Source organism: Papaver somniferum, chromosome 4 (genome assembly GCF_003573695.1).
Source record: "Papaver somniferum cultivar HN1 chromosome 4, ASM357369v1, whole genome shotgun sequence".
Classification (NCBI taxonomy): Eukaryota; Viridiplantae; Streptophyta; class Magnoliopsida; order Ranunculales; family Papaveraceae; genus Papaver; species Papaver somniferum.
In genome coordinates, this window is record NC_039361.1 from 18,159,866 (window position 1) to 18,231,954 (window position 72,089).

Here is a 72,089-nt window from a genome sequence, read left to right on the forward strand (position 1 = left end):
AATATTTTCTGAAGGAGTCTCAGTCGATCAAGATAAGATTGAAAGTATTCTTTCATGGCCTCTTCCTACTTCATTGAAAGAATTACGAGGTTTTCTGGGTCTATCCGGCTATTATCGCAAATTTGTAAAGGATTTTGGTGAGCTTAGTGCAACTTTAACTCAATTAATGAAGAAGGATACATTTATCTGGAATGATAATGCCACTACTGCATTCAAAGTGCTTCAACATGCTCTTACTACAACCCCAGTTTTAATACTTCCAGATTTTTCTAAGGAATTCTCTCTTGAGTGTGATGCATCTGGTAACGGATTAGGAGTTGTATTGATGCAGTCTGGTCGCCCAATTTCTTATTATAGCAAACCCTTGACAGGAAAGAATTTAAATCTTTCAATATATGATAAAGAAATGCTTGCAATTGTATATGCAGTTCAAAAATGGAGACCATATCTACTTGGTCGCCATTTCAAGATTCTGACAGATCATAAGAATCTGAAATACTTTCTTGATCAAAAATTCTCTTCTATGGAGCAACAGAAATGGTTATCCAATCTATTGGGTTATGATTGTGAGATTATTTTTCGAAAAGGCAAAGAAAATCTTGCAGCTGATGCTTTGTCACGCAACATTGGATCTTGCTTTAGCTTGACCGCACCAATTTTTTCTGGAGTCACTGAGATAATTCGTGAATGTCATCTGGATACTGAGCTAACTATATTTATTCAACAACTCATTAATTCTCCTTCTTGCAAACTCAATTTTTCATACATTAATGAAGTCTTGCACTACAAAGGAAGAATAGTTGTGGTACCTACATCTTTATGGTGTACCAAAATTCTTGAGGAGTTTCATTCAAACCCTATAGGGGGTCATTCAGGGTTTTTGAGAACTTTTAAACCTGTGCAGCATAACTTTTATTGGAAGGGTATGAAACAATCAATCAAAGATTTCATTGCCCAATGCGATGTTTGTCAAAGAAATAAAACTGAAGTTATATCACCACCAGGATTATTGAGTCCACTTCATATTCCTTATGATGTATGGATTGATATATCCATGGATTTTGTTGATGGTTTTCCTCTTTCTGATCACAAGAACGCAATTTTGGTGGTTGTTGATCGTTTAACCAACTATGCACATTTTATACCTCTAACACACCCTTATTTTGCTAGTTCTATTGCGGAAGTGTTTGTACGTGAGACTGTTCGACTTCATGGGATGCCAAGAAGTATAGTCAGCGATCGAGATCCCATTTTTTATGAGCAACTTTTGGGAAGTTTATTTTCAGCTTCAAAATACCCAGTTATGTCGTAGTTCTGCTTATCATCCTCAGAGTGATGGTCAAACAGAAGTCACAAATAGGACATTAGAATGTTATTTGAGGTGTTTTGCTGGTATGAAGCCGAATGATTGGTAAAGATGGATTCCATAGGCTGAATGGTGGTACAACACAAGTCATCATTCTGCCATTAATATGTCTCCTTATCAAGATCTGTATAGTCGTCCACCGCCAATAATTTCAGCTTATCTACCTGGTACAACTTCAGTGCATGATGTGGATGTAAAACTTAAGGCCAGAGACCATGCACTCAAGTTATTAAAATCACATATCCTTGATGCTCAGGCGAGAATGAAAGAATACACTGATGCTCATCGCACTAAACGAGATTTCTCTATAGGTAATTTGGTTTTTCTTCGTCTACAACCTTATAGACAGCGCACTGTTACTAACCAAACATTTTCTAAACTTTCACCACGATTTTATGAACCTTTTCGTGTTCTTGAAAAGATAGGTTCAGTGGCATATAGATTAGGGATTCCACCAGAAAGTCGCATACATCCCGTATTTCATGTTTCTCAACTAAAACTGAAATTGGGAGCAGCTAACTTTGTTCAACAGATTCTACCATATGTTATTGATTATGATAAGTGGGAACCAGAAATTGTTTTGGAACGAAAGATGTTCAGAAAAGGTTCTTATGCTGGCACTAAGTGGTTAGTCAAATGGATGGATCACCCCAACGATGAAGCTACATGGGAGGATGCAGATGAGTTGCTTCTTCGTTTTCCAGAGTTTGAGGCTTGAGGACAAGACGTTTTTCATCCAGGGAGGGATGTTGCGATGCCAACTCCAAGATTAGCTTAGTTACCTTAAATAGCTTTTCTATTTTTAGTTTGCTTTAAATTCCTAGTTTAGTTTAAACTCTATTTTTAGTGTTACTTGTTTCACAAGTACGAGAAGATATAAATACTTCTCTCGAGATGTGTAAAAGCTTAAGAATTAATACAAAGACTATTTCTTCAATCACTTCTGATCTTCTTTCTTCCCTTAAATCTTCTTAATCTTCTTATTCTCTAAATTATTCTTCTTCTTCCGTCAGAATACAATCTTGTGAAGACTTTTTTCACGACTTTTTTCCTGTGAAGACTATCTTCACAGCTTATCTCCAGTGTAAAGGTCGAGAACCCTAACACTTTAGAAGACCTTTTGACAATCTATAACGAGTAACATAAACATTGAAAGAGATTTTAAAAGTATACAACCAATAACACAATACTTTGTAAATCCATTAAACTCTTTGGAAATCAATAAGAGTATTTATTGAGTAAACCCCTGCAAGTGTTAGTTGTCGTGTAGTTTTACTTGGAATGCCCGGCCATGTCTTACAAATGCCCCGGTGTTATCTTGTAATGCCACAACAATAAAAGCTATCTATGAAATAACATTTTCAGGTTAACTGGCAATGTCAAATAAAGAAATTTGGGGTATTTTTTAGTATTAGAAAGTGAACTGATTAACTTGGAACTTGGAAGGTAAAAGAGGTATGGAACAGTGGAACTGTGGTGCCGAGTAAATTTGAAAAGCAACGACCACCAGAATATGTTCCCTTCTACTTAAATTTTTTGTCATTGTGATGTGGGATGGCATAAATGCTCAGTCACATTGCAGAAAAAAACGAAAAAGAAAAATGGTACAAGATACTACTTCATCCGTCCCATTATTAATCGATCTACTTTATAACTAATAGTGGTTAACTAATAGTGGGACAGAGGTAGTATTTAAATGTATTGCGCCTGAAATTTAAGTTAATCTGTGATCGAATTGGCTAGCCATTATATATGCCAATACAGTCTTTGTAGGATTCACTTGCTCACTCGACGACTTTTATATCATTGTCCGTTTAACACCAACTTGCGATTCAAAGCTATTGGGACTGCTTAGAGATGACAAACTTCTTGATTTCTGCTTTGAGCTCAAAATTTGGGATGAGCATTTCATGTGTAAGAGGAAGACCACTAAAAGGATCAGTATGATAATCCCGAAGGTGCCTTTCTATGACAGCTCGGTCTACCGACTTCATCGAAGGAAGAATTACAGGATCCTCCATCAATATGAATACAATTGGGTCAAGGGAATCATTTGGTATTTCCCAAGGGAAGCCTAAGCTTCAATTTCCTTCATATCTTCATCAGTAACTCTGGTGCCAAGCTCTATAAACTCTGGCACCAAGTTGTCTTCTTCCAGAACTTTTGCTACGTCTATGAACAACTGCTCGCTGTATGATAGACTATCCTTACAAATAGCAGCTAAAACAATATTTTGGCTGTCACCCCTTGCAAGATGTACATAAATACTGACAACCTTCTTAAGCAATATCTCCAGACAACAACCACTCTTCATAAAGCGCCTTGTCCCGAAAGAGGATGTCATGTGAAGGCTCAAAAGATGTACCAAAAAGCGATTGAGCATTGTAACCACTGTATCTACCATATGTGGAAGGAAGAATGGAACAATAATCTGCTCTGATGTAAATGCTAGCATTTCAAGACTTTCAATTTTGTGCAACATACGATCTCCAATATTATCCTTACCGAACTGAAAGATATAGTGTCTCTCATTCATCCACACAGATGGTTCATTGTCAAGAAGATAGATGTTCTCATTGGTCAATATATTCAAAAATACCAGGTAAAACTCGGTATCTTCTTCAGCAATTTGTCTCCATGCATCACGGCGAGAAGGAATCTCCCATAAGCAAGCAAGAATTTCCAAAATACTTCTGCGGAATCGAAGCTTGTTTGAAGAACCTGTGAACTCCTCCACGGCGTAGAGTTTTAGAAGATCACCAACAAGGAACTCCAAGTTTAATTGACTGCCTATAAATACGGTAATCACTGAGCTGTTAGAGTAGTATTACCATTTAATTTTAACTATTTTGTCAAGTGTAATAGGAGTGTTAGTCTATATTGTATCAGGGTCTTGTCTATATAAGGACAACCCTACATCTTATCTTTTCAACCTAATGCAATACAACTTTACCTTCTCCAAACATTCTTTCATGGTATCAAGAGCCAGGGAGAAACCCTAGCCGTTTCTCCGGTACTGCGACATATCCAAACCCTTAAATCAAATCTGAAATTCATGTAACAGAAATATTATCCAATCCTCTGAAAACCCTACTGTTTTCTGTTTAATCAAGTTATGAAGTTGAAAAACGAAATCACAGCTAACTGTTATCACTTTGCGGGCGATTAAATTTGCTCAACTTCGTCTTCCGCGTGATTTCAATATCAACAACAATTAGAACTACCATGTTACATACTTTATTCAACCATTCTAAACCTAAACTTTGCAATCTCTTCTAAACCTGATCGCCAACAAACCCCCAAGTTTTTTTCTCATCCTTAAATTTTTACGGCACTACTCAAAACTTCAAAAACCTAAAATTGTGAGTTTCTTTTCGTTGTTCTTCCGCTAATTTTCTGAATATCAAGGTAATTTCAGACCTATTACCACTGTTGCAGAAAGTTAGGTGATTTGGATTTACAAACCCCTTCATACAGATCTGAAATTTCTTATAAACATCATTAATTCAGTCTTCTGTTGCTACTCTAAGTATTTTATTCTCCATATTTTGTTTGTTCATGTACTTCTACTGATTGCTCAAGATTTTTGTGGATGTTAACAATTGAAATTTCTTATGAACATCACATTTTGAAAGTTTCTGTGAAAAATTCAGAAGTCTTGTCAACTTTTATCAACTTCAATTTCAACTTCAGATCCTGTGATTTTCAGCTTTGATATCAAAATTTCAAAATCTTACACCAAATTTTACCATATTTTCTTTGGAACTTTCACCAACAATTTCTACAAACATCAATTGCCTAGCTCTGATAATTTCTAAACTGCAAGTTCCTCAAGTGCTACATCAGGTGAATATATACTGATAACTCAACTCAAATGTTGGGTCAAATGTTGCTTCTACTGAGGTTGAAATTGTTGATGTTAGATGCTTGTTTCACGCTGCTACAAATGTTGTTGATTATTGATTGAAGGTTCTTTGTTTCTTGGTTAAATCTCTTGCATCAAATCCAATTTCGTACCAAGGTAATAAGTCTCTTCTTAGCTGATTTCAATGAAATAATTTGTGTTAAATGGTTTTGATCACTATCTCATAAAACCAATTTTCTTCAAAAACCTTATTACCATTCGAAAACAGTTTTCAACTTTTCAATACCCATGTCCAACATTGTCTAAATGATTGATACATTATTTTGTTCTCAATTTATTTGATTGTTGATGGAGATTACCACAGCTCCAACCATCATGAGCAAACCAAACTTAAGCAAATTCCAAAACAAATCAATACCACTACCATTTGTGTCTGTTAACCAACACAGAACACTACCATTACCATTACCAATTGTGTCTGTTAACCAACACAGAACACCAAAACTTTTGTCTGTTAACCAACACAGAACATCACAACTTGTGTCTGTTAACCAACACTTTGAAGAGGTATTTCGACAATCTCATACTAAAACTTTGAAGAGGTATTTTGACTATCTCACACTATGGAATTGAAGAGAAATAAGGAAATTTGAAGTTGAAGAATGAAGATTTAAACTTGAAAAGGTATTCCGACTATCTCACACCCACATTTGAAGAGGTATTCCGACTATCTCACACAACCATTTGAAGAGATATCTTGACTATATCCTACTCTTAATTGAAGAGAAACGTTCTCATAACCACAATTGAAGAAGTCTGAAGAATCTTTCATTTTCAAATTTTTTATTCACTACCTCTGTAATAACTTTAGGCTTATCTACTACTGTCTCTTTCTTAGTATTAAGCAAACTGATGTATGTGCACTCCCTACTGAGGAGGAGTGTTAGAGTAGTATTACCATTTATCTTTTAACTGTTTTGTCAAGTATAATAGGAGTATTAGTCTATCTTGTATCATGGTCTTGTCTATATAAGGACAACCCTACATCTTATCTTTTCAACCTAAACCTAATGCAATACAACTTTACACATTCTTTCATGAGCATCTTCTGTTGCGGATACACAGACTCAAGAGTTCCACCATCCTTTCTCTTATATAAAGGTTTCGAATATAATTTGGACTTGCCATGAACTTTATAAATTCACCCATTTCAGGAATGACCTCACCTAATAATCCGCTGCACCCAAATACAACAATAATAAGCATTTCAATTGCATATCCGACCAAGTGTTCAGGCATACAACAATAGGAGAGGCAAACTAAAAGGGACTGATTCTGTCGGGATTGGCTTTGCACAACTTCTTAGAATATGGCTGATTTGAATAATAATGAATTCATCATGTTGTCAACTAATGCCAAGTGCATATATTTATTTATATGGTATGTACTGGGAAATGTTACTGAATTTGATTAAAATGGGTGTATTCTCAAAGCTTATGGGGTCGTATTTCATTTTTTTGTGTACGACGTCATCGGTACCCTCAATTCCTACCCGGCATTCCACAGTATTATACGACCAAGCCTAGAATCCTGTGACATAGCCCGTGCTATGTATGGAAGAAGATAGAAGAGGAAGATATAAAATATTTTATGCTCTTTTTTAAAAGGAAAGAAATTATTTTTTTTGTTCAAAGGGAAGACGAAAATCTTACTGCAAGGAAATCGGATATTATGTATGGACATAGTTCGTATATAAGTAAATAAATAAATATATCTTTTCAAAGGAAGAAAAAAATCGTACACAAAAGCAAATTTATAACGCCAAAAGGGAAATCATAGACAAAAGGTTTATAAATATCTTATAATCAAAGGAAGAGAAAAAAAAAATTCTCCATCAACTTGCTCGCATTTGTATTCGTATGTTATTAGTTACTAAGATGTCGAAGTTTATTGACTTAATATGTTGGCTTCTCGTATTAACAGTTCTCATTGATGAAGAATTAGTTGAAGGAAGAACTGCTTCTATTACGGTGAACAAAGTAATAATCAAAACCATTAAGGTGAAGCATATTATGTTTAGTTATACCATAGTATAGTTAATTGATAGACTACATCCAAACTCCTCAAATAGGAGTTTAATTACATTATAATATTGTTAATCTCATGCTAGATATATTCATTAAATTATAAAAGTTTATTCATTAAATTATAAAAGTTTATTTATTTCATTGATTTTTATTTTGTAGGTTAAAACTGATGAGATCATCGATTGTTATGATATTTACAAACAACCTAGTCTTAATCATCCGTTGCTTCGAAATCATTCAATACAGGTTGAGTACTTCCTTTTTACGTACTTTTCTTTAAAAAAGGCGCCTGTCATATTCATATTTTCCTATTTCTTTCTGTTTTAAATTTGTGTCCCAAATAAAGAGCAGGTGACCTTTTCCTCTCTACCATTCGACAATTCCATGATTCACTATTATTTGTTGACACCCTTTTGTGTTCAACATATTTGGAAATTGGAACTATACATGAAAAGTATATATATGGATATTTGTTTGGAAAAATAATCTTAAGAAATACCGTTAATTTTATTGTTATGAAACAGATGGCACCAAGTTTGCAAGCAAAAAGAAATTAAATCGGATGATTCTGGGACACTCCAGCTTGCACAAATTTGGCACAAGTATGGATCATGTCCTGAAGGAACCATCCCTATTAGGAGGAAAACAAAAAATTACAATTCGACAATTTTACGTAAACATAATCCTCCAAAATCATAAGCTTCTAAGACTCTGTGTTACATCACATTCAAAATATGATCCAGGCGGCCATGAGGTATACACAATCACTTAACCTTAGTATTATTAATTTATATGTATAGTTTGCACTGACAAAAAAAAATGGCTTTTAGTACGTAACAATTATAGTGGACGGCAAGCGAAAATAAATCTTTGGGAACCAGTTACTGAAACATCTGAAATAAGTGTATCCCAAATCTGGTTAGCAGCCGGTGAAGAGGAAAATTTAGATACTATTGAAGCTGTATGGGAAGTAAGTTGTTATCAGGGTATATACGTAAACAAATTTATGTCCACTTGTCGGGCACTATTAATTTTGCATCTTTATTTTTAAATAGGAAAAATGGGGGTGGCAAATAGGTGAAACCAATCTAAATATCCCAGGGAAAAAAATACTGTTTAGTCTAAAAACGCACCAAAAAATATGGATTAGTCCACCTCGAGTTAACTAGGTACAGATTAGTCCAAAAGTTAGTTAAAATATGAAAAATACACAAATAACCTTCCTCATTTATAATTTAGTCCAAATATTATATTTTAGTTCAAATTGACTTATGATGATGTCAACAACTTTAAATAATATAAAATTAATTAAAAAACTATTTATCTTTTGAACCGCTCGTCCAAAATTCGCAAACTTTATATATTTGAAAAGTTCTTTCCGAGATCTACAAAAAGAGTACCCATATGACTATATAATTTTCAGTTTTAAATTTTTTTAATTTACATTGGTGTACATCTATGTACACATCTGCAAAAATCTAGAAAATCCAACACCCTTGGTAGCCAATAGCCGCTCTAGTCTGCACAGACTAACAAAACTATCAACCACGCCAAACTCTGGTTGATTAATAGCCGGATCTGCAGAGGTTGGATTAGCAGATAACCTTTTTTTTTTGAAGCAAGCAGTTAACCTGCATCAAGGACAAAATGACAAAACATAAGAATTCGCAGCTTGAAAAAGAAGTAATTAACCTTTGACCAACCACATAAGAGACAAATAAAGTAAAAAATTGGTCAGTTACTGACTTAAAGACACAATCCCTTTGGGCCTAACTGCGCAAACTTAATATCGCTGCAAAACTTCACAGTACAATGATTTATTAAACAATTGCAATTCTAATACTTATACTGAATAGGCAATATATCCATGAGACGGGACAATGGTGTACGACTATGAACACATCTACAAAAAACTATAAAATACAACATCCATACCCATAGAACATCCCACATATCAGTGAGATAGTACAATTGTGTAAAACTATGCACACATCTATGAAAACCTACAAATTACAACATCCATAACCATAGAACATCTCATATATCAATGCGACAGGACAATGTGCACAACTATGTACACATCACAAAAACCTAGAAAATACAATATCTTTACCCATAAAACATGTCGTATATCAATGATACAAGACAATGTGCACAACTATGTACACATCACAAAAACCTAGAAAATACAATATCCATACTCATAAAACAAGTCGTATATCAATGAGACATGATAATGGTATACAACTATGTACACATCTACAAAATCCTAGAAAATCCAAGAATATGCCAAATATCAAAGAGACATGACAATGGTGTATAACGGGTAGTCGATAGGTGTACAGCTATGTACACATTAAGAATCAATAAGTGTGTAACTATATACACATTAATAATCAATATGTGTACTCCTATGTGCACTTTAACAATTAACATGTGTACAGCTTTGTACACCCAATACATGTGTACAACTTTGATCACGCCTGCAAGGTTGAACATGTGTACCATTATGTGCACATTACCAATCAATATATGTACAATTATGTGTATATTAAGTATCATGTGTACCACTATATGCACGTTAACAATTCAAAATCAAATTCTGCACAAACTGGTATGGCAAGTTTTTAGAGGATTTTTCCAATATCATAAATTTTAAAAACAATTTTGAATATAAATTGGTTACCCAGGTCAAATTATTGTGGTAAAAACATTTAAAAGCCTCCAATAAAATTATGGACATTGTATAGGTGGATTATCAATCAATATTTAATATTAAACATAAAAGCCGAAAGTTGATACTAAAATTTGAATTCCCGAAGCATTTTATTATAATTACAGATGCAAATATATGAAATGACATACTTACCATGGGAGTCGTGGACTTAAGATGGGAAGAAAGTTCCTCCTTAACCAGCCTGCCAATGTGGAACTCATCACTTGGTGTGGCTTTCCAAAAGCGAACAGGTGGTTTAGTGCATATCGAACCACGAACTTTGTTATCTTTATTTTCAAGATGAGTACTGGTAGTACTTGTCGTCAACCTGCTCAATGCAAAATAATGCGATTAGTTAGTACTTAATAACACTTTTATTATCATTGTCAGGGAAATGAAGTACAGAAACTTGGACGTCCATAGTACAACTATTCTGTTATCAATAGATTAGCATAGAACCATGTGCACATTGGCACTCTAAAAATGTACAACTATGTGCACATTGAAAATCAACAAGTGTACAACTATGTACACCTAAATAATCAACATGTGTACAAACATGTACACATTAAAAATCAACATATTGTACCAAAAAAAAAAATAATCAACATATGTATAACTATGTGTTCAGTAGAATCTCATGTTTGTAATGAACAACTCAGAAGTAAGAAACAAATAAGCGAAGCTCAGACGTACAAGGAACTCTACACAAGTGGATCAACAATATGGTTGTTCATATATGAGATTTAAGACAACAAAATGTCAAATTTTTCTAAGATCACTTTACTAAATCTATTGTCTATTCTTATTCTTTGAGTTGTTTTTTTGTACTATATATGGTCATTAATGAAGTGCTTTAGTTAGTCAATCCGGAAAAAAGGAAGAAGGTGAGTTCACACAAAATCTGTTTAATGCATCACCATACCAATACCTCAATTATTAAAAAAAAATCCTCATGAGACAATGCAAACAGCACTGTTAAATTGCAGAACTCAACTAACCACAGTGCAACAGTATCCGATTGATGTTATTCTTTTTTTAGCAAATTCACAAGAATAATTACAAACTCGTAGCAGTTTTGCACATTTTTGAGGCTTATCTACCTAACTGTCTCGCCTGCATAATTCTGAAAAATATTCAAGGGACAAATTCTGTATTGCTCAAGTGAATTTAACCTACCCAGTAGCGTAACTCCGGTCACAACCTAAAACGCTCTAATCATGAGAGGTCATTGAAGCAGACATATGTTAACTGATTATCCACCAAACATTTTTATACTACTTGCAAACATTTCAAAAAAAAAAATCAGTCGCTGGCTGTCCGCAAACGACGTCAGCAGGCTTTGTTTCAAATTTCGATCGCCTCTTACAAGCCTTACTTACATTTAAGAAGAAAAAAAACAATTATTGTGCCACTTCCACCTGTTTGAATGGTTTTAGTAATGATTGATTTTCAAGAATATCCAACAATATGAACTCCATCTTGCCATTGTCAATTCATGTTATAATAATCGATCAGTAAATAATTTAAAGCATTAAAAAAGCTAAAAGCTTTACTGTCAGACCCACTCATACGCAAACCAAAAACCATTCATTTTCTCAAAATATTAAATTAAAGACTCAAATTATTTCCTTCATGCAAACGTTGGCATGTAACGTAAAAAGGAAAACAACCAATCTCAGTTTCAGACCCAATCATTATATTAGCATGATCTGATCGACCAAAACAGACATCTGGAACTGATGTGCGCACATTTTCTCTTTCAGCTTTCTTATCATGTTTGGAAACCTACATAGGGGTACATGAAACTTGGGGATTTACAGAGACAGGTTTTGGCAATGTTTCAAACAAGGATATTAATCCACTAGTATGAGCGTGATCCAGTTCAAAGCGGAAATGAATCTTAGTGTAATATTTATCCGCGATTATAGACCTATAATGGTTTTCAGATAGTGGCTTACATCTCCTTGGGGCACATGCGAACCTAAAAAAGTAAACTATGAAATTAGAAATGACTTTCTTTTCTAGACCTAGGAAATGCAAACCTCTGACATTTTCTTAGAAACTAGAACATACTAACTCACACCTTCATACAGGACATAGGAAAAATAGTACATGTGCAGAATATTGTGTTCTCTAATGACCATCTTAACTCCATCCATATGGGTTGATATTCACTTCTTGCCATCATAGATTCCAAGAAGTTGTTCGTCAGATTAGCACAATAACATGCACCTACTTCTGCTTATCCTATGTTGATGATTCAATATTACAATTTCAGTCTCCTACCAGATTCCACAATTTCAAAGTATAACATAATTAAAGTACTACTCAGAGAATGTAGATAACGTAAAGTGATTAGTGAGTACAAGAAATGATTCAGGCTGCCTGAATTATTAAAAAGGTAGCAGCAGATACATGAACCTATATGTGAACAATACACAAGTAGAACCTAAATAAAACTACGGTTTCTGGACAATAATCACCAAGATGCAGAACAACAACATTTGATGATAAATGAATCTTGAAATGAACATACACACAAAATCAGAAAAATTCGGAAATTAAAATACAAGCAGAAAGAGATTAGGTATGATATGTGATTACATGTGCAAATCCAAGACGAAAGATGCGTTTCAGATGGTTTCCATTGACGTAAAATAGGTTCAGGATAGAGAGAGTTCTAGATATAAGGAGATCAAGATGATATGACTATAGATCTAAACTCTAATCATTAATCGCATAAAAATTTCTGAAATTGATTTCAAAATCCATAAATTAATAGTGGAGATCAAACCTAATGATAAAAACAGATTCAACTTATCTTTCAAATCGGCTTCGATGATGAAATTCCCGAAACCAAATCTCATCAACTTATATTTCAAATCACCTTCAATGATGAAATCCCCTCAAACTAAATCTCATCAATTATTCCTCTCAATTTCGTGTTAATCTTCAAGAAGATGAATTGATGATAATGATTTAGGTTTTTCAAGTTGAATCGAGTATTATCATATTTAGGTTTGCAGGACTTCCATTGACGCGGCGAGAATATGTTTTGCGATTTTTTTCTTCACTGGTTCCATGAAATGAAAATGAAAAACGAAAACTGAATCACCGACAAGCAAACATTTAGATGATGGGTATTTTGGTCATCAAGAAAATCAATTCTGGACTGACTCGTCTAGGATTTGGTAAATTTAGAACGATTTTTTGGGGACCATGGTTTTTTTTGGGGACCATGGTTCTATTTTTAGTAAGACATTTAGAAGAGGTCACCCCTTATCTAGATATTTATATTAATACCTAAACTACCCTCTTGGTTAATTTTGGGTAATGATTAGTTAGTGTTAATATTAGTTCGTATAATGATTAGTGAAATGATTAAGTTAAAGATAATTATTTAGATTAAAAAATCAGATGGGTTTTCTTAAAAATAAGTAGAATTATTGAGAAAAGTTAGAGAAGATGAAGAAGAAAAACACGGGAAAAAAAATTGAGTTCACTAAGCTTGAGTATTCAAGTGATGATTCAATTGATGGCTCATCTGAATCATGTAACCGAACAAAACCGGAGGAAGAGTATTTGAGTGCCCAGGTATGCTTCAAACTTAGATAATGTTGGTTGAATTGCTCCAAATTTTCAAAAAAATGTAAATTTTTGAAGTAGATTTGGCCTTGTTCGGTTACCTTATGTGAAGAACATGTAACCGAACACATCTGAAAGTGTAGTTCGGTTACTTTTTCCAAACACGCAGGTTACCGAACAAGCTCGTTAATGGAGATTTTTAGTCGTTCGGTTAACATACATGTTACCGAACTTTGTTTATAGGATTTACAGAGTAATGTTCGGTTTGCCCGCAATGTTACCGAACTTTAGGGTCTAGAAGTTCGATTGGTTCGCAAACAATATCTAACCGAACTTTACGTGAACATAAGATTTTACCAAGTGTACATAGTTCGGTTGGTTCGCAAACTTCATACCAACCAACTATCTAACCGAACTTTACGTAAAAAAAAAATTTATACCAAGTGTAAGAAGTTCGGTTGGTTCGCAAACTTTTACCCAACATCATATCTAACCAAACTCAATATCAGAGTGAAGTTCGGTTAAAGTAAAAACTTAACATTTTTGCGACCGAACCGAACTTTTGGACTTCTCATTATTTTCGTAAATTAAAGTTCGGTGATATCCTTATTTTGCGAAAGAACCGAACTTATGGACTTGTGTTGTTCTAATACAAGGAGTTCGGTTAAAAGTATTTTTTGCGAATCAACCGAACACTGAGTTCGGTTAAGAAAAAATTAATTCGTGATAACCGAACTTTTTGCGATGAAACCGAACGTTTTGCGACGTAACCGAACTAAAAGTTCGGATGAGACTTGTTTTTTGCGACGTAACCGAACCTTTCTCTGAAAAAAACCTCCACTAAACCTCTCTGCAACTTCCATTTCCAACTTATTTTGATGAATACTTCTCATTTTTTCAACCAAAAACAAATGACAAGTAATGGGTTTGTGAGAATATCTTTGTTAATGATTTAAATTAAGCTATATATATAGAGGTGGTGGTGGTAATCGGAGGTGGTGGGCGGTGGTAGTGGGAGGAGGTGATGGTGGTGGTGGTAATCGGTGGTTGTTGGTGGTGATACTCGGAGGTGGTGGTGGTGGTAATCGGTGATGGTGGGCGGTGGTGGTGGGAGGAGGTGGTGGTTATATATATATAGGTGATTATTAGGTTGATTTTAAATTAAATTAGGTTAAGTATAGGTTAGTCATTTCAACGCTTTAAATCACCCCTTATAACTATAGGGAAGGTGACCTAATAAAACCATGGTCCCCTCATAAAAACCATGGTCCCTAAAAAATCGTTCTAAATTTGGACCTCCTGGTACCAGGCCTGAGGGGACGGGACTAGAGTGTCTAAAGCCCAACTAATATGAGATTAAACGTTAATTTCTACGTATTCCAGAGTAGTTAGGAAAATTTCTTTTTTTTTTTTTTTTTTGTGCTTGAAAACAACCAGTGGCACATCAAAGGAAAGATTAAACATATGCTCATGTTATCACTTGTCAGAATCGAGAAGTTACGAAAGATTAATCTATTTTTGTTACAAACAGACAAAAAGAAGTTAATCCATTGGTCGCATCATCAAATCAACAAAGATTCTGGGTTTGAATATCAATTCTTCTTTGGTCGCAGTATGCTAAGAGGATCCAGAAATTTTGCAAGTGCCAAACATACGATGATATCAGACAAGTGGTAGTAATAAAAAAAACTTCGGTTAACAGAAGAGCTAGACTTTCGTAGTTTTAAATCCTTTTGTTTTAACGAAGAAGCACTTGATTTAGATAGAAAAAGAATCAGGTTAACTGATGAACTGCTTACCTAGAGTCGCTGACGAGGTTCTGAATTTTTGGAGTCCTTAAACCTGACTGCGAAAACTCAAGCTTGAAGCAAGAAAGTATGCACGAATTATTTTTATTTATTTATTTTCCTAAACAATTCGTGCAGACTTTCTGGCTGCAAAGCTTCAATTGGTGTGTGGGTGCTTGCTCTTAGGCTAACCCCTATGGGCTAGATTGGCTAGGAAGTGTTGCAAATCAAGAAAAAAGTGTTGGAAAAAAGTTAACAGTGATAGTTGATAGTTCTCTCACCTAGCAAGTGTTCGCAATCCAACTATCAACGAGATTGAAACGCTGAACCGTTCGGCGCTCAAAAAGTGACATAAACGCCGAACCATTCAGCGTTGGGAGAAAATTTTCTGATCTAACGACTGAGATTTAAAGCGCCGAACCGTTCCACATTGAGCGCCGAACGGTTCGGCGTTATATGGTGGTCCCGCTGCTAATCTAGCTGCTAGATTAGCCATCCCATAAGACTTATGAGGTTACCCATGCTGACGTGAATGACCAATCTAGCAGCTAGATATCTAGTCCATATGACTAAGCCTTAGCTCCAGCGCATACCTCCATCTCAGCAGAAGCAAATATCAAAGCAGATATTTAAAGGGTACGTTTGGTTCTCCAAGTCTACTTGAATCCCGAATTCTACAACCCAAGTGTTTCAGGTTTCCCAAACTAAACCTAGTAACGGAACCGTGAACAGGCCAACCGTATCACAACTACAGAGCTAACCAATTGAAAAGAATATTGAAAAGAATAATACTGGAAATACCCAATTGCATTCAAGATTGATACTGCCATAAATAAAACACCTCGAGATTGGCTAAATAACCAAAAAAAAAAAAAAAAAAAACTAGATAAACAATGCTGTTGTACTTCATTTACCATTTTGGAGTCCTTAAACCTGACAACAATAATCAAAGATTTTGAAAATATTTCCTTGCAAGATTCAATAGGTGGGTGCTTGCTCTCGCCTCCAGTGCATACCATTTACCAGATGAAAATATCAAAGTAGTTAATGATGGTTCCCTTATCTGAGATCTCAAAGCTAAAACCTGCTTCGGATTACACAGTCTGAAGCCTTATTCTGCCATTGTTATGACAGTCAGTGAACCAAAAACTCCTATGATTACTAAGAATTCCCTTTTACTGCTGATATAATAATTAACGTTAAGTGTAATAACCAGGTTCTTCATTGAAGGATACAAAAGAAAAGGCCATATTTCGCGGCCAAATAAAAATGACAGATTAATGAAACTAATCATAAGCCAATGGCCAAAAACGAAAAAAGGGGTAATGGATAGAGCCTACTTTGAGACTATTGTTTCGACAACAAACTTTACAAAGTCAAAAAAAACATGGCTAATGTTGAGGTATCATCGGTCTCTTCTCTAACATGTCATAATGGAGCACAAAATTATCCTGAAATGGTAAAAAAAATTAATAGAAAAATTAGAATGACGGTTAATATAGAAAATGTGAAACTACACGACGGTTTTATGCATATGGTAAATGATGATATTTTTCGAACCTTGCGAACAGTTTCCCATGTATTGGGATCGAAGCATAGGTAGGGTCCTCTCTCATATGTGTTTGTCTTGACAAGAGGTTCCATGTTTGGACCCCTAATTAACCATATCCGGAGCTCTTTGTGGTAGATCCATCCTCTTGTGTGCCTACAAAGGACAGGGTAAGCATTGAACTACAGATGCACAATATGGAATTTAAAAGGAATAGAATGCAAGGGGAGGGAGACTTACAGCTCATTGGCAGCAAATAGTTGAGCTTCGTCTCTTGGCATGCTGCATAGAAAATAAAAAACATCGCAAGTCATTTTCGAATTATAGCAAGTCATATTGAACACTTAATTGAAATAACGAAGAAAAAAAATGACGAGAAAAAAGAAAATAGTGCACCTGTAAAATATATAAAATAACGTCTCAGGCCCGAACTTCGAAAAATACTTTTGCTGCATTCATCACATCAGAAGGATGAGATAAGGAAATAAACATAAGTGAAACAACTCACACTACATCCAGACTAAAGGGTCAGAGTGGCTCACCTGTAGTACCGGCGGTTGCTTAGCATAATAGCATTCAGGCACTCTGAATTCCGGTTCTCCTTTTGCTGGCTCGTCAGACCATGGAGATCCAAATTTTTTATGAAGGTCATCCATTGAGTTTAAATTTAGTCCAAGTGTTGTTAGATCAATTCCTAGCATAAGAGATGTGAGATCAGGATCTGTCATCCTAATGACATTTAATAGGCCAAGCAAACCAAAACGATCAGCAGCAGATTGTGTTGCCTGCAAGGACTTCATATTCTGTTCTCTGTATGATTGATTTGCCGCCGACATCTGTTGCATGCGAAACTGGGACTGATTTTGAAGTTGTTGATACTGTTGAATAAGCTGATCATATGAGCCCATACCAGAAGCAGAATTCGCCGAATTTACAGATCTCAATCCAATATTAGATTGTCCGCTATTCTGAACCTAACAGGAAAGAGAATAAGAAACGAAATTTACATACAAGTGAACCAGAAGGACATGCTTCCAATTTATACACTACTTCTGCAATAAATTATTGATGGGAACAAAGACATACCTGTGAATGGAAACTACCATGAGAAGTTGGGAATAAATCAGAGCCATGCAAATGAAGAAGATCTTGATTATTTGCATGCCCAAAAGATACACCAGCACTACTCACTGATGGAGAATGTTGTGGTTGCTGTTGGTGGTGAGATGAGTATGTACCTCCCAAGCTAAATCCTGCAGACCTTCCCATCTGTAACTGAGGAATAAAAATCAGAACAAACTTTTATAAGCAAAGGTAAGGTATCTATGGACCAGTCTGCATTTAAATAGCTTGACCTTGTCCTTGATTGTTTAAAATGGAAAGTTATCCACTGACAGCTGGCCATTAATTACAAAAATCTTCATTAATAAGAATATTAAAAGGAAAATTAAAAACGAAAATGAACCAATGAATTGTGATAAAACAAGATGAATAAAAGGCCTAAAAGTAAAAAGGTAGACCAAATAATCGTTGAATCCTTATAAGTCAAAGGCTATGTCATTAAAGCTGACTCTTCCACTGAGAATCACATGAATACTTCCATACAACACATTTATCTGGAATTTCTGCCTTTCTTAAACATCGTGTATTTGTATGGTTTGCAAACTAAAAAGGTAAGAAGGTAGCTTTACAAAGCAAATAAATTATAAGGTTAAGTGTGCTCAATGCAAGTTCCATATTGGAACATAAAGTAGCCTTACATACCCTGTCCCTTTGTTTTTCTCTTTCAGGAATGGCTGTTAAGGAGAAAACTGAGAACGTAAAGAAACTTTGAAGCCTAGACTTACAGGGAAGTGTTGTGACTGCATCATCGACACAGCATTATCATGTAACTGTTCTTTCTGATGCATATCCATTGGGAAATCGTTGTTGCCTCCTGTGAAAGAATGAAGCACCGTAAAACAACCATAAATATATTTTTAAATCCGTTTTGACAAGAAAATTGATTATTACCAATAAACCAAAACAAGTGCCAACTAAATTTAAACAGCTAGACAGATATGGAAGACGAGTCTCCACGAAGCGGCAATAACTAACAATATATATATCATTATTTTATAATTTGAAGATAATGCAAGATCATAGAGCCATAAAAGTGGCAAACCATTATTGTGTTCTTGAGAAAATACCTTTAAATCCAGGTAAAGCAGGAAAGTCTTCATTCTGGATGCTAAATTCTTGGTTTTGTTGAACAATGGGGCTAACTCCTTGCTTGCGCAGTGAGCCTGAAAAGCAAGAATAATTGATGTTTTGTTGCAAGTTCAAGAACATACAGATAACACCAAATAACAAAAGAAATTTGCTGAATACCTAATTGCCCTTGAGGACCTCCGGAAGAATTAGGGCGGCCTGTCAACCGGGGGAAGTCATTAAGATCAAAAGGAGAACTATCATTGGAGTTCATATCACCTAACATTCCCATAGAACTTAAGGAGTTGTTGCCTCCTTGTACTTGGCTCTGAGATAGCGGACCTCCAGTATTAGAATAGGAGTTTCCTAACATAGACATCATCTGCGGCGCTGAATACAAGATATATTATTATACTTCACATACCACATGCAGAGAAGCACCAAAAATAATTCATGGTTCATTTTAGATAATTAGTCAAATTACAGGTACAGGAAATTCATGAGAAGGCAATGTGTTCTGCTCAGAGAGAAGACACAGATGTGATTATTGATTTCATAGAACAGGATACTTCAAGTAAGATTCTTGTACCATAAGAGATCAACTAAAGCATCAACTGCAATCACCTAATATTTTTCCGAGGATCAAGAGTCATTGGTAGTCAAACTAGTATAGAAATATTCCAGACGGTTCGTTCAGCAGATCTTCTAGTTAAAAATAACGACTATGTAGGTTCATCCACTTTATGAGTTCTAGTAGTACTGCACACGTAAAATTGAACTCTTACCGTCATCTTACTGTCATTTTGCTTACCTCCTCAGGATAGAACCTCAAATAATCACATATAGCAGTCTCATGTTAAAAATAACGCCTACGTAGGTTCATCCACTCTATGAGTTCTAGTAGTACTACACACGTAGAATTGAACTCTTACCGTCATCTTACTGCCATTTTGCTTACCTCCTCAGGATAGAACCTCAAGTAAATCACATATAGCAGTCTCATGTTAAAAATAACGCCTACGTAGGTTCATCCACTCTATGAGTTCTAGTAGTACTACACGTAAAATTGAACTCTTACCGTCATCTTACTGTCATTTTGCTTACCTCCTCAGGATAGAACCTCAAATAATCACATATTGCAGTCTCATGTTAATAACTGGGCAATTGGCATCACTCAACAAAGTGTGAAGTGGCCTATGAGGATATGAGAGTATTTAGCACATGATTCATAAGCATGATCATGTAAATAATAAAGTAGTTATAGTGCTGAAAGTCACCAGTTGCAGAATACTCTCATTTGTCCAGTGCTCTCTCTCTCTATATATATGTGTGTGTATATACAGTTGAATTCAAATGGGTCATGTTTAGTGCAATGCTGATAATTCAGGACTACATGGAATTTCTTCTGAGATATAAAGATTCTACCTTGTGGAATAACACCACTCATTAGTCTGTGAGGTCCTTGTAGACCCAAATTCCCAGATCCAGTATTTCCTGCTAAGTTTAAACGGGATGCTAGGCCAGCAACAGAGCTTAAGCTTCTCCCAATATTATTACCACCAACAATATTCCCCATCGAGCTGGTCATTCGAGAGCCTGCGTTCCCCAGAATTGGTGAGACTCCGATTCCTGTAATAATACTGTGGTCATTAAGGGCCAATATTATAGTACATAACCAAAATAGTAAATGCAGATTGTTTCATTAGTGACTTATACCTCCTCTGTTTCCGGCTCCTGAATGCGCTTGTGAGCTACCATGAGACATCTAAAACAAACGACAAAAAAGTTACATAAAGCTAGATTTACAAATCTAATACATGTAAAAAAAAATCTATGTTGCCATCAATATGGTTATAAAACAAGAACTCAAATAAGCACCTGAGAAAGAGCAATGGGAATATTGTTTGATGCAAATCGCCCATTAGAAAGGCTCCCTGTTGGTTGTTGGACAGCGCCTGAAGGGACACCATTCATTGTAGAATTTCTTGAAGTAAGTGAGCCAGGAATGTTGAAGCTTCCATGCATGTTATGCAAGCCTTGTACAGTTCCTATCAAGCATCAAAAAGTCTCTAAATTATACAATTCATTTATGGATATAATTCGAAACTCCAGTATGAGTTACTTACCAGCATGATGATAAACTGGGGTCGCTGAAGCAGATTGAGCAGAAAAAGATGCTGCAAATGGTCGCCCTGTGGTGTCTGGAAGATTTGAATTTGAATCGTTGAGAGCAGACTGCAACCCAAAATCCGTAAGTACTAAGTAGTCAAATTAAATACATTCTACATAATATTTTCATCGTGCCTATGGTGTGCAGAACAACAGCATAAACCTCGATATGGCACATAACGTAAATACAAATAATGGTTAACAGAATACCAATTAATTTATAAAAAAAGAACAGCTCTCACGAGAAGTCACACTATTTCTAATATCCAGCAAGGCGGCGTCCCTGTTTCTCTCTTTTCTACGAACTAGTGGATTACGAAATAAATAAGTTACTTTTTCTAGACTTAAACTCTTCAATAGTTTCTCTTAAACATAAACAAGTGTGGTTCCTTAAATACTTGATACGAATATCGAGCTCAAACTTGCTCTTCTTTCTACTAACGACAATAACGCTGGGAAAGAAAATGGAACATTTAAAATCCCTTAAAATCAATGGATAATAGGCACTGGCATTTAAGATATATAAGGTTATCGAAATAATTGTTCAACCAATTCACGTCTTCCTTCATCCCCATATCCTTTGTAGTTCAATATTACCTACAATCTTAGTTCGAATTTAATAACCTCATACGCCGCTCATTTTTTATTAATTTCACTAATCTTTTATATTTCTGGTTGATTACTAATAATGTTCGTATAAAAAGCATGAATGATCTTATTAGTATGAAATTGGGGATTATAGTGCAAAAACTGCCTGGGCCCAGCATGGAACTCACACGCTTGTAACCTGATAGTAATAACACCCACGGCAAATCAGCCAATCAGAAACTTGCATGTTAGAACATGCTAAGCATACTTGGCAATTGGCACGCATAACGTATCATAAATTGTTCAATTCAATCGAAACATGACAAGCTACTAAAAATCAAACCAGTTCTCGCACTATATTGTGTAACAATGTTAAAAGGAACTAGATAGAGAGGAGAAAGTACATTTAGTAGCCCGGACATTGCAGATAATCACAAGAACTCGCCAGAAAGCATTCCTTCGCCAACGCAGCTCCTTTTGACTATAATTGTGACTTTAATGAATAGTTTGTACTTCTGTAGTTGTTTCTTCGACCTTTAACTACTTGTAATAAATTCTGACCTGATTCAAAAATAAAGTTCAATGCAAGGGTATAAGTTACTAACTTGTTCCTAATATATAGTAATAAAACATTATTAAGAAGCTGCAAATGTAGCCTCCCTACTACTTCACCTCTACATTTCCATGAGATCAAGAATATGAATTACGGTGTACACTCGGTACGCAATCAACGATTCATGTTACAGTGTTTGTTAACAATAAATTCTACTTTCACGCCAGAAAATCTAAATCCATATTCAAAATGTTGAAGAAACAAAATTGATTTCATTGATCTTTACTTAATCACTATTTTACACTCCATCTCTCTACCGAAAAAAGATGAATCCCTAAAAGCTAATCATAATAAATTTGAGCTCACAGTACATTTAAACAAAAACATACTTGAAACACGCATCAATTCAGCTCATTAAAGCTCAATAATTAACCTTAAGAAAACCTTGATTTAAAAAAATCCAAAACCTCTCAATAACCATTTTATTCCAGAAACCCTAATAAAAACCCAACAGATCACTATAATAAACTCTATAAATCTAGACAAATAAAATACCAAAACAAATTAGATCAGCTCAATAGTTAAACTAATCAATCACATTCAAGAATTAAGCATAAGAAACCCTAAATTCAACACTAAAAAAACCAAAAAAAAAAAAAAACGCGAAGTGAAGGAAAAGAAACAAAAAAAAGTTGATGATCTAAACAAAGGAAATGATTATTTGATCACATTCTTGTATCGATTGGTTAACTGAGAAAAGAGAGTACCTCTTTTTTTCTTGAAGCGGGAGTGTAGAGCAGTTCAAGCAAGAAGACGAAAAAATATGGAGGAATTAATTTTTCTTTTTTTCTGTGTAAGAGTAAATAATGGAAAAATAGAATGGAAAATGTGTTATATACGAAAAGAAATAACACGTGGTAGAATCCTAGTGGCGGTTTTGTTTCAAGATCTGGCCTAATCGGGTGATAGTTACGAGAAAGTTAGATTGTTGACTTAAACATGATATGGGTGTAGATAACTTACTAGAAAGATGGTTTCCAAGACTTGACGTTGTCGGGTGGGGATCACGACGTTAGACATAGTCGTTATCTGGTACAGTAAAACCTCCGTTTCAAAATATATTTGGGATCATATAAAATTATTCTTATATGGAGGTTATTTTTATATGGAGGTAAATTTTATAAAGATTAAGTCAAATTGGGACCAGAAATTTTTATTCATTTATGGAGTTTATTCCCTTGTAGAGTATTTTTTATAGAGGTTTTACTGTATCTGCATTCACAAGAATCACCATGGTTAGTGTCACACCTGAAGATGTTCCAAGCAAATTTTTGCGCAACTATGACTCAGTAATATGGTAGTTCACTGATTTCTTATCACCCATTCATATTTTAGTCTTATAAATTTACACCTTTGTAAGTAGCAACACTTTACTAAGTATGCAACGGAAGATTTACTTAGATTTTCTCTTTTCCTTCAATTGTAGCCCATACTACAAAGAGGGGTTAATGACATGCTTATGCTTCAAAAAACCTGGAGAGTACTTTCGAATCAAAAGAAAACTAAGGCAAACATCTAAGCCAACAAACTCACTTTCATTAGTTTAAGGGGAAGGGTACAAAATTTTGTCCAACCAATCGACTTACAAGCTTGATCTCCCTATAAGCCTACAAAAAACGCTCTCTACTGCAATATGGTGCCTCCACACTTGAAGACCTACACTTGAAGAAGTTCTCTGGCCTATTTATAGCGCCAAGAACCAAGTCAATCCGTGTGTAACTGACTTGCATGGCCTATGAACAGACATTTGTTCATAGGCAATTACCCTAACCGTAACAATGCCTTTTTAACTGCTATCTTTTGTATTGTCTTGCAAAATTGCTCCACACTTTTCTTATACGGTTAGGGTATGCCAAACTCGGTTATAAAGCTTCTTTATAACCATCTCAACCAACTCCTTTGCCCTGGCATGCGTGTGATGCATACACACTCGTAACTGACAACTTGAACCAACATCCAACAAACATTGTGCCACACTCGACTTGGCCTGAGCTAATATACATCTATAGTTGTGCAACTTGTCCTTTGCCAATATCCAACTGTCATGTGCCCATGACTTGAGTTACCAGAGAGTCTTGGTTAGTTATCTCACTGTGTATTCTGAAAAGGTTAAACTCGGAACTAACCTGTTTTTCTCACATATGGTTTGTTATTTTCTCGAGTGCAGTGTCAGTAAGAGATGTAATTAAAGATTTTGATGGTCGTTAATTCGATTGGGTATTAAAAGACCAATCATTGTAACCTCCATCAATGAAAATTTCGTTTTTGCTTTCAAATTGAAAGTTAGGGTCTGCTTGCAGAGAGAAAGCAGCTTGCTGCTAAATTATCCATTTTTTTCCCTTGTAGTTGTAATTCAATACACTACAATTGGTATCAAGTTTTCCTTCATGGACCTGTTCTCATGGCTGAGAAACTTACAGTTGTTGGGGTCAACTCAAATCTTCATCAGCTGGATGTACTATGCTTATTACAATTGGGGATCAAGAAACCAGGAATTGATAGTGATAATCTCAATCCTCACAGATTGAGCCTAATGGTTCCTAATGAACACAGCGAACATAAGTTCTTCTTAGATTAATTGATTATTACTTGGGGTTTCATTACAGGATACAAGAACATATATAACTCACACCCTCTCTCAATATCCGACGACCACTAACTATCCAGGTGGGATAATCTAAACCACTCAATACAACTGACTAGGTACTACTAAATACCCATACACATACGATATGGCCACCCCTGTGCACATGACACTGGCCTCCATTGTTACTCAACTGGCTCTATCAGTGAATCAATAATCTGAATCTGTTGGTAATCTCACTAAATGTGTTACCCGTTTGGACTTTGATTTCTCTACAATGAAAACCGATCTCAATGATATTATCCAATTTATTGGCATCAATCGACCTCCAGATCCAAGGTCTACTATTGAATCTTCAAACTCGGATAAAAATATGGATGGATTTCATGCTCTAGTCAATCGCCTGTCCAGCAGAGAATATAATAAGTTTACTCGCACTCTTAAGGTTGATTTTCTAAGGTTTAATGGTACTAACCCTCGTGGGTGGGTTCTTAAATGTAAAATATATTTTCACCTTCATAAATTTCCTTATGACGAACGTGTGGATATGGCTGCAATTCACTTCGATTCTCAGGTGAATCCATGGTTTTTAAACTACCAACAAGGTAAAAGACTTATTCCTTGGGATACTTTTGTTAGGGATTTATGTGCTAGTGTTGATGGTGGTTTTTAGCTTAGGGTTAAAATCGTAAAACCTTGCATCTGATGTGACGTCACTCTACAAGGAAACAGAGCCATGTGTGTTATCCTCTCCGCTGGCATATTCATTGAGCCGCTCAATATACTTACATGAAATTTATCCAGACTGGATCCCAGATGTTCTGTAAATTTCAGCGCCTCGCGTATATTCACTTAATATAAGTTCCTATGAATGCCTTTTATGTTATGTTCTCCGGCTGAACTCTTAATGTTGATATGGCATGCCGATTCGTGTTCACTCGCAACAAAGTAGCACGAATCTCCAAGTATCAAGAATAAGATCTCTGCATAAGGTATTCAATCATAAAAGCATGTTGCTCTCTGGCAACGAACTTAAAAGAGCTCTGTGTCGACACATAGAATTCAGTCAATCGTCCTGACTAACATGCAGAAGTTAGGGTTTCGCGCCTCGCGCAATATACCAGACCTTGCTTGTCAAAATTAAGCCTAAGCAAACTAAGTAATTAATCCTCCATGGATCAGCAGGTGCAGAACCTCGCTCAGAATAAGAAAAAACAGGGAGTCGCAGCATCAAAAAGAGGTGTGGCCATGCCCGAGGTCATCTAGCGCCATTGGCCACACCCCGACCCTATTTCCTCTACCAATCAGGTCGCTTTAAGTATAGTCGCGCCCTATGTTTGGCCGGCCCCCTTTTGGGTCAATCAAGTTGCTCTGAACTTGCCACCATACATTAAAGACCAAACGCATCCTGCCGCGCCACCATGCTAAACTGATAAGCCAAATGCGCCCTACCACAACAACATATTGGTCGGCATGCCAACATGCCACTCTACCGCGGTAGCATGCCAATATACCACTCTACCGCGGTAGCATGCCAACATGCTACTCTACCTCGACAACTTCGCAACATGCCACTCTACCGCGACAACTTCGCAACATGCTACCTCGCAAACATGCCACTTCGTGGCAACCTGCCATAAATAGCCACCCACGGCAATTCTTACTCCTGTTACCGTTTCCACACTATAGCCTTTCCATAGTTCCTTTGGCATAGCCATGGCGCTATTTTCACAAAAGTGGCGCCTTGCCGCAACCGCATGCCACGTGCACTAATTAGGGTTTCAACATGCCAAACCCTAATTTGGGCAAATTTATACCAAAGCGAAATAACGTTTCCCATAACAAAGAGATTGGCGTGGCGACAAGGCCAATGTTGCCACATGTGAGTCCGACTCCACGGCGCCAAGTTTTGGCCACGCCAAACCCTAAGCAAGATTTCCACACCGACGTGCCAAGGTTTCAATGGCTATGACTACACAGCCGCGCCGAAGGCATGCACGAGCCATGTCGCATGCCGTTAGCACGAGTTGAAGGCTCCACTGCCAATTGAAGGTAGCCATGATCGACGGCTATCTTTCCTCATGTGATGCAATCTCAGCCATCCAAGTTCGCCACCAAACTAACGGACTTGTGGCAACTTTTGAGCGACCATGCCCAAGCCACTGGCATGCCACCGTGCCGCAACTACTGGCATGCCACCATGCCACGGACACTTGCATGCCACCATTCCACGGCCACTGGCATGCCACCGTGCCGCGACCACTAGCATGCCACCGTGCCGCAGCTCCTAGCATGCCACCATGTCCCAGCCACTGGCATGCCACCATGCCCAAGCCACTTGCATGCCACCATGCCCAAGCCACTTGCACGCCACCATGCCATGGCCACTGGCATGCCACCATGCCCCAGCTACTGGCATGCCACCATGCACTACTATTGGCACCACTTCGACTAGCCAAAACGAGCCTAGCATCACATATGATATTTACCTACGAAAAGCCTCTCAATTCTAAACTTGTCACACGTAGAAAAGTGCCACATGTTTTCCACGAAAACACTCGAGACATCAAAACATGTCACAAACTGGGGGATACTCATCAGGGTATTGGTCTGGCAGTTTACAGCATGCGGCGTGCAATACGCCCGTTACATGAAGTGTCATAAAGCGGGGCGGTTAGTAATGGAAATAAATAATGGTGTAAACGTATCCTTCATTATGGGAACATAATTTCCAGGCGTTACCCGTTACTCCCTTCTTCCACCACCCAATCGTTTCCACTTCCCACGAGACCAGGGTACGTTTTGTTGCAACTTGTATAAATGGTCTCACCTATTTTCCACCAACAACAAGTTTTGGTCAGGAGAACAATACCACATCCATAAATTATCTGATAGCTTTCTCACTCAGCTAGCCAGTTCAACTTTCCGATACAAGTCACAAAACGCCCATTCTTCCAGAATCAACTATTCAGGTCTCAACACTTTTTTCGCTTCCCTCCCTAAGACCAACCCTTCTCCTACACTTTGTGACCGAAGCAAGCCTGGAACGACCATTTCTTGGTTTAGGCCAGGATTGTACAAATTGATCTCTCGAATCAAAAGTACTCCCGTGCAGTACATTGTTTAGGGTTTAATTAGATTCGTTTCTCACCCACACACCCAAAATTACCAAAATCAGTAGAAACGGTTTTCACCCACAAACAATTGGCGACCACAGTGGGAGATTAATCTCTCGGTTACAGTATCAATTTCCAATTCCCGATTTCATCTTCAACCCGATCTAAAGATGGTAGAACCCAGGTCCGGATCAACAACAAACCCTGAGAACACTAGCGCTGAAATCATCCCTGGTAGTAACGCTCCTTCTAATGGAATTAATACGCCACCTACCAACACCAGCGGCGCTGAAAATGTCCCTTCAGGCATTAAACCTCCGATCACCAGAGCCGCTGCCGCCACCCCCAACGTTTCTTCAAGTGTGACAGCTCCAACCGTCACCAGAGTCGCCGCTACTCCACCATCAAGACGAGAGACTAGAGGAGCCAGAAGAAGCCGACCTCCTCTTACCACTGTTGATTTGACGGAAAGACAAAAGGTTCTCGTAAGTCTCAGACAGACATGGCTACAACTCAGAAAGAGATACCTATTTTCCTCAAGGCACTAACGGAGCGACCACCACAAAAGTCACGTTAACCCCAGATGGAGCTGGCAAGGAATACTTTTAATATCCGGCGCAGGCACTTCAGCAGGACGCGTGTTTATAGATGTAGAGGCTCGCGTTGCTCTTGAAACCCCAGTAGAAGGGAATCAGCAATCCAATTTCATCACACGTGAAGATCAGGAACGACTTCTCCAAAATCGAGGAAAAGAAAATCAGCAACCCTCCTGAGTTCATAGAGACCCTCTTCCCCTTCAGGATCTGCATGATTTCTAGGGACTTCACCCACAAAATCGTGCAGTCTATGATGAAACATTTATGTGATATTCTATATTTCTCCAAGGCGCAACGTCAAGACATATTTGCATCCCTCAACCGCACTGCATCAGGAGAGCAGCTGTCTCCAGCCAAGGAAGCTGTTCCCAAACCCCAACCTCTCCTGGAAAGCACGATTGATAGATGGAACTGGGGACTCCTAACCGCTCTTCACTTGAAGGATATCGAGTTTTACAGTATGCTGATTGACGCGGGACTTCAACATTGTAACCGTCGAGGCTCTGAGAGTTGCAAGGGAAAATCAAACAGAAGAAACGTATTCTTTCCCATGAGAGAAAAATACGACTTGTCGGCCATCACTATTTGTGTCGTCTTCCCATATGTAATAACGAGCCGCTTCGACGTTTCTCTCTATTAGCCGCTTCAATGTTCTCTCCAAAAGTCGCTTCGCTTCAACGTTCTCCAGCAGCGGCTCCGCTTCAACGTTCACTCCAGCAGCCGCTCCGCTTCAGCGTTCTCTTCATAAGCTTCAACGTCCTCTCCAAGAGCCGAAGTCGTTTTCAACACTCCTTCCTTCCAAGGTTCTTGCCCGTAGCCACCACACTCCTCCCTGTAAAGGATCGTGATCACAGCCAACCAAGGATCGCAGTTGTGGCCACTTTTTGATCCATCTCGCCAAACCTCGTGGTCGTGGACAGTTTACTCACTTAAGCCTCCAGCCGATCCCTTTGCTTCTGTGGACGCTCATGCAATTCCAGCCAACCTATTTTGGTTCCCACGCGATGTGTTCTCTTCTGATCACATATGCTTCCAAGAATTGTTGTTGCTCGTTTGTCGATACCAGTCAGAGCTTCACCATGGCAACAACCGCTACAAGGGTAATCCGTACTTCTCCATGTTTTAGTTTCACATGGAAGAAGTAATAGAGTCACCAGCACGGATACAAGATGGTGATATCCTTATCATGGTCAACTCACCGACCACACCAGATATAAACATGTAAACCACACTTGGGGACTGAGGCTCTACAAGGGATCTCTTCACTGTCAAAGCTCAGAAGACACGGTCAACCAAAAGTCATAGCCACGACAAGGTCATCCACCCTTCAAAGGTGTAGCGTAAGAATATCATCACCTCGCTGTCTAGAAGGCGCCTGCAACACTTTACGAGGCCGCAACGGATCCCAATCATACTCAGAGAAAACAACTTCAGTAACCAAAGAGAAGTGCGACTGGGGACTGCACATCACGGTCCATCCCCGATAACAATCAAGCATTCATGAGATAACTCCAGAGACGCGGCCGAAACATTTTTCTTGAAGATACAGAGGAAGCCACGATTAACGACGTGACTCTCTCACTTCTACTTCTTCGTTATCCAGAATGTTTCGTCCATGTGATATTCCAAGCATCCCAGCATCACATCCAGGAGTGTATGATAAGATTGTATCAAATCCCATAGTCGTGGATTCAAGGTGATGCAATTAAAGTAGGCTACACCTGAGGACTGAAGCCTCCTTCATGTTTAGAATCTTGAACGCAGTCACCACCTTACCAGTGAATGCAGCAGAAGCACATCTTCCACGAGAAAATAGGCTCAGGATAATCACACATGGGGACCACCAGAATGGGGTGCCTTCACTTCCCTCAACCAGGTTATTCCCGATTTCAACATCATTGTTGTCGAAGTTTTACGAGCCGCAAGAATTTATCAACATGAAGCCGTACACGCGCATCAAAGACCCCAAAAGTACACTACAGAGATACATTCGCATATCCGGCCATGCCATCGGATCTAACAGAAGCATAACTGGGGACTGCTCACCACATCCCGTTCCATGCAATAGTCCAAGATTCAGAAGATGGTGCAAAGGATGTCGCTTGGAACGAAATCCTTAAAGACTTGATAGCAGCACATCGGCAACGGAACGCTCTCAGCTCGTCTACTTCACCCAACGCTCCAGAATATTTCGACCATGCAAGCATCCACAACATATCATCATCGCAATCAGAAAGTCCAGGCACCAAATAACCTAAAATCAAGGATGAACCAACAATGCAACCACAATCTCCAGGATTGGCCCTGACATGATCATTGCCGAGCAGGTGTTTCATCCATCTATCCCAAGATCGCAATGGAGTTTGGTAAATTTTGAAATCCACTGGAGAGGTTAGATACTCATTCTTATGGAGTCGGAGCCTTATTATACATTCTGGAGAGGATCGACGATACTTTTGGGTGGATACATGCGAGAGCGTCTACCTTGAGTTCTCCTGTCTTGCCTTGCTGTTGATTATAACTATTGGAGATTGTTTTGTTGCCATTAATGCTCGCTCTACCACCGCTGACAAATGACGAAGACGAGCCAGACGTTGCAGATGAAAGCCCGAAGCCGAACGAACAACAAAACCAGAAGAGGGTTGATACCCCTTTTCATACGAACGCAGTTTCTAGAGTTTGAACATAATAAGGATTCCTTATTGCTCCATGAACGGGAATAGATGACTAGGCACACCACACTCATGCTCCATAGCCGGACAAGTAGTGTGCCAATATCTCCGCTCCATGACCAAACCAGCAGCGCCCAGCACGAGGGACACCAGTCGCTCAACCTACAAACGCTCCATGGCTCCAGCACTCCGTGGTCAAGCCAACTCTCCATGGATCCAACACTCCGTGGTCAAAGCCAACTCTCCATGACTCCAGCACTCTATTGTTAACTTAGCGCCACCATCACCATTTGGTAGCCAAAGTTCCAGCGCCATATTTTCACCATTCCACAGACTGAAGCCAATTTCCACCATTCCGCGGACTGAAGCCAGTTTCCACAACTGAAGCCAATTCTCACCATGCCACGGACGTAGCTAAGCCAGCAGCACCACGCCCGTGACATAAGTCCGCGTCCAGGCTAGCAGCGTCATCCACCGTTCCATGAATCAGGAGCCAGCCGTTCCATCTCTGCTTCTTCGTGACCTAAGCCAGCCAAGTGCCATCCACCGCTCCACGGACCTAGCCAACAGCGCTGCTACGCGGATCTAACCAGCAGCACCATTCTATGGATGTAGCCAAGCAAGCAGCGCCGTCCATCATTCATCCATCATTCAAAGCCGACGCTCCATTGGCCCTTCCAAGAAAGCCACGCCATTGTCCCTTCCAATCTAGTCATGCCATCGGCCCTTCCAAGCTAGTCATGCCATCGGCCCTTCCAAGCTAGCCTCGCCATCGGCCCTTCCAAGCTAGCCTCGCCACCGGCCTTTCCAAGCTAGCCACGCCCATCCACCTTTCCGTAGACGTTCAAAGCAGCGCCAACTTGGCCGTTCAAAGCAGCGCCATCTCCACCAGTCAAGGAAGCACCATCTTGACCGTTCAAGACAGCGCCATATCCATGTATTCCGTAACTTAGCCAGCTAGCAACATTCGCCGTTCCGAGGACCAAGTCGCAATACCACCTCTACCAATTAGCAGCCAAAGTTGCAGTGCTGAGGCCAGCACCCCACGACCAAACCAAATTTATGTGAAACCACCGATGCAAGGATCGCATATTCTTCGTACCTCCTGACAAAGGTTAGCCAAATCTCCCTGACAATCTCTTCATGACTTGTTGTTTCGATTTTATCCTCATTTGTCACCATCTCATGCTTACCCCGCAACAATGCCACTGTTCCGAGCTAAGCAGGGGACTTAATGTTGATGGTGGTTTTTAGCTTAGGGTTAAAATCGTAAAACCTTGCATCTGATGTGAAGTCACTCTGCAAGGAAACAAAGCCACATGTGCTATTCTATTCACTGGCATATTCACTGAGCCGCTCAATATACTTACATGAAATTTATCCAGACTGGCGAATCCCAGATGTTCTGTAAATTTCGACACCTCGCGTATTTTTACTTAATATAAGTTCCTATGAATGCCTTCTATGTTATGTTCTCCGGATGAACTCTTAATGTTGATATGTCATGACGATTAGTGTTCACTCGCAGCAGAGTAGCACGAATATCCAAGTATCAAGAATAAGATCTCTGCATAAGGTATTCAATCGGAAAAGCATGCTGCTCTCTGGCAACGAACTTAAAAGAGCTTTGTATCGACACATAGAATTCAGTCAATCGTCCTGACTAACTTGCAGAAGTTAGGGTTTCGCGTCTCGCGCAATATAACAGACCTTGCTTGTCAATATTAAGCCTAAGAAAACTAAGTAATTAATCCGCCATGGATCAGCAGGTGAAGAACCTCGCTCAGAATAAGAAAAAACAGGGAGCCGCAGCAGCAAAAAGAGGCGTGGCCATGCCCAAGGCCAGCTAGCGCCATTGACCATGCCCCGACCCTATTTCCTCGACCCTTTAAGTATAGTTGTGCCATATGTTTGGTCGGCCCCCTTTTGGGCCAATCAAGTTTCTCTGAACTTGCTACCATACATTAAAGACCAAACACACCCTACCGCGCCACCATGCTAAACTGACAAGCCAAACGCGCCCTACCACAACAACATATTGGTCGGCATGCCAACATGCCACTCTACCATGGTAGCTTGCCAACATGCCACTCTACCGCGACAACTTCGCAACATGCTACCTCGCAAACATACCACTTCGTGGCAACCTGCCATAAATAGCCACCCACGGAAATTCTTACTCATGTGGTCGTTTCCATATATGGCCTTGACATAGTTCCTTTGGCATAGCCATGGCGCTATTTGCACAAAAGTGGCGCCATGACGCAGCCGCATGCCACGTGCACTAATTAGGGTTTCAACATGCCAAACCCTAATTTGGGGAAATTGCTACCAAATCCAAATAACGTTTCCCATAACAAAGAGATTGGCGTGGAAACAGGGCCAATGTTGCCACATGTGGGTCCGACTCCACGGTGCTTAGGGTTTGTCCACGCCAAACCCTAAGCAATATTTCCACACCAACGTGCCAAGGTTTCAATGGCTATGGCTACACAGCCGCGCCAAAGGCATGCACGAGCCATGCCAGCCATGTTGCATGCCGCTATCATGAGTTGAAGGTGTTAGAGCATAGCTAGGTCAACCTCGCATGCGTTGCTATCTCAAGCATGTTTGTCAATGTTAGTGATCAAAACTATAAGTCTTGATTTCTAGCCTATATAGCTAAGTCTCGGACTAGGATAGAAAAGTGTAGTTGTGCTCAAGGACTTCATGGCGATTCATCATACAACGACGAAGATCTATACAAGGAACCGTGGAACTTCATCAACAAAAAGGTATGTGGAGACTTGAACTTATCTATCACTCAAAAGTCTATCTCTTCTATCTCCTATATCTTATGAGACAAAAGTCGTATGTTATATAGACTAGATCATACACATTTGACATTTCGAGATGAACATTCATTGCTTATCTTTTATCTCGAAATCGTGTGTTGGTAAAGCGTTTCGCTTTGATCAAGTTTATCTTCACCTAGTGACGAAAGTCATGAAAAGTTTCAATCACTTTAAGAATTGCTCTGACGTGAATCGGTCTGTAAATAACGGCTACATAGCGTCCTCTGAGAATGTCTCAATGATTGAAATGAGAGTTTAGATTACATAACCATGTATTCCTTGAACCGAAGTTTTCGAACTTTGTGGATCAAGAGATATCGGGAGGATTGTGGAATTGGCTTGCCAACTCCTCGAACCTAGTTCGCAGACTCAGTCCGCGAACTGTCGGAAGTTCTCGACCGAGAATTTCTGCTGGGATTTTCCAAAACTCGTTTGTGTGCTAAGTCCGCGAACTCAGTCCGCGAGAATTTCTGATGAGTTTGTGTGCTAAGTCCCGAGAATTTCTGATGAGTTTGGAAAACGCAACCGATTAACTGAAGTCCGCGAACTTGTTTGTGAATTTAAGAGGTTATGATCTGAAGATGTGCTCTGAACATGAAACATTAAATTACTAAGGAATGCTTTATGCAAACCGTGGCTATAATGTTCATGAGCCGATTCAATCGAATCAAATCATCTTTGTTTCAATTGTGTCTTGTGTAGTTACATAAGTTCTCATAGCAATTGAACAACTCTTTAACTAGTTCATTTGAGTCAATTGAACTAGTTATGGTGAAGAAGAACAAGGTTAATATGAAATGCTCATATGGTTAACCTTTTGGGTTACTATGTTGAACCAACATACACGTACACGTTTGGTCATGGTTTTCACGAACCCAGTAAACGTCTACCCAAATGTGTGTGACAAGCTAAGTTTTTCGATCTAACGGTTGAGAAATATTAGATTGAATGTAAATCAGGTTTTCATCTAACGGTGAATAAGGATTGCTTTGTAACTAAGGAAAAACCCTGATTTGAAGGCTATATAAAGGAGACATCTAGCATTGTGAAAAACTAATCCCCACATGTCTGTGTGCTACTAGTGCGCCTTCTAGAGTCGATCTTCATTAACCTTTGATTTTCTTCTCTAAAATCAGGTTAATGACTTAAAGACTTCATTGGGATTGTGAAACCAGACCGATACTACTTTATCGTAGTTGTGTGATCTGATCTTGCATCTTCTATCGTACGAGTACAATCGATTGATTGACTTGGGATCGTGAGAATTATCCGATAGGCAAGATAAAGAAGTCACAAACATCTTCGTCTCACTGTTTGTGATTCCTCGACAATCCGCTTGTGTAGTCAAGAAGGATGTAGAGAGGTGATTGATTAATCTAGGTTGTTCTTCGGGAATATAAGACCGGATTATCAATTGGTTCATGTTACCTTGATTTTATATCTAAATACGGAACAAAACCTAGGGTTTATATGTGGGAGACATATTTACCCTCTTATAGACTTTTCTGTGTGAGACATATCTGTTTATTATCAAGTCTGTGTTTTTGGGTTACATCAACTCTTGGTTGTGGGTGAGATCATCTAAGGGAATCAAGTGCGCAGTATCCTGCTGGGATCAGAGGCGTAGGAGTACAACTGTACCTTGGATCGGTGGGAGACTGATTGGGGTTCAACTATAGTCCAGTCCGAAGTTAGTTTGTAGTAGGCTAGTGTCTGTAGCGACTTAATATAGTGTGTATTCAATCTGGACTAGGTCCCGGGGTTTTTCTGCATTTGCGGTTTCCTCGTTAACAAAATTTCTGGTGTATGTGTTATTTCTTTTCCGCATTATATTTTATATAATTGAAATAATACAGGTTGTGCGTTTGTGATCATCATTTGGAAATCCAACGTTTGGTTGTTGATTGATATTGATTGATCCTTGGACATTGGTCTTTGGTACCGTCCAAGTATTCCTTGTATTTGATAAAAACTCGCTATTGTTTTTAGCTTGAGTAAAAATCAAATCAAGAGAGAGATATTAACTCCTTGAGATACTTTTATCTAGATTGAGTCTGACTGTCTAGTTGATTCTCTAACAAAGTATTTCGGAGTTAGTTCATACAGATTGCTAATCGAAATATTGGGTGGTGTTTTTAGACCCCCGCTTTTTCAGAAGGCGCCACTGCCAATTGAAGGTATCCATGATCGATGGCTATCTTTTCTCCTGAGATGCAATCTCAGCCATCCAAGTTCGCCACCAAACTAACTTACTTGTGGAAAATTTTGAGCGACCATGCCCAAGCCACTAGCATGCCACCGTGCTGCAACCACTGGAATGCAACCATGCCACGTACACTTGCATGCCACCATGCCAAGGCCACTAGCATGCCACCGTTCCGAAGCCACTGGCGTGCCACCGTGCCCAAGCCACTGGCATGCCATCGTGCGGAAACCACTGGCATGCCACCATGACACGGCCACTTACATGCCACCATGCCACGGCCACTGGCATGCCACCGTGTCGCAGCTCTTGGCATGCCACCATGCCGCATCCACTGGCGTGACACCATGCCTAAGCCACTTGCATGCCACCATGCCACGGCCACTGGCATGCCACCGTGCCGCAGCCACCGTGTCACATATGTTATTTACCTACGACAAGCCTCTCAATTCTAAACTTGCCACACGTAGAAAAGTGCCACATGTTTTCCACGAAAACACTCGAGACATCAAAACATATCACAAACTGGGGGATACTCATCAGACTATTGATCTAGCGGTTTACAGCATGCGGCGTGCAATAAGCCCGTTACAGAAAGTGTCATAAAGAGGGGCGGTTAGTAATGGCAAGAAATAATGGTGTAAATGTATCCTTCATTATGGGAACATAAATTCCAGGCGTTACCGTTACTCCCTTATTCCACCACTCAATCGTTTCCACTTCCCACGAGACCATGGTACGTTTTGTTGCAACTTGTATAAATAGGTCTCACCTATTTTCCACCAACAACAAGTTTTGGTCAGGAGAACAATACCACATCCAGAAATCATCTGATAGCTTTCTCACTCAGCTAGCCAATCCAACTTTCCGATACAAGTCGCAGAACGCCCACACTTCCAGAATCAACTATTCTGGTCTCAACACTTTCTTCGCTTCCTTCCCTAAGACCAACCCTTCTCCTTCACTTTGTGACCGAAGCAATCCTAGAACGACCATTTCTTGGTTTAGGCCAGGATTGTACAGATTGATCTCTCAAATCAAAAGTACTCCCGTGCAGTACATTGTTTAGGGTTTAGATTCGTTTCTCACCCACACACCCATAATTACCAAAATCAGCAGAAACGGTTTTCACCCACAAACAACTAGATTTGAAGATGTTGCTCAAGATAATTTTGTAGGTAGTTTCAATAGACTGTCTCAAACTACTACCGTTGAAGATTACTATGGCCAGTAGGAACATTATAAGAGCTTCATAGTTGCGAATAATCCTACTCTACCAGAGAGTTTTTATACCTTAAGTTTTATAAGTGGGCTGAAGGATTATATACGCACAACTGTGTGCAAATGTTTAAACCTGAAACTACCTCAAAGGCTTTTTTCCTAGCCAGAATGCAACAAACATCTCTGCATCATCAGCCTAGACCACTGAAATCATTCTCTAAACCATTTGCACCTCCTTCTTTATTTGTTTCCAACCTTTCTTCTGCGATCAAACTCTTTTTCTCTCCATCTACTCCTTTTGGGAAAACCATTACTTCTTCATCACAACCTATTTTGACCCATCCCACTACCCCAACCAAAAATTCACCTGATAATTCATTACTACCTATCAAACGCCTTACTTATGCACAAATGCAGAAGAGAAAGTACAAAGGGCTATGTTATAATTGCGATGAATTTTATAGGCAGGGTCACAAATGTAAAACTCGGCAGCTATTCATGTTAATTACTAATGAAGAATTAGAGGAGCAAGGACAATTATCCAATGAAGACACTCAAGTTACTTCTCCTTATACTAGTGACTCTACTATGGAAATCCCATCAAATGCCTTGACAGAGCATGTTGTTCATGATACTATTCGTATCTCATGACACTTACAGAAGTATCCTATCATGATCCTAATTGACACATGGAGTACCCACACTTTCATTGACTCCAAACTTACTAATCAGTTAGGAATTCATACCTCTTCTACATGTCATATGGTGGTTACAGTGGCTAATGGTGACAACACTGTCAGTAAGGGCATCTGTCAAACTCTTTGTTGGGAAATGCAGGACAACCAATTTTCATTTGATTTGAGGGTTATTCCATGAGGAGGTTATGACATGGTCTTGGGAGCTGATTGGCTACATCATTTAGGAGATATAACATTCAACTTTGCTCAACTCAGGATTTCCTTCATGCATCAAGGCAAACACATTACACTTCAGGGGAGTTCTATTAATCCTTCTCTTAGCCTTATAAGTGTTTCTTCCTTGAAGAATTTTGTTAAGAGTAAGTTCCTACATTACTAGGTCAATTCTTTTCTATCTCCACCTACACCCTCTCCAATCACTCAGATTTTGGACTCTTACTCTGATATTTTTGTTGAGCCATCTACACTACCATTCACCAGAGCATTGGACCATAAAATCCCTCTTAAACCACATTCTAACCCCACTTCTTAGAGGCCTTATAAATGTTCTTATATCCACAAGTATGTTGTTGAACAAATGGTCCAAGAAATGCTGACTACATGACATATTCAGAAAAATAATAGTCCTTTTGCTTCTCTCATTCTTCTTGTTGAGAAAAAAGATGGCACATGGAGATTCTGTGTTGGATATAGGAAATTAAATGTTCTCACTGTGAAGGATAAATTTCTTATTCCCTTGATTGATGAACTACTTGATGAATTAAAAGGACCCATAATGTAATATCAACTATTTTAATCTAACTATAAATAAATTGTTTTAAGATAGTAAGACGGACCTTAGAGAGTTAAAGGATTTATTTAGTTTCCCCTTAAGTAACTGATTAGGTTTTTGACCTTTCCTTTAACTCCCTAATCATGGGCGAAGGATCAAACACATAAGTAAATAATTTATAGAAACATAATAGTATAAATTAGGCGACTCTAGTTTGCAGCCGACCTAATAAGGATTTGGAGAAAACAAGGATCTTTGTGTCTGGTGGTGGTAAGGGTTTATTTTGGCTTGTTCTTTTCTAGATTTCTTATTATTATTCTTTTTGAAATTATGTAATTGGATGTGATTCCTTTTGTATTTAGGATTGGATACAGTGAAGTGATTGCTTCTTGAGAAGATTGACTACTGTTGCTTGGATTTGAGGCAAGTTCACTTTGTTTTTGTATTAAGACAAATTTAGGGGTTTTTAACTTGACCTGATAATCTGGTAGAAACATAGGGTCTGTGATAATCATACCTTCCATGAGATTGATGTTCTGAATCTTAGGATTTAAGATTTTGGTGTAGGTTCTACAGCCTTTAGGTCACCATTTTTATAATCCTAATTAACTTGATTTTCCTAAGTTTAAACTAAACATATACCCGGTAGTGGTTTATTGGGTAAGACCGGGTACAGTAGCTAAGACGAATGAGGAAAAATTGTTAAGAAATTTGTACGGAATGGGTAACTAAATGCTTCTCACATTTGTGTATGTGTCTTTAACCGTGAATTAAAAGTAGAACTTGACTCTTGGACATCGTTAGCACAGAAGGAAAATGTAGCCACCAGTTAGACTAGTTCGTCGAGGGAATATCTATTTATATCTACAGTACTCTTGAGGAATGTGTTTGTTATTTTTTTTGAACTGGTGATTATGTATGGAAGATTATTATTGGTAGATTCATGAGACTCTTGAACCATTGGCTTGATTGTGCACTTTCACGTGAGTGCTAAAATGTCAAGATTAGATAGTTAGTGGAGTACATGTACATAATATAATTAGTGGAGTTAACGGCTCTGTATGTAAGGGACTGCACATGAAATTTGGTACCTAGATAATCATTTGGTGAACATTGAGATAATTGGTATGGGTTCAGTTAGATCATGTGGTAGTATACTACTCTATTTTTAAGTAGCACCGACAATGAGTGCAGTGGTGTGACACGGTGTAGGCAGTATTTTGGAGATGCCTAATTGGTTACTTCCTTGTTGTGTATTTGGGAGTGATACGGTAGGAATCTGTTCCCTACGAATCATTCAAAAGAGCAGTCAGACAACTCTTTTGAAGTGGTATATTGACAATAGTGCTGGGCATCACTTGTTGTGTATGTACACATTTCATCATCCACCACGTGTACAGGAAGTTACACGTGGAAAGCATGCAAAGTGAGACATCAAAACATGATAAAAAGCAGTCATAACCTAGGGGAGCATCTCATCAGAAAATATCACCGGTCAGCAGATCTGATGGTCAAGGACTGAGGATCACAGAGGTATGATGGCAAAGAGGAGCACCAGATAATACCCCTCGGGTGTTAGTACATCCTATCCTGAGGAAGATCCAAGATCAACGACTGAGAGAGAGTTTGACTGACACGGATGTGATCAGACTAAGAGACACTTGTCTGACACGAGCGGACGTCCAACTGCCCGCATTAAATACCAAGAGATAGACACGCGTCAATAAGCTCATGGAATAAGCGAGGATAGCTCTTCGTATTCAAACTTAGACCGCAGCATATACCGAAGACCTCTGCGTAATGGGCATACAGGACAACACGAAGATCTGCCACCGGGGATCCCCATTTCTCCTCACTTATGGAGCTGAAGCAGTCATCCCAACAGAGATCCTCATGCCAACCACAAAGACCGAAGCATGGGAGAAAAATCTCACAACAGACATGATGTTAGAGAGACTGGACGACCTGGAAGAAAGGAGGGAAGCAACATTGCAAAAGATGGAAAATTATCAACGAAGATTAGCGAGAGAATACAACAAAAAGGTTAAGCTTCGAAATTTTGTAGAAGGGAAGTATGTGCTAAGAACAATCCCGTAGTATCAACGAGAGAAGAAATGGGGCAAGTTAGCACCTACATGGGGAGGACCTTTTATAATACAGGACAATGCGGGAAACGGTTCCTACTATCTTCGCAATATGAAAGGCGAGGTCCTCCGACACCCTTGGAATGCTAAATGGCTCAAACAGTACCACCCATAGGAGCATCGTAGCTTTGCATCTGCGTGAAGAATACCAAAAGAAGAAGGCAGCGTAACCGCTCTACATGTTTCTATCTCTGGACGAGGAGTAGCAGGCCTCAACCTATCAATCAAACAAACTTTTTGCAAAATTTTCAAGCAAACGAAATGGTCAAAAGGCCCGCTGGGTGAACGCATGTACATTACATAATAAATTAACAATATTGGGGAAAGTAGTTAATCTACAATCTCTCAGGGCTCCCCTATCAGTGTCTATGAGTGTAAGACCATGGGGAAGGCACCCAGCAGAAAGAGATACCCAACCAATTTTAAGGCAGCGGGTCGACGGAATGGGTGCATGTAAATATTTCAAATAAGCATCCCATATCCTCGCTGCCTCGGCCCCAACGTTTGGGAATCCTCTGGCCCAGGATTCGCCAGCGGGGTGACAGGTCTCAAGACGATCACGAAGGTACTTACCTTCGGTGTCGCACCCAAACACTCTAACTTTTCACAAAGCAAGTTATTTCTAATTTAACGCTTCACAATACTTAAAATAAAAATGAATTGATAATGCAGGTGTGCCAAAAGGATGATCCATTTCATAAATAGTTGATTACAAGTTCAGCAAATAAGATAAAACAAGAAACACATCAAAAAATGATATGAAACTATATAATCAACAAGGATCAACTTTCTATGACTAATAAAAGAAATCTACTTGGACGATACAACTCCATCAGCAGGGTTGTCTTTGCGAGATGAAGGTACGCTACCACCTGAAGAAGGCCCAGAAGAACCAGGCAAGGGCGCTGGTGGGGGACAACGCGGATAATTCTTGACAAGACCATGTTCGGCTTTAAGATCAAGTTCAATCTTGTCTAGGACTTTGTTGGTCTCCTCAGCTAACTGACATCGAGCTTTATATGTGATAACAGTGGTCCGCTGGTGGGCCTGAGACAACAATGAAGATAGGCGTTCCGCCTCTTTGGAGGCAATCTCTGCTGCTTCCTCACGAGACGCGGCCAACCCTTTGAAATAGTTGGTTTGTCCCTCCTGCTGCACTAAGGCAGATTGAGATTTTTTAAGATCATCATTTGCTGCGTGAAGCTGTCCCTTGAGCGCTGAAAACAAGAAATACCAAGGGGTTAAAACAAATAAATAACAAAATCACACTCGATAAAACGAGGTTATACCTTCGACATTAGCCGAAGCCTCTTCATACTCATTAACAACTGCGTCCCGTGCCTCATCAAGAAAGTCATACTCGTCGGATAATTTCTTATAATCCATTTGAAGGTTCGTAAGAGCAAATTGACTCGCATCTAAGTCTACCTGCTTCATTGAATCCAAGTGATGAAGATGGTTGACTTCATCATTCATCTCCCCCATCCTTTTATGGAGTCGATACACATTTACTTCAAGATCTCTCTCAGACTCCACTTGGCGGGCAACATCATCTCGAGACGCTGCTAGGGCTTTACTAAGAGCGCCGACCTCAGCCCTAGCATTATCTCTTTCTTCGGTAAGACGCAGCATATTATCCCTAACCTCGGGGCCTAAGAAGGAACGAGCCTGTCGTAACTCTTTTTCCAAAAGGCGCACTCTAGCCTATAAGTCCGAAGCATGTCCTCGAGCTTCCCGCAGGTTATCACGCGTCCATAACAACGTACCATCGAACAGACGACTGTCATGATTGTATTTATTTTGCATATAAACCATTTGTGTTCTCTTTTCACGCCACTCAGCTGCTAAGGCGTTGTGCTCATCATCATGAGCGTTCCACTTTACGGCTTCGCTTTTCAACTTCCCCACCAACTCTGCATACGGGATTTCTGTCGTTCCCTTTCTTTTCGAAGCCATATCAGCTCGAGGACTCCACCCACTGAAGATAGGGTGGGGAGACTCAGACAGAACACCAAAGTACAAATAGGGAATCACGAGGAGTGAAAGATTGGTAAAATACGAACCTGTGAGGGATGAGACATTTCTGCGAGTCTGCTCCAATGCGTTGTGGACTACAGCAAGCTCTGAACGAAGAATCTCCTCAGCGTTACCCAGCTGTTCTTTTTCCTTAAAACGGCCCCTCAGTTCATTTATCTCCACTTCAGCCGCAGACAGTTCCTCTTCTCTATGACGAAGCTTAGCCTCCAACTTTAAAGACTTTTCTTTGAAGAATTGGTACAGAACATGGTTACAATGTTCGCTCCTCATCATCGATGTCTCAAACAACAAACATTATTACACCAAAGGGTTCGGATATCACGAAGAAAGAAAAAAAAATTACAAGGATTTACCTCCAAGACACGCTGCTGGGGAAAACCGTACTGGTACCCATCAGCTATAGCCATCATATACGCAACAGAGGATGGAGGGTCAACCACCAGGTTAGCTTCCGAAGCTCTCAAATTCTTCTCCCACATCTCAACAACACGGTCCTCAGAAGACAATTGCATCATCTGACGAGTATAGGCATCGAAATTCTTCTCACCAGTGACCACTGGGGCAGGATTAGGGACGAACATCAGATTCTTCTTCTTAAGCCAAGCCAAGATGGCATCTTCACCCTCAGGCATCAGCGAGTGAGGGAAATCCTCCGAAGGAGACTCAACCGCAGACTTCTCCTTGGTTGTTATCTCCTTATCCGCGCAAGTTTCGATATCACAACCCTAGGCCTGACCACCTGCGTTTTCAGCCTGCTGACCAGTGACACCCTCTTTACCAAGATTCCCAAGCACATCCCAATCATCGTTTGGGGAAAGCAGTGAGAAGTCTTCGGCAAGACCCATGGCGGTGTTTACATCAAAGGATTCCCCTGCGTAATATATCCTACCAAAGGAAAACTCTGGGGAAATAACGGGCAGAGTACCCACAACCTCATTCCCACCAGCAGCAAATCCTTCACCACCCACACCACCAGTATTACCGCCAACAGGGGCAGATCCCTCCTCGCCAGTACCACCTACGGTAATATTACCCTCAGGTTCACCATCACCACCCGCGGCAACTTCTTCTTCACCATTATCACCCTCGTCATCAGGAGGAGAAGTATCAGTGCGTTCTTCTCCATCGGACATTTCTTCATCCTCAGCAAACCCTTCGTTCACAGGACTAGTAACCTCCTCATAAACCTCAGCCTCACCAGTCACAACATTAGAAGATTGCCTGGGTCCAATTTTCTTCTTCTTCGACACCTAACAAACCAGTACGTGTCCCAACAAAAGATCATTTTCTCCCTCACTTAAAAAATGTTTTCAACCAAGAAAAAAAAAGGGGGCAAATTGAATAGAGAATACAAGAAGAAATTGTACCTTGGCAGTAGCAGCACTCTTCGGTGGAAGGGTAGCACCAGAACCCTCCTCCTCATCTCCATCAACGACATCAAGAGCATAAGGGAAATTCATGCCCGCAAAATTCAGACGCCAAGGACAGAAATATCCATAACGAGCAGGAGGAGTTTCACGAGGCTTGCTTTTTTCAGAAGGACGCCAACCGCGCGGACCAGGAATCCAACCGTAAGCCCAAGGGCCAACAATTTCAATGACAGTAGTATGCCACTCATAATCATGATCACGCTTAATCCTTTCATGAGTAGGAAAGAGTTTCCGTTTAGCAGATCCCTCGGTGCCAGGAACATACTTCAGCTTGGCATCGCTCACCTCACTTAAAAGACGAATTTCACCCCGAGGAGCGGCAATGTTACGAAGACTAACACTACACGGTTTACGGTTCCTATTGTTGACATAATCCCCAAAGGAGCTATTAAAACTTTGAGGAGTGTACCACTCTCTCTCAGCAGGATTTAGAACGTAGCAGGTCATCGTCGTCTCCCTCTTGCTCCGCAGATAACATTCCTTCAGTGCACGAAGATAATTCCCAGAAAATTGCGACACAGAACAATTATGAGTGTTTGTGGAAGAACCTTCACGACTAGCCAGCACATCATAATAAAAGGAGTCACCCGACTTATACAGGGGCAACATGAGACCCGCCTCGAAGGCTCCGACCGTAGTCAACAGATGAAACTCATCAAACTGATACTTTGAGATGAGTTCGTAAGTGATATCATCATCAGGGGCATAGAAGCGAACCTCAAAGGATTGAAGCTCATGTTTTTTCTGGAACATCTCAAGATCAATATGCTTGAACGTGACCTTCTTCCTACCAACTGAAACGCTGCGTATCACTGGGGCAGCCTCTTCCTCGTCTGCTGAATCTGACATAGGACTCAATTCTGAAGCCTTCCTTTTGGAAGGAAGATTTTTAGGTGGATCAGCTTTCAACGTAGTACCCTTGGAGTACTTCCCTTTGAAAGAAACTGTTGGGGGAGGCGGCAAAGAACTCTGTAGGGACACTGAAGGAGGATCCATGGAACGAAGGGGCGGAACATCCAATGTTTCACTACGAGGAGGAGGAGGAGCCCGCGCACTCCTAGAATCATCACGAGGAGGAGGAGCCTGCGTACTCCTAGAATCTTCACGAGGACGATAAGGAGCGCGGTTAACAGCGTACCTAGACCCAGAAGGACCCTTCGGCGGATCCCCTTTCTTAGTAGGCAAATCCTTCGTACCAGAAGAAGATGAAACCCTATGACTGTGAGGATGCGTATGCGAATATTTAGAGGAACCTTCCCCAAGTGGAGATCTATCAAAATCTCTACGCTGAGGAGATCTTGGCGGACTAGACGACGGGGTCTGGTAAGGAGCCCGCGGATGATCAGACATAGCTACGAGGAAACACAAAAACAGTTTAAAGAAGAATACGAGGGGATCACTAAAGATCAAAATACCCAGAAACTGATGGTTCATCCGGATTAACATCAAAAACCCTAAAATCTGAAAATAATCAGAAATACCCCATCAGACTCCAGAGATGACACTTAGATACAGACTTATAGACTTTGTAACAAAGAACAGGGGAAAGCATATATGCTTCGACATATGTGTTCTTCGTCACAAAGCCAAAAGTACAGCAGCAGAAGATAAACGGGTAGATACAACAATAGAAAATAGATGAATCAATGATGGAAATAATGAAAAACCCCATACCTGTATAAAAGAGGATGACAAGCACCAACCACAGTCGAAGATCGAAAGATCAGAGATATCAAAAGCAAGTTATCTTTAATACAGGGGCAGCAGCAGTCGAAAGAGAAAGAGTCAGAAAATTGAAAATAAGTTATCTTCCTCACAAGGACGACGATAATAAATGACTAAAGAACAAGAATAGAAAACAAAAAACACATGAAGAGGATGAACACTGACAAGAAGAGGATGAACACTGACAAGAAGAGGATGAAAGTTATTTTCACATTCTCTTTCCTATTTATAAAGCTAGAGAAGACAATAAAAGTCCCTCGTACCAAGGAGCAGTTAATGCAAAAGTGGGAAACGTGCCCGTATTTATAGGGGAAGTTATTTCAGGAGAGATAAAACGTGTGTGACGATCTTTCTTCTTCTAAACTGCAAAATACGCCCAGGTTAGAAGAAGAGAGGCAAATTGTATGTACACATTTCATCATCCACCATGTGTACAGGAAGAGACGCGTGGAAAGCATTCAAAGCGAGACATCAAAACATGATAACAAGCAGTCATAACCTAGGGGAGCATCTCATCAGAAAATATCACCGGTCAGCAGATCTGACGGTCAAGGACTGAGGATCACAGAGGTATGATGGCAAAGAGGAGCACCAGATAATACCCCTCGGGTGTTAGTACATCCTATCCCAAGGAAGATCCAAGATCAACGGCTGAGAGAGAGTCTGACTGACACGGATGTGACCAGACTAAGAGACACTTGTCTGACACGAGCGGACGTCCAACTGCCCGCATTAAATACCAAGAGATATACACGCGTCAATCAGCTCGTGGAATAAGCGAGGATAGATCTTCGTATTCAAGCTTAGACCGCAGCATATACCGAAGACCTCTGCGTAATGGGCACAAAGCACAAGAAGATAAGGTTGAAACGGCATCTCAGAAGTAGGACCCATGTTTCATCCCTATAAATACCCCTCTCCACTAAGAGAGAAAGGGTCGACCAATCCACAACCCTTAGAAGAGAACATAAGAGAGAGAAATAGGAAGAGTAAGTAAATGCCCTGCTTCCGCAGACTAATGTATACTCAAAATTCATTCGTCTTTGTAAACATTCAATACATAGTGAAACACCAACCCCCGTGGATGTAGGCCTTAGTGCCGAACCACGTAAATCTCCATCTTATTTATATTTCAGCATTTTTATATTCATCGCATATCCCTTGTGATTCGTATTTATGTTCGTATTCGTAGTCTTACTCTTCATACGATCATTTTCCTGATATTATTCGACTAGGCAGTGATGAGCCCGAGGGCTTTGAGTAGATGAACCGATAGTATCATCTATTCTATGCATGTGCCATTTAATTCAAGAGTTTTTAGTATGTGCGAACATTGATTGTGAACACGTATTATCCCTCGTGATTTATGTGTTCACATGTTGGATAAGTTTTGTACGCCCGGATGGATTTGTTCCTTCACGTTAGTATCTGTGAAGTGTGTAGGAAGGTTCTTTCAATACCCTTGATTTCCGGTCATCTTTACGTTGGTTTAAATGGTTGATTGCACAAATTACTTAGATTTGGTTAGGAGTTGTACCTGTTTAATTGATTAATTAATTAACGAATTCTTAAATTTGTTGTAGTCGGGATCTATCGTGAACTTGCTTGGAGTTTAACTCCCGTTGATTACATTTTTTAGGTATTGTTAGAGATCGCGAAGGAGTTTGATTGATTCCAGTATCGGTGGATATTCAGAAGATATCTAACTGAGGGTAGACATCTGCACTTCTTCTTTTATTTATTTTTCCGTTATCTGTTGTGAGGCAGTGGGGATAATTGAACTTGGGTAGTTTCTATCATTTTAGTGGATTCAACATTTTACTTATTTGTGGAGCATTTAAGGGTTGTTATTTACACCGTAGTTTTTTTTAGACATATTTTAAAAATTCCCTTCTGCATATTCAATTGTAATGGAACTGTGTTCCTAGTTTTCTGTCGTTATATGCCTTGTTACAGGAAATTAACGATGCACTTTTTATTTAATCATCGGCCGGGGTTATGTGTAAAGTAGGGTTGTTACAGTTGGTATTAGAGCTTAGGTTAGAGTAACTCTAGGACTTGGGGGAGTGAGCCTAGGACGTTTCGTTATGTATATCCATGGTTTGGATATGCTTTATAATTATTATTATATTTTTATTCTTTTCTAAGATTGTCATTGACTTATATAGGAATGTCAAGGCGTGGTACTAGGAGACATAATGGTACTAGAAAAGGTGGTACCGGAAATGGTGGTCGTATTGATGGAGATGAACCACAATTAGGAAATCAGACTGTGAATGTGAATATGGCGCAGTTGACCCATTTAATAGCTCAAGCAGTTGTTGCTGCTATGAATCAAAATGTTGGACAAGTCAACAATCATCAGAACCAAGGACCGCCTGCTGAAATTGAGGAAGATATGTATAGAAAGGTTCAGTTTCAGTTCGAGAAGTTGAACCCGAAAGAGTTTTCTGGAAAGTATGATAACCCAATGATAGCCCATGAATGGAAGGATGAGATGGTCAAGATTTTTAGGGATATTGGACCTTCTTGCACAGAAGACTTTAAGCAGAGATTAGCTACCTTTCAACTCACTGGAGATGCTCATACATGGTGGAATTCAGCTTCACGTGGCCTAAATCATGCCACCATGACATGGGAAGACTTCATTCATATGTTCGACGACAAGTATTTCCCTCAGAGTGTTCGAAATGCTAAGGAGAGAGATTTTCTTTCATTTCAGCAAGATAACTTATCTGTTACGAAGTATGAGATTGAATACTCAAGATTGTCGATGTTTGCACCCCACCTAGTAGATACTGAAGAGAAAAATAGATGTTGGTTCGTATATGGTTTGAAAGCCGTGTATCAGAGGCATATTGTTGGAAATCCAATGATTGACACTTATGTTAGGGATATTGAATGTGTCAGAGAGCTTGAGAAAGATTTTTTGGCTCATAAGAGGGATGAGGAGTACCTGAAGAAGGAGAGCAATGTTGATCGTGCATCAAACGCTTCGTCGAGTCAACATGGAAGTTGTAAGAACCAGCAGACCTAGAATGTCACTCAACAAGGTGGTCAGCCAGGAAAGAAAATGAAGGGACATTGGAATCAAGGGAATCGTGGTTGGAAGGATGGCGGCAACGAAAGAGCAGTAGTGTCAGCCGAAGATGAGGCTGTTGGCGCTAAACCAATTAATTTCTACGGGTTTTGTTATAACTGTCGTGAAAGGGGGCATATGGAATCATAATGTACCAAAGAGAAAGTTTAGACAACAGATAGATGTGAGCAATCAAACATTGGGGTTGCAAACCGTAATGTGCATCCTCGTGGCCAGGGTCAACTCTTTACTGTGCAACCTCCTGAGACGGAGAATGCTACTTTAGGAGGTACTTTCTTTATTTTAGGAGAGCCTGTTAGTATTTTATTTGATACCGGAGATACCCATTCTTTCATTTCTATTAAGTTAGTTCATATGGTTAATCTTTCTGTGAAAGTGTGTAAATTTCCTTTATGTGTCGCTACTCCTCCGAGTAGTATGGTAGAGTTGAGTAACAAGGTTGATGCTTCTCCTATTATGATTGGAGATGTTGAGCATCTGGAAGATCTTTATGTGCTAGAGATGGTTCCTTACGATGTAATATTAGGGATGGACTAGCTATCTTCTAATCTTGTGCAATTGGATTGTGCTAACAAGACAATCACTTTTGCAAAGCCGGGTCAATCTAAGGTAGTGGTTCATACTACATCTTGAAGTCTGTTTATAGAAGCTTTCCTTAGCAATATCGAGGGTGAAGTAGTAGATAATAAGTCTCTGCATTGCGAGTATACCGGTGGTGTCTGATTTTGCAGATTTGTTCCGAAAGGTTCCTGGATTACCTCTAAATAGGCAAGTGGAGTTCTGCATCGAACTTCAACTAGGTATGACACCAATTGCTCGTGCTCCTTACTGAATGACTCCAAAGTAAATGCAGGAATTGAAGTCTCAGATTGACCATCTTTTAAGTCAAGGATTTATTCGACGTAGTTCTTCGCCATGGGGTGTTCCTGTTTTATTTTTGAAAAAGAAAGATGGTTCTTTACGATTGTGTGTTGATTACCGTGAACTGAACAAGGTCACAATAAGAAACAAGTATCCTTTACCTAGGATTATTGATCTATTTGACCGGTTTAAAGGGGCTATATGGTTTTCGAATATCGGTTTGCGGTCAGGCTATCATCAACTTCTTGTTAGAGATCGATATATTTCTAATGACTGCATTCCTGACTAGTTATGGTTCTTATGAGTTTTTGGTGATGCCTTTTGGGCTTACGAATGCATCAGCGGTTTTTATGGACTTGATGAATCGAGTATTTAGATATTTTCTTGACCGGTTTGTTATTGTTTTATCGATGATATTCTTGTGTACTCTAAGACTCGGGAACAACACGTCGAACACTTACAATTAGTGTTGCATACTTTGAGAGAGCATCAGTTGTTTGCAAAGTTCGCGAAATGTGAATTTTGGAAACAATCAATTAAGTTTTTGGGGCATGTGATATCTGAATCCGGAGTTTCTTTAGACCCTTCCAAGATAGAGGCAGTGTTGAGTTGGAAACAACCTACAACGGTCAGAGATTCGAAGTTTTCTTGGTTTAGCTGGATATTACCGTCGTTTCATTAAGGATTTTTCTCGAATTTCGGGACCACTTACTAAGATAACTAAGAAAGGAATATTGTTTGTTTGGGATTCAAAGTGTGAAGACGCTTTTGAGGAGCTTAAGACTAAGCTTACTTCGGCACCAGTTTTTACCTTACCCGAAGAAGGAAAGGATCTAGTGCTTAAAAAAATGCCTCACTTCTAGGATTGGGATGTGTTTTCATGCAGGAAGGTAAGGTTATTTCTTATGCATCTAGGCAATTTCATGTTCATGAGAAGAATTATCCAACCCATGACTTGGAGTTGGCAGCGGTAGTTTTTGCTCTGAAGTTGTGGCGTCATTACTTGTATGGCGAGAGATTTGAGATTTTCACTGATCATAAGAGTCTCGAGTATTTGTTTTACCAAAAGGATTTGAATATGAGACAACGTCGATGGATGGACCTCATCAATGATTACACTTTCGGTTTACAATATCACCATGAAAGGCGAATGTTGTAGCTGATGCCTTGAGTCAAAAACCAAGGGGTTTGTTATCGTCCATGATGGTGGAAGATGTTGGAGATAGTTGCCGAGTTTTACTTAGACGTCAAGAATTCTTCTACATCGCAAGCATTTTTAGGTAATCTTGTGGTGAAACCTACACTTATTAGTCGTATCATTCATGCTCAATTAATCCAAGGATGAATGGTGTGTGAAACTACTTGGAGATGGAGACTTAAGTGAAGACTTTGATGTAGGGTTGGATGGTGGGATTCGGCTTCGAGGTCGGATATGTGTACCTGTGGACGCCTAGTTGAGACGTGAGGTGTTAGATGGAGCTCATCGTAGTCTCTACACTATCCATCCTTGGAGCTACAAAAATGTATAAGGATTTGCGTAGACAGTTTTGGTGGAAAAGTATGAAGCCTTAGATTGCAGAATACGTTTCTAAATGTCGAACTTGTCAGCAAGTTAAGATTGAACATCAAAAGCCAGCTGGATAATTACAACCACTCCCAATACCAAAATGGAAATGGAATAATATATCCATGGATTTTATAGTTGGACTACCGAGATCAAAGAGAGGACGTGACTCTATTTGGGTAATAGTGGATAGGTTGACTAAGTCGGCACACTTTTTACCAATGTGGATAGATTATGTAGGCTATATGTAGAGAAGATTGTGGTATTGCATGGAGTGCCGGTCTCAATTGTTTCTGATAGGGATGCTCAATTTACTTCTAATTTTTGGGGAGGATTTCAACAAGCTATGGGTTCAGATTTGGATCTTAGCACTTCATTTCATCCTCAGACTGATGGTCAAACAGAGATAGTAATCAAATATTGGAGGATATGCTACGAGCGTGTATGCTAGACTTCCAAGGAAACTGGGATGACTATTTACCGTGTGCAGAATTTGCCTACAATAATAGTTAGTCGAGCATTGTGAAAAAGCTGGGGTCTAAAAATCACACCCAATATTTCGTTCGGCAATCTGAATAGACAAACACCAATATACTTTCAAGAGAATCAACTAGACAGTCAGACTCAATTTAGAGAAAAGTATATCAAAGAATTTTATATCTCTATCTCTCAATTCAATCCGCAATCATCAAATAGGAATTTGCGAGCACAATTGAATATAAGAGAATTAACTTGAACGGTACCAAAGACCAATGTTCAAGGATCAATCAATTTCAATCAACAACCAAAGGTTGGATTTTCCAATTGATCGATTCAACGCACAACCTGTGATATTTCAATTATATGACAATATATAATGCGGAAAAGAAATAACACAGACACCGGAATTTTGTTAACGTGGAAAACCGCAAATGCAGAAAAACCCCCGGACCTAGTCCAGCTTTGAACACCACACTGTATTAAGCCGCTACAGACACTAGCCTACTACCAATGAACTTCATACTGGAATGTAGTTGAACCCTAATCAATCTCACACTGATTCAAGGTACAGGTGTGCTCTTTACGTCTCTGATCCTAGCAGGATACTACACACTTGATTCCCTTAGCTGATCTCATCCACAACCAAGAGTTGTTACGACCCGAAGTCGAAGACTTGATAAACAAATTTGTCTCACACAGAAAAGTCTATTGGAATAGATAAATATGTCTCGCACGGAAATACCTACGAGTTTTTTCTATGTTTTGATAAATCAAGGTGCACAGGAACCAATTGATAAACCGGAATTATATTCCTGAAGAACAACCTATTATTATCAATCACCTCACAATAATCTTAATCGTATGGTAGAGAAACAAGATATTGTGGAATCACCAACGATGAGACGAAGATGTTTGTGACTACTTTTTATCTTGCCTATCGTTGAATCAATCTCGAGCAAATCTTAGAGAAGATAGTACTCATTACGATAGAACATGGCAATATCAGAACACGCAACTACAGAGAAAATAGTTGGGTCTGGCTTCACAATCCCAATGAAGTCTTTAAGTCGTTAACCTACAGGGTTTCGTGAAAAACCTAAGGTTAAAGGATAATCGACTCTAGCTTATACAACTAGTATCACACAGGAGGTGTGGGGATTAGGTTTCCTAATTGCTATAGTTATCCTTTATATAGTTTTCAAATCAGGGTCTGCAATATAAGTTACCTTGGTAACAAAGCATTCAATACTCACCATTAGATGAAAACCTGATTAGATTCAAGCTAATATCTTTCAAACGTTAGATCGAACTTAGATAGTTATACACAAATGAAATGTACCTTCATTTAAGTTTAAGTAACTGTACCTAAACGTGTACACCATGTTGGCTCAACAGTAGTTAACCGAGGTTAGCTACATGAACACTCTCATATCAACCTTATTCATCTTAACCACAACTAGTTCAAATGACTCAAATGAAACTAGTTCTATTGTTATATTCTCATATAAGTATACAAGAAAGCAATTCATGAACATTATAGCCACGATTTGCAAAGAATGCATTCCTTAAAATATAAATGTATTAGTTCATGAGCCAACCGATTTTAGAACTTTAACCACTCAAGTATGTGTACGGGTACGCATACCTAAGTAGACGGTCTGGGTTTGGGTTCGCCGGTATGGGAACAGGTACGCATACCTTAGTACACTTCCAAAACCCAGAAGAAATTCCCGGACATATACCTTACGCAAGTATGCGTACCGGTATGTGTACTTGGTACACGGAATTTCACAACTACAAGTACGCATATGGGGTATGCATACTCTAGTTCCGGTCATGGATCACATACATGCAAGAATGCACACTATGTTTATAATCCAATAGTTCTAAACTCTATTTCAATCATTGAAACTTTCTTAGAGGATGACAATAGCCGTTTTCACACACTATTAGCATCAAAGCAATTTTCAAGTTATTGAAATAATCATAATGAAACATTCCAAGTCTACACCAAATGGTTGTATCACACAAACCATGTAAGATGTTTCTCGGCAATTTTCGCATGATCATCTTATGACTTTCGTCAAGAATATAAGATGAACTTGGTTGAAGCGAAATCTTACCAACACATATTTCGATAAATATGTAAGCGAGTTAATCTCAGCTCGAAATCTCAAATGTGCATAATCGACAACTATACAGTAATACGACTTTTATCTCAATATAGAATATAGAGTAGAGACAGACTTTCCAAGTGATAGATGAGTTTTAGTCTGCACATACCTTTTGTCAATGAAGTTCCACAAGCTCTTCTTAGTAGTTCTAGGTATTCAATTGATGAACATCGTGAAGTTTAATGCTCAACTACACAATCCATCCTAGTCCGAGACATCACTATGAGTAGACTAGAAATCAAGACTTATAGTTTTAATCACTAACATTGACAAACAAGCTTGAGATAACAACGCTTGCGAGTTCGACCGAGCAGTGCTCTAACAATCTCCCCCTTTGTCAATTTTAGTGACAAAAATATCAATATATATGGATTACAAAATAAATAAACTTTGTAGCTTCTCATCCAAATGCTTGATCTCCTTGGTTCTTCAACATTACTCAAAATCTCCATCACTTCCAAGTTATTCAATGATTCTAAAGGTGTTCAATTCAGCATCATAGTTGTTGAAGATCCGTAGCTATAACAATGAGAAAACAATTGCTCTCAATCATTGTTATACACTGTCACAGTATTATTACACATCATCAAAGTTCAATTATATCACAACTTTGACAACAATACTGTGGTGATATGTATCACTCCCCCTTAGTCAATACTTCATCTCACAATAAAAACCACCCCCCCTTACATAATGATCCGTAAACCATATGTATTTGTAGTGTGAACTACACATTAATTCTCCTCATTTTTGTAAATATAAATTGGCAAAGGTACGAAAACTAGTGGGATCCTCATGAAATTTTCATAGAGATACTTCATGACCAAAAGAGAACAACATACCAACTTGTTTCGATGATTTCACATAGTCGAAACTTAGTGTATTCATCAAGGAGTTTATAAAGATACAAGATAACTCCTGTAATATTCCACAAACGCACTCCCCAAAAAGATTTGACAATTAAGCACAATTTCAATTAAGAACTCTCCCCCATAAGATGTCATTCCCGAAAGAACAACAAGAGCGACCTTACTTTTACAAGAAAAGAAGGATTTCATTGGAAAAACACTAAGATACTCAACAGAAATTCAACTACTGAAACAAATGCATAATTGAAGTAACACTTAAACTGGAATTCCAAACTCAATTGCCCAACAGATTGAGATAAGTGCAGGGGCAAGAGTTTAGGAAAGACTAATGAACTAAGACAACACCAATAGACTGCCGTAAGTGTTGAAATGTAGCAACATCTAATGGTTTGGTGAGAATATCAGCCAATTATTATTCGGAAGGCACAAATTCCATATTTATGATACCATTTTCATATAGATCTCGAATAAAATGATACCTTATATCAATGTGCTTAGTTCTTGAGTGCTCAACGGGATTCTCAGTGATTCGAATCGCACTTGAGTTGTCACAAAAAATATTCATTATTCCAGTATCAATTGCATAATCAACAAGCATTTGTTTCATCCAGAGAAGTTGAGTACAACATGAGCTTGCAACAATATATTCTGCCTCACATGTAGACAGGGATTGTGAATTTTGTTTCTTGTTATTCCAAGCCACAAGATTCAATCCTACATAATAGAAACCCCCTGATGTACTTTTCCTGTCTTCCACACATCCTTCCTAATCAGCATCTGCATAGGCCGAAAGATCAGTGTTAGTATCAAAAGTGTAAGATAGACCATACCCGACCGTGTGATTGACATATCGTATGATCCTTTTCTCAGCTGCAAGATGAGATTCCTCTGGATTTGCCTGAAACCTAGCACATCAACCAACACTAAAATCAATATCAGGTCTAGTGGCTGTAAGATATAAAAGGCTTCCAGTGATAGATCGATAGAGTTTTTGATACATATTTACACCTTTCTCATCTCGATGTAGTTTACCCGTGGTAGGCATAGGAGTCAGTTTTGGAGTTGCCTTATCAAGACCGAATCTTGTGACAATATCTCTTGCATATTTTTCTTGAGATAAGTAAATTACATCCTTGTGTTGTTGAATTTGTAAACCCCAAAAGAATTTTAATTCTCCAACATTGCTCATTTCAAACTCTTTGCTAAGAGAGACTTGAAAATCTTTCGCAAGTTTCTCAGATGTTGATCCATGGATGATATCATCTACATAGACTTGAGCGATAACAAAATCTTTCCCACTCCATTTGGTAAACAACGTTTTATCAGCTCCACCTCTCGAAAAACCTTTCCTAAGAAGGGAAGTAGTCAGTTTTTTGAACCAGGCATGAGGTGCTTGTTTTAACCCATATAATGCCTTATTAAGCTTAAGGACATGATCTGGGAAATCAGGATTTTCGAATCCCTTAGGTTGAGCGACATATACCTCTTCCTTTAAATTTTCTTTTAGGAAAGCGGATTTAATGTCCATTTGAAACAGCTTAACCTTAAGAAAACAAGCATGAGATAATAATAACCGAATGGACTCAAGGCCTGCCACAGGAGCAAAGGTTTCGTCAAAGTCGATTCCTTCAATCTGTGAATATCCCTGAGCGACAAGTCTAGCTTTGTTTCTGACAATGGTGCCAAATTCATCAGACTTGTTCTTGAATATCCATTTAGTACCAACAATATTGATATTGGGGGGGACAAGGTACGAGCTTCCATACACCTTGTTTGGAACTGATTTAACTCTTCATGCATTGCATTCACCCAAAAGGGATCGCTAAGAGCTTCATCAATATTTTTAGGTTTTATTTGCGATAGATAACAACCAAAAATACAAATATTTTGAAGTTGTCCTCTCATCTTAGCTGTAGAATCTCTCCCACTAATAATACTGTTAGTATCATGATTCCTTTGGACGTAGAGATGTCGCGGATGGGCACGTTCTTGTTCAACATGAACAGCCTGACTAGGGCTTTTCTCCTCATCACTAGAAACATCAGGATCAATAACTGTTGAAATAACTTCTACTGATTCTGGGATTTCTTTGATTTTCTCAATTGTCTCGGTTGGAGGTAATTCAGCAGGAGAGTCATCATGACGAAAATTACTTAGATCATCAATGATAACATTTGTAGATTCCATCATGACTTGGGTTCTGAGGTCAAAAACTCGGAAACCACGACTATCAGATGCATAGCCAAGAAAAATACCTTCATCGCTTTTCGAGTCAAAAATTTTTCTTTCTGTTCACGGTCCTTTAGAATGTAGCACTTACTTCCGAACACTCTGAGATAGTGTAAGTTGGGTTTGTTACCGTACCACAACTCATAGGGAGTGTTTAAGGTCTTTGACCGTAAGTAAACACGATTGATCAAGTAGCAAGCTGTAAAAACCGCCTCTCCTCAAAACTTCAACGGTAAGTTTTTGTTATGGAGCATTACTCTTGCCATTTCCTGAATGTTCCTATTCTTTCATTCTGGATTCTATTAACAATAATCTTGAATTCACTGAGGGTTTCATTCTTGTGAGCCAAAAAAGCTACCCAAGTGAATCTGGTGTAATCATCTACCATAACCAAAGCATACTTATTTCCATCCACAATAGGTTGTTGAATTGGGTCGAAGAGGTCCATATGAATTAAATCAAGTGGAGCTTTTGTGAGAATATCTCGAGATGATTTATGTGGAACTTTCATTTGTTTACCCTTTTGACAAGCACTACTACACCTTTAATCTTACCATTGATTTTGGGAACACCTCTAACAAGTTCTTTGTTAATGATCTTAGTTAGAAGACGATAATTGATGTGACCAAAACGCTCATGCCAAAGATGTGTAGATTCCACCTTAGTCAAATTGCAACAATTACTGAACTGAGTATCCAACAAATAACAGTTATTTTTGCCACGTGATCCTTGAAAAATCATTTTTCCAGATTTTTCTACAATGTTACATCCATTAGCATTGAAGACAACCTTATGGCATTTGTCACAGATTTGACTAACAGAAAGAAGATTAGCAGTCATACCTTTAACGTATACTACATCATGAATTTCAGGAACACCAGGTAATTTGATCGTCCCCTTCTTGCTTATGTAGCAGCATCTCCCATCACCGAATGTTACTGGACCACCATCAAAGTCGCTTGTGTTGAAAAACCACGAGATATCTCCGGTCATATGCCTGCTACATCCACTATCAAGAAACCATTAAAGGGGTGATGTTGATTTTGGAGCAAAAGCTCCCATACTAGCACTACTAACCAAATTAGGCTTTCTTGTTAGTATTGATTGTCTTTTTAAGGGCAGACAAAAGTTGTACAACATTCTTGTGAAGATTACGTGCAACATTTAATCTTTTTCCGAAAGAGAAACATACATGTTGAAAGTGATCACTGAAAAGACGAGGGTACCCAAATATACCTCAATCTAAACTTTTCCACCTATAAGTCCTTTCTCCGAAAGTGATTGTCTATGGACTGATATTCGAGACAATACAACTAATCGGTTCACGCTTCGTGTGATCGTCTATGGATATGATATCGAGACAATACAACGACGAAGTATGTTTACTTGATAAAAAGGTTCATACTTATCCAAACACAATAGGATTACTTATCAAGTAAATAGGAATTAACGTTTGTGTAATTTACTTTAAATTATAATAACAACAATTATAATTGCGGAAAATAAAAGTAAATGACACAACAAGATTTTTTAACGAGGAAACCGCAAATGCAGAAACACCCCGGGACCTTGTCTAGAATTGAATACTCTCAGGTTAAGCCGCTATACAAAATCAAACCAACTTCGTATAGTTGAGACCAAGCAATTAAACCTATAGTTCACCTAGTACCGTCTGTATTACCACGCCTCCGACCTGTAATAAGTCACGTACTTGGAATAATTCCTTTGGTTCGTATCCGAAAAAATAAAGGAACAACAAATCTGTTTGGTATCAACTCTTTTCAACCAAGTGATGTGAGTTCGAGAAAAGGCTCTTATGTTTATCTCAATAAACTCCTTTTTCAGGTTCTTAGATCTATCTTATCATCAACTACCAAAGTAATTGTTAAGATTTTGCAACCAATACTTTTAATCACAAAGAATTGTATTGATGCCGATCTACACAACTAATCAATCCAATCTACCACAAGGATAAACCTATTATAGTTGGATCCTCTTTTACCGAAACAAATATTATGCACACCAAAGATTATGAACCCAAATCAGAAATCTTCAAAGTCTTCTTTGTCTTCAAATCTTCTTAGATCTTCAATAAACACCTGCACACAATCAACTTGAATCTCTTGTGATCAATCACACACAGAACGGAGTCTATTAACAATGGATTATCACAAGACGTCTTTAGATCTACAAACAGTCTAAAGATCCCTGTCGAAACTTCTATCTAGTTTGAGTGAATCTTATATCAGAAGAGAAGATTATCAAGCATAAACAAACTAGGTGCAATCAAAGTTCAACCACCGTTAGTCAATCAAATCAATCGAAAACAAAAGATAAACCACAATTATCTAGTTTCCCGCCGACGGTACTAATAGAGCTTCTCAATCCCAAAGAAGTCTTTAAACTGAGCGGTCGTAAGAGATTTCGCCTAATTAGGTTACTCTCCTCTCCGAATAGGAGGCTTCACCAGTAACAACACAACTGAGGTAGTTTGCTGTTTCTGAGGATTAGTTTGCTCGAAATGCAAACGTTGATATTTATAGACCAAGGAAGTTTGGACACCAAGGAATTTTTAAAACCGAAAATATTCTCAAGATATGCAATGTATTCCAAATTCGGTTTCCATAATTCTTGGAAATGCTTTGTCCAAATATTGACCGAAAATCTCTTAGAAAATCTCCAACTAGTAAATGCACATTACTAATTTTCATTTTCCAAAAATAAAATTAAAAACCTTAAATAAAAGATTCTCAACTTATTTTTCGATCCGGGATTTTCTTCCTTTATCTATTAAGGAATATCTTTGAACAATTAAAGATAAGCGTTACTGCACATGTTCAAAGTATGTCGACATCCTTACTTTGTAAGTTCTACTTACAATCTTGAAACCGATTTGCCACACTTCCAAACAAGTTTAGAATTGGTTCATTTGACTTTCAAGAACTACGTGATTGATCAAGATCACTCAATCACCAAACATGGGTTTCACGGTTCTACCAAAACAAGTTTCGGTTCTACCTCCATGTGAGTACTCTGCATAGTCATGCTAATTACCAAAATTCGGTTGACTAGGTACTAGGTCGGTTCCCCACATATGTATGGTATCTAACTAGTACTTGTCGCACATGTCTGTAGGATCGGTTCCCATTTGCCTAAAAACGTGTTGTACATGTCCATAGGATCGGTTCCCCTTTCTACTAAAAACTTGCTGCATCTCATACAAGGATCGATTCCCCTTTGTGATAGGTTAACCTCTTACTAGGATCGGTTCCCCTTTACCCAGAGTCGGTCATACCAATAACACTAAATCGATCATACCATCTCAGGTGATTACTTAAGATCGGTTTCACTAATAAAAGTCATACCAATACAAAAGTCAGGCCCTTTGTGAATAGATTTACCAAGAACATAGGAAAGTCATGAGCATTTATACTAATCACACATATTGGTAGTTCAAAAGATATGCAATGAATAACAATACCAATAATGCGCGGCCATTTACCTTTCGATTCAGAAAACAAGTTCATGAATTTACTTCCTTAAAACAAATGTAAAACATTGTTTCCTAGGATGAAATCTTCACATTATACCCATACATAATTACAATAGCGTACAAACGATTATGTTGATGTCTTATATACAATGTTTAATGGTTAAGCAATAAACCTTGTATTGTATTCCTTAACACTATGTCTAACTAGAGTATAATCATTTGTGCTTCGCAGTTTTGTTTTCAATATGCACGACTTGAAATATACGTTAGGGAATGAAACAGTTCAAGTCAAATATCACTAACCTCAAGTGGAAGGATAATGTTGTCGTTGTAGCTCCTTACTTCTTCACTTCTTCAAGTCTTCGCAATACTTGTAATGTCTCATATCCTAATACTTTCAAGCTAACCTATACGAAGTTGATTCTAGTACATAATCAAGCGACTCTTTAAATGAGTTTTGCCTCACTAAAATATGACAACCAAACTTGACATACCAACGCTTGGTGGGTTCAACCGAGCTATGCTCTAACAATCACGAGAACCACAAAACATGCATGTACCAACATATTTATTCTTGTTCGAAGAACTCTGAGAACTTTCAGTTTTTACAAAGCCTAAACCTCGCTTATCACCTGATATATGACAATTCTTCAATGAAGAATTATAAGAGTTACTCAAATCCATTGAAGATGACTTTACAAATTTCAAATCCTTAAGTTTTGCAATTTCTGCAACAAGATCAGAGTTGATCCGGATTTGTTCATCCAACTTTTTTTGGAGATCAATAACCTCTTCAGAACATTCTCGAAGCTCATAATTTTTTATATAAATCTCGTAATGAAGTCCATCAATTTTCCTTATCAAACGATGTTTTTATAGACAAAGATTATTTATGAATTTTTTTAAATAAGGCTTCTCAACCATATCGATGGTTTCTAGAACACGCTCGAAGTTGAGTTTATCCATTTCTGGTGAAGCGTTTTTAGAGACACAATCGTCCATACTCAGATCGCTACAAACACAGACTTATAAGGTCTTAAATGTGTTTTCCTACTATGATACCAATTGAAAAAGCGGGGGTCTAACAACCATACCCAATATTTCGTTCGGCAATCTGAATAGACAAACTCCAATGTACTTTCAAGAGAATCAACTAGATAGTCAGAATCAATCTAGAGAAAAGTAAATCAAAGAGTTTTATATCTCTATCTCTCAATTCAATCCGCAATCCACAAATTGGAATTTGCGAGCACGATTAAATATAAGAGAAGTAACTTGAACAGTACCAAAGACCAATGTTCAAGGATCAATCAATTTCAATCAACAACCAAAGGTTGGATTTACCAATTGATCAATTCAACGCACAGCTTGTGATATTTCAATTATATAACAAAATATAATGCGAAAAAGAAATAACAAAGACACCAGAATTTTGTTAACGAGGAAAACCGAAAATGCAGAAAAACCCCGGGACCTAGTCCAGCTTTGAACACCACACTGTATTAATCCGCTACAGACACTAGCCTACTACCAATGAACTTCGGACTGGAATGTAGTTGAACCCTAATCAATCTCACACTGGTTTAAGGTACAATTATGCTCCTTACGTCTCTGGTCCCAGCAGGATACTACGCACTTGATTCCTTTAGCTGATCTTACCCACAACCAAGAGTTGCTACGACCCAAAGTCGAAGACTTGATAAACAAATCTTTCTCACACAAAAAAGTCTATCGGAATAGATAAAACTGTCTTCCACAGAAATACCTACGAGTTTTGTTCCGTCTTTTGATAAATCAAGGTGCATAGTAACCAATTGATAAACCGGACTTATATTTCCGAAGAACAGCCTAGTATTATCAATCACCTCACAATAATCTTAATTGTATGGTAGCAAAACAAGATATTGTGGAATCACAAACGATGAGACGAAGATGTTTGTGAATACTTTTTATATTTCCTATCGGAGAATCAATCTCGAGCAAATCTTAGAGAAGATAGTACTCAATACGATAGAACAGGGCAAGATCAGAACACACAACTACAGAAAAAATAGTTGGGTCTGGCTTCACAATCCCAATGAAGTCTTTAAATAGTTAACCTACAGGGTTTCGTGAAAAACCGAAGGTTAAAGGATAATCAACTCTAGCTTATACAACTAGTATCACACATGAGGTGTGGGGATTAGGTTTCCCAGTTGCTAGATTTCTCTTTTATATAGTTTTCAAATCAGGGTTTGCAATCTAAGTTACCTTGGTAACAAAGCATTCAATATTCACCATTAGATGAAAACCCGATTAGATTCAAGCTAATATCTTTCAACCATTAGATCGAACTTAGCTTGTTATACACAAATAAAATGTACCTTCACTTCGGTTTAAGTAACCGTACCTAAACGTGTACACCATGTTGGCTCAACAGTAATTAACCGACGTTAGCTATATGAACACTCTCATATCAACCTTATTCATCTTAACCACAACTAGTTCAAATGACTCAAATGAAACTAGTTAAAGAGTTATTCAATTGCTATATTCTCATAGAAGTATAAAAGAACAGAATTGAAGCAAAATCGGTTTGATTTACTCGAATCAATTCATGAACATTATAGCCACGGTTTGCAAAGAATGCATTCCTTAATATATAAATGTATTAGTTCATGATCCAACCGATTTTAGAACTTTAACCATTCAAGTATGCATACGGGTACGCATATCTAAGTAGCCAGTTTGGGTTTGGGTTCGCCAGTATGAGAACGGGTACGCATACCTTAGTACACTTCCAAAACCCAACAGAAATTCCTGGACCTATACCTTACGCAAGTATGCGTACCGGTATGTGTACTTGGTACAGAGAATTTTACAACTACAAGTACTCATACGGGTATGCATACTCTAGTTCCGGTCATGGATCACATACATGCAAGAATACACACTATGTTTATAATCCAATAGTTCTAAACTCTATTTCAATCATTGAAACTTCCTTAGAGGATGACAATAGCCGTTGTCACACACTATTATCATCAAAGCAATTTTCAAGTTATTGAAATAATCATAACGAAACATTCCACGTCTACACCAAATGAATGGATCACACAAACCATGTAAGATATTACTCGGCAATTTTCACATGATCATCTTTTGAATTTCGTCAAGAATATAATATGAACTTGGTTGAAGCGAAAGCTAACCAACACATATTTCGATAAATATGTAAGCGAGTTAATCTCAGCTCGAAATCTCAAATGTGCATAATCGACAACTATACAGTAATACGACTTTTATCTCAATATAAAATATAGAGTAGAGACAGACTTTCCAAGTGATAGATGAGTTTTAGTCTCCACATACCTTTTGTTGATGAAGTTCCACAAGCTCTGCTTTGTAGTTCTTCATCTTCAATTGATGAACGCCGTGAACTCTAATGCTCAACTACACAATCTATCCTAGTCCGAGATATCACTATAAATAGACTAGAAATCAAGACTTATAGTTTTGATCACTAACATTGACAAACAAGCTTGAGATAGGAACGCTTGCGAGTTCGACCGAGTAGTGATCTAACAAATTGGCATGGCTCCTTTTCAAGATATTTATGGAAGACCTTGTCGTTCACCAGTGTGTTGGGTAGAAGTGGGTGAAAAGAGATTTTTGGGACCCGATTTGGTTCAGCTAACTACAGATAAAATCCTAGTGGTTGAGGATTATCTTCGTAAAGCCCAGAGTAGGCAGGAAAGTTACGCAGATAGGAAACGACAATCATTGCCTCTTGAAGTTGGAGATGAAGTGTTACTCAAGGTGTCTCTTATGAAAGGAGTAATGTGTTTTGGGAAGAAAGGGAAATTGGCTCCTAATTTCATTGGACCTTTCGCTATAACTAAGAAGATTGGAAATGTGGCATACCAGCTAGAATTACCACCACAGTTGTCTGGACTGTACAATGTATTTCATGTTTCTATGCTACGTAGACACTTAAGAGATGAGGAGCGAGATCAACAAGCAGACCTTAGCGAGTTGGTTGTGAAACCGGATGCCACCTATCAAGACAAGGCGATTTGTATTGTAGATCGACAAGTAAGAAAACTTCGGTCTCGGGAAATACCATTTATCAAGGTGCAATGGAATCCACAAAATGAGCGAGAGGCTTCTTGGGAACGCGAAGACTTTATTCGTCGTTCTCATCCGTATCTCTTTATTAACTAGGTAAATCTGATTCCGGGGACAGAATCGTATTCTAGTAGGGTAGACTGTAATACCAGCTATTTTAATCTAACTATAAATAAATTGTTTTAAGAAGGTAAGACGGCCCTTAGAGAATTAAAGGATTTATTTAGTTTCCCCTTAAGTAACTGATTAGGTTTTTGACCTTTTCTTTAACTCTCTAATCATGGGCGAAGGGTCAAACACATAAGTAAATAATTTATAAAAACGAAATAGTAGAAATTAGGCGACTCTAGTATGCAGCGGACCTAATAAGGATTTGGAGAAAACAAGGATTTTTGTGTCTGGTGGTGGTAAGGGTTTATTTTGGCTTGTTATTTTCTAGATTTCTTATTATTATTCTTTTTGAAACTATGTAATTGGGTGTGATTCCTTTTGTATTTAGGATTGGATACAATGAAGTGATTGCTTCTTGAGAAGATTGGCTACTGTTGCTCGGATTTGAGGTAAGTTCACTTTGTTTCTGTATTAGGACAAATTTAGGGGTTTTTAACTTGACCTGATAATCTGGTAGAAACATAGGGTTTGTGATAATCATACCTTCCGTGAGATTGATGTTCTGAATCTTAGGATTTAATATTTTGGCGTACGTTCTACAACCTTTAGGTCACCATTTTTATAATCCTAATTAACTTGATTTTCCTAAGTTTAAACTAAACATATACCCTGTAGTGAATTTATTGGGTAAGACTGGGTATAGTAGCTAAGACGAATGAGGAAAAATTGTTAAGAAATTTGTATGGAATAGGTAACTAAATGCTTCTCACATTTATGTTGTGTATGTGTCTGTAACCGTGAATTAAAAGTATAACTTGACTCTTGGACATCGTTAGCAAAGAAGGAAAATGTAGCCACCAGTTAGATTAGTCCGTCGAGGAAATATCTATTTATATCTACAGTACTCTTGAGGAATGTGTTTGTTATTTTTTTGAACTGGTGGTTATGTATGGAAGATTATTACTGGTAGATTCATGAGTGATAAGTGCATAATTCATATGATTTTAGTGTCCATTCCATACTTGTTTTAGCTATTATTCTTTCATGTTTTCGTATTATTACTCTTGTTTTCTCTTATTTGTCTCAATTAGGTGAAGCATCCAAAAAGGAGATACAAAGTGCTGAAAAGATCTAAGAAGAGAAGTATTCCAAGTGTAGATGGGGAAAAACGGGTCGCCATTTTTTGGGAATCGGAGAGACGAGCGTGGTGTTGAGACTCCTCGACCGGGAAAAATGTTAATTCTCACACAGATGCACCGCTGCAAAGGCGGTGCTTAGATTCGGGAAATCAATCTGTATGACTCCGACCTAAACCAAGACAATGGCTGTTCCAGAGTCAATTCGGTCGCAAAGAGGGAGATGGGTTGATCTGTAGGAGGGAAGCTGAGAATTGTGTGGGATCAGTGATGATCGAGGATTGTGGGTGTGTTGAAGGTTTCTGCAATAATGGTGAACTGCTGAAGTTGAGTTCTGTGAATAAGTTTGTATCGAGTTGTTGACGAAAAAACGTTGATACTCATGATTTGTCGTCCTCGATTTTGACTTATTTATATTGCAAGAATGATGAACCACTAATCCCTGTAAGCGTGACGGTTTCTTGAGTGAAAGAGTGGGAAAGTGCGAGATCGTGGTAAAGTCAGTTCTATGTCGTGTGGAGACTTGACTGATCGTGCACCCACTACTTTGCTAACTCCTTCAACCGTTTACACGACTTACGCATATTTCTCGTTGTGGATGAATCCACGTGCCGTAGACCGCTAGACCAAAACCCTAAGTGATATACCCCCATTTGTGACGTGATTGATGTCTCACAAGTCGTGGAGTCTACAGGATAGACGTGTTTTGATTAGTCAATTGTTGACTGATTAGACAATGAGTCTAAGTTTTGGTGAATCGAGCATGAATGGTGAATGCTCAGTGATTCATGGATCGAACATGTAGTTCTTTGAAGGGACGTCATTATTGTTGATTCGTTGATGAATTACTGACTAGTTGAACGATTGAGCAAGTATTTCTCAATTCTGAGAACTACGAGAATTTAATGAGCAACTGAGCAAGTATTGCTCAATTCTGCAAATATTGAGAATTTGATGGACAACTGAGCAAGTATTGCTCAACTCTGCAAATTACTGAATATTAAGAATTTGATGGGAAACTGAGCAAGTACTGCTCAATTCACCAAATTAATGATTTTGATAATCTGACGTGCAACTGAGCAAGTATTGCTCAATTCGACGAATTATCGATGAATTGCCGAATATTGATTATATTCGGGTAATCGAGCAAGTGTTGCTCGATGCAGCCAATTATTTACTGGTGACATGACCCAGTAAAATATCAATTAAAATATTGATGTTGATTAGTGAATCAACGTAAATTTTATTAGTGTTCGAAGAATGCTCAGAATGATGGTTTCACAGAGCGTTCATTCGAAAACCTTAATTTTTGGTCAATCCTCCATCAATTGGGGAATTGCTGAAAATTGATCATGAATGATAGGGACCGACCACATGGGATGAGGAACGTCCATGTGGTGCCACGCACCAGGATTCTCATTTTGAGAGTTGGTGAGAAATCATGAATAAATGGTGGATTCACCTTTTACTGAAAATATTGCTGGGTTTGACATTAGGTGTAAAACCTAGGTATGAGAGATGAGTACCGAACAAGAGGGTATGGGACCGGATCTAGGTGGTCATGTGACCAGTTGTTGGTCGTTTGGAGGATTCTCCAGTTGGTTGGAGAGAGTTCGGGACTAGTATGAGCAATTGAGCAAATTAGGTCAGAATTGCGAAAACGTGTGGGACCGGCTTCGTGCAAGCCCTAGGAACGACCTGGTTGGTCATAGAGGCACACACGTGTTACCATGATGTCCGTGTCTCCATACTGAGAGTTTCAGTATTTTCTGATGCGCATTTGAGCAATATCGTGAATTTTCTGAAGAGTTTCATCTTGGCTGAGAATTCTCGATTTTTTGGTGGAATGAGCATGTATGCTCAATTCATCAATATTTTAAAAATATAAAAATATTTTAATATTTAAAATTGTTGTGAGAGGCTAGCCGGCCGTGTGACCATGTTGGCTTTTGGTTTTTTCGTGATTCGAGCAATATTTGAGAAAATATGGAGAACTCACGAATTTTACTCAAACCCAGGAGTTTCATGAATTGGGAAAATAATAATTATGTGAAATTAGGAATTGCAAGGTGTGGGACCGGCCACGTCTAGGGCATGGTTGGCCGACCAAGTTGCCCGGTCCCGCACACCTTTCTCTATTTTATTATTATTTTTCATGAATCCTTGAAGATATGGAGAGTCCTTGAAGATATGGAGAATCCATGAAGTTTTGACATAATAATTATAAAAATCTAAGGATTGTGAGGTGTGGGACCGGCCACGGCTTGGGCATGGCCGGCCGGCTAGGTTTCCCGGTCCCGCACGCCTCTCCTTATTTTATGATTTGTTTGGTGAATCCACCAAGTTATGGAGAACTCACGAGTTTTTCACAAATTAGGAATTTTGCTAAGATGGAGAACCCTCATGAGTTTATGAAAATAAAATAAATAAAAATAATGGGAGAGGCGCGGACCGACCGTGGCTAGGGCACGCCGGCCGGCAGGCCGGTGGGCCCACCGTGAGCACCTCCATTATTTTATTATTATTTTAATGTTTTCTCCTATTTTGCGAAGGATTCCCCATTGTTTCATATTTTTGGATGCTCGTTCGTGCATCTGGGTGCTCAGTCGTGCATCATTGTCGAGTACACTTGCACCATTTTGGTGGGGCTTACTCAGTGATGGTCCAGATGCCCGATTGTTGAGTATTTATTACTAATTTATGAAATTCAGTGGAGAATAATTCATGAAACTGAGCAATAAAATGAACAGTCGTTTATTATTAATTCATAGGATCAGCTGTGGATTCGACTACGAATTCAGAATAATATAACAAGCATTACCATCCTATGGGATCGTGGATTCGACCATAGAATCGGAGTAATTAAGATTATCCATCACCATTTCATGAGATCAGTGGATTCGATCATGAAATCATAGTAATGAGATAACACAGTTGTTTTATTGCTATTCTATGAGATCAAGCCATGGATTCGATCATAGAATCAGAACAATTATTTATTTCCATTCCATGTGATCAGGCCATGGATTCGACCATGGAATAGAAGCAATTGTTATTGCCATTCCATGGGATCAGGCCGTGGATTCGACCATGGAATAGGAGCAATGATAGATTATTCTGGGAATTCAGTAGTGAATGTCACGACAGAGGTAATCTACTTCAGAAAATATATTAGCCAGTTAAAGCGTCACATCAATTCTGAGTGGTGCACAGTCAGGGAGTCACGATGTTGTTTACGACCTGAAGGCGTTGGTGTTCTCAATCTACGGAGAACCTCCTGAATCTATGCACTCTCTCCACATAATCAGGGAACAGTGAAGTGTCACCGACGTCCTGAAGGCGTCCGTCGCCCAACTATTCTTCTATGTGGAGGTGGGTCACTCTCCTGCAATCAAGGAACAGTGAGTATCACCGATGTCTTGAAGGCGTTAAGTCCTCAATCTACGGAGAACCTCCTAAATATTTTATTCTGCATAGAGGGCACGATAAAATGCCAGGGATCGAACGCTCAACTAGTGGAGGCTTTTCGAAAACATATTCATCATGGCTTCGTAAAATATGAATCGTTACATGCCTGAAAGCCGCGTCAAAAACATGACTCATGATTTTACGGTTTTTCCCTTTGAGGTACGCGTACTTAGCAAGTAGGAAAACGTGTATAAACTCCTTGGAAGGCCTAAGGGACGTTTGAGAACGTTACTTCGTATTTTTGGGTCGGGTTGTTGAACCGAACTAGATACTTGATGGCCAAGAAATGTAAACCTATAAAAAAGGTATTAGGTCATGGAATCGATCATCTCATATTATACTTTTTTTCTTCATTAATATTTTAGGGTTTACCCCTTTAGGGGGAAATCGAGTAATTGTGTAATCATGAGAAACTAAATCCTTTGTTGATTAAGGATGAATTCAATGTTCTAAGCGTGAAGCTTTATTAATAATACAAATCTATTGAGAGTTTTTATCATCATTGTTTGTCTTTACCATATCTAGGGTTTATGAGTGATTCTTAGATTGATTTGGGATGCATACTACATTAGTCTATTGATCATTCTATCGCTAGTAGAAGTTATGAGATAAGTAATCATCGATCAACTCACTACACAAGTAGAAATCGCGAGACCTTACAGAGGGATTATATGGAGGAATCGTGTGTGAAAAAAACACCAGCAAGTAAACCTTGAGCTAAGAGTTTAACTATTGGGATTAACCTAATTCACAAAGCTTAAAGAGTTCGGTTGGATTACACCTTGAGTGAGATACTACTTGGTGGTTCGGTTGAATAAAATCTGATATTGGAGAGCTTTCGTATCCGTGGTAAAAGAAGTTTTGGGGATAACACTGAGCTAGCTGCTATTCTACGGTTGGTGATGAATGGTTCTTACGAATGATAGATAAGTATTCTAATCCTGCTATCGCTTGGTAACGGCGAAGGATTCCTTGATCATCTCTTTTTCTTCTTTATTGTCTTTCTATTTATATTACAACCAAAACCCCCTCTTTTGTGTTATTTACTTTATTTTGTTAATACAAATAACATATCAATTACACATCTCTCTGTGGGAACGATCTCTTACTACCGCTATATTACCAGTTAATTAGTGAGAAATATATTTATTAATTTATTGTGCATACGACATCCCATACAAGGAGACTCTTGAACCATTGGCTTGATTGTGCACTTGCACGTGAGTGCTAAAATGTCAAGATTAGATAGTTAGTGGAGTACATGTACATAATATAATTAGTGGAGTTAACGTCTCTGTATGTAAGGGACTGCACATGACATTTGGTACCTAGCTAATCATTTGTTGAACATTGAGATAATTGGTCATGGGTTCAGTTAGATCATGTGGTAGTATACTACTCCATTTTTAAGTAGTATCGACAATAGGTGCAGTGGTGTGACACGGTGTAGGCAGTATTTTGGAGATGCCTAATTGGTTACTTCCTTGTTGTGTATTTGGGAGTGATCAGGTAGGAATCCGTTCCCTACGAATCATTCGAATGAGCAGTCAGACAACTCTTTTGAAGTGGTGTATTGGAAATAGTTCTGGGAATCACTTGTTGGGTAAGTTTTGTATGTCCGGATGGATTTATTCCTTTACGTTAGTATCTATGAAGTGTGTAGGAAGGTTCTTTTAATAACCTTGATTTTCGGTCATCTTTAGGTTGGTTTAAATGGTTGATTGCACAAATTGCTTAGATTTGGTTAGGAGTTATACCTGTTTAATTGCTTAATTAACGATTCTTAAATTTGTTGTAGTCGGGATCTATCGTGAACTTGCTTGGAGTTTAACTCCTGTTAATTAAAATTTTCAGGTATTGTTAGGGATTGTGAAGGAGTTTGATTGATTCAAGTATCGGTGGATATTCAGAAGATATCTAACTGAGGGTGGACATCTGCACTTTTTC

At 38.7% G+C, this 72,089-nt stretch overlaps 1 protein-coding gene and 1 non-coding gene across 5 annotated transcripts; one reads left to right on the forward strand and one right to left on the reverse strand.

Moving 5' to 3' along the window:
• Window positions 1-16,564: 16,564 nt before the first annotated feature.
• LOC113274848 (probable NOT transcription complex subunit VIP2) lies at window positions 16,565-23,319 on the reverse strand. 4 transcript variants are annotated; one of them, XM_026524254.1, is made up of 15 exons: window positions 23,226-23,319; window positions 22,310-22,466; window positions 21,275-21,383; window positions 21,027-21,196; window positions 20,865-20,913; window positions 20,574-20,777; window positions 19,329-19,538; window positions 19,148-19,243; window positions 18,806-18,894; window positions 18,045-18,227; window positions 17,501-17,926; window positions 17,355-17,407; window positions 17,199-17,240; window positions 16,970-17,114; window positions 16,565-16,860 (listed from the first exon to the last, which is right to left on the reverse strand). In XM_026524254.1, the coding sequence occupies exons 2-15, from the start codon at window positions 22,325-22,327 to the stop codon at window positions 16,801-16,803; spliced, it is 1,854 nt and encodes a 617-aa protein (XP_026380039.1). In that variant the 5' UTR covers window positions 22,328-22,466; window positions 23,226-23,319; the 3' UTR covers window positions 16,565-16,800. The 4 variants fall into 4 exon arrangements, with proteins under 4 accessions (XP_026380039.1, XP_026380037.1, XP_026380038.1 ...); XM_026524252.1 differs by having other exon boundaries at window positions 17,501-17,932; XM_026524253.1 differs by having other exon boundaries at window positions 18,045-18,233.
• On the forward strand, window positions 21,275-21,355 carry LOC113276925. Its single transcript, XR_003324713.1, has one exon. It is a non-coding gene; the product is annotated as a small nucleolar RNA snoR35 (small nucleolar RNA).
• Window positions 23,320-72,089: the final 48,770 nt, after the last annotated feature.

What these genes read in the sequence shown, in the direction of transcription:
- LOC113274848 (XM_026524251.1), bottom strand. An exon ending in GAGTGGTGTTATTCCACAAG is followed by an intron (nt 19,539 to 20,573) that starts GTAGAATCTTTA and finishes TCTTGTATTCAG; the next exon opens with CGCCGCAGATGATGTCTATG. An exon ending in TTATTTTATATATTTTACAG is followed by an intron (nt 17,241 to 17,354) that starts GTGCACTATTTT and finishes TTTTCTATGCAG; the next exon opens with CATGCCAAGAGACGAAGCTC.